General features: G+C 44.1%; 2 protein-coding genes, 1 long non-coding RNA gene and 1 pseudogene across 6 annotated transcripts in view; 3 read left to right on the top strand and 1 right to left on the bottom strand.

Annotated features, from left to right (window-relative positions):
• RNH1 (ribonuclease/angiogenin inhibitor 1) overlaps positions 1 to 2,748 on the top strand; it is a 14,658-nt gene extending 11,910 nt beyond the window's left edge. For all 3 annotated transcript variants that reach the window (XM_085298454.1, XM_085298453.1, XM_085298455.1), the window contains exons 9-10: positions 1,348 to 1,518; positions 1,951 to 2,748. In XM_085298454.1, coding sequence (XP_085154580.1) covers positions 1,348 to 1,518; positions 1,951 to 2,038 — 259 coding nt within the window. In that variant the 3' untranslated portion in view covers positions 2,039 to 2,748. The remainder of the gene's footprint in view (positions 1 to 1,347; positions 1,519 to 1,950) is intronic.
• Positions 2,749 to 11,947: 9,199 nt separating this feature from the next.
• Positions 11,948 to 19,201, top strand: LOC146599546 (uncharacterized; annotated as a pseudogene).
• A 24,612-nt stretch (positions 19,202 to 43,813) lies between these two features.
• On the bottom strand, positions 43,814 to 66,546 carry CHKA (choline kinase alpha). 2 transcript variants are annotated; one of them, XM_085298451.1, is made up of 13 exons: positions 66,049 to 66,546; positions 61,697 to 61,808; positions 54,531 to 54,584; positions 50,240 to 50,353; positions 49,558 to 49,691; positions 49,171 to 49,275; positions 48,765 to 48,823; positions 47,514 to 47,601; positions 46,362 to 46,470; positions 46,151 to 46,257; positions 45,782 to 45,863; positions 45,010 to 45,063; positions 43,814 to 44,248 (listed from the first exon to the last, which is right to left on the bottom strand). In XM_085298451.1, the coding sequence occupies exons 1-13, from the start codon at positions 66,384 to 66,386 to the stop codon at positions 44,135 to 44,137; spliced, it is 1,470 nt and encodes a 489-aa protein (XP_085154577.1). In that variant the 5' UTR covers positions 66,387 to 66,546; the 3' UTR covers positions 43,814 to 44,134. The 2 variants fall into 2 exon arrangements, with proteins under 2 accessions (XP_085154577.1, XP_085154578.1); XM_085298452.1 differs by lacking the exon at positions 43,814 to 44,248 and having other exon boundaries at positions 44,779 to 45,063.
• Positions 66,547 to 67,450: 904 nt separating this feature from the next.
• LOC146599544 (uncharacterized) lies at positions 67,451 to 70,094 on the top strand. The gene is made up of 3 exons (XR_014894990.1): positions 67,451 to 67,583; positions 68,595 to 68,631; positions 69,739 to 70,094. It is a non-coding gene; the product is annotated as an uncharacterized LOC146599544 (long non-coding RNA).
• Positions 70,095 to 71,578: the final 1,484 nt, after the last annotated feature.

The following is a 71,578-nucleotide window of genomic DNA, read 5'->3' as shown; positions in this document are numbered from 1 at the left end:
CAGAGCTGGAAGTTCATGGTGCAGCATACTTTCAGGATCTAAAGCAAGGTGTGGGCAGGCTGGAAGGAGCTTGCTTTTGGAAAGCCTGTTCAGCAAACAGCTTACTGAAGAGTTTTAGAGTTTTATGCATCCTTCTCTGAACTTGCTCATGGAGCCTCTTTCAGATGAACTGCTGAGCCAGAGAAACTGCTAGTCCTGGTCTAGTACATTAATTCCTGTCAGAAGTCTGGAGCTGCACTCCAGTGCCCTACCAAGTGCAATAAGTGAGTTAAATGGACAGGTCCTGGGAGACTTATAGAAGACTTGAAGCCTCTGCCCACAAGGGTATTTTTGCTGACCAACTAAAGCCTCTTGTTCTTAACTGAGGGGCGTCAGGTGCCCTTTTCATGGAGGTGGTTTACATAAATTGGTATACATGTCTGTGTCAAGAGTAATAAACTTCAGATTACTTTATGGTCAGTTTAAACTATACCATAAGTACCATCAGGATCAATATTCCACTGTTTCCCCAGTCATTGTTTCACTTCSTCTCTTGCTTTAAACGGCTTGAGGGAATCTATCACTACTAATGTTTAGTGTCCTCTACCTCATCCTTCTGCTCTTGTAGCAGTCTATATAGAAACACAGGCTAGTGGGTTCCCAGCCCCTGAGTTAGGGAAAGATATGCCATTCCCTTAGATTATGACGCTTTGAATGACACAAGACTGTTTAAAAATAAGCTCTTTCCTCCCCTTCTGAAAATCCTTTTCCTCCTGTTCTCTTCGCCCACTCTGTCCTTACTGAGCAGGTGGTGGGCTACTATGTGGTAACACTGGGCCATTTGGTCATTCTGCTCTTCCCCTCTCCACCATGCTCTCTCCTCCTTAGACTCTCTTAACACATCTTTTGCAGACTTCAACTAATGTATGCTATATTTTAGGCCTCTGGCTTTTCTCTCCCTCTTACACAGCCTTCTGAAGACACAGTGGCAAAATACATGTGTTATGAGAAATATTAGATACTGTCATCTTGCTAGATTCACTGCATTCTCTTCACAAGTATCAAGAGAATATTAAGCATGATGTCAAAACTGAGAGTATCATCTTATGCTTCCTTCTACTCTATGCAGCAACACACTATTAAGCTTTAGGGAAGACCTCCTCAGGTGTCTGTTGGTCACCAAGAGGACTGCTGTCTTCAGAGCATATCATTCATGCAAAAAAACATGGACTAGCCTCTGCAGAAGTCTCAGAGAGAGCAGCCTAGTGAGACTCCGTGGTCTGCATCAGGGGTATTCCTGCCTGTTGCCCGAGTTCAGGCCGCTTGGCTAGAGCCTGCTCTCACGTATTGGCCTTTCTTCCCCTGCAGGCTGGGTAACTGCGATCTCACAGCAGCCTGCTGCGCGACACTCGCCACGATCATAGTTGCCAAACAGTGTCTTACAGAGCTGGACCTGAGCTACAACACTCTGGAAGATGAAGGCATGAGGAAGATCTGCGAAGCCTTGAGGAATCCAAACTGCAAGCTGCAGCAGTTAATGTGAGCGATGTTACTGGTTTTGCTACAGTTCCCTCTGGCAGGCAGCAAGTTCCAGGGAGATAAGGCGTGGGAGGAGGAGGGCAGCAAGCACGGACTGCTCTGGGGATTGCCTCCAAAAGGCAGCTGGTGACCCCCAAAAGAGTCACGTTCTGAAACGTTTGCACGTTACAGAAACTCCCAGTCCTTTCCAAGGGACATGACCTAGTAGCTTAATTCACTTCCGTCTCTAGGGCCCAAGAGTAATGAGGTGGGGATGGCTGGGGAGGGATAATACGGACATGTTATTGGCTTCTGGGCCAGATGATTCAGTCTAGCGGGGGCTGCTGCTGTTATATGATCTTTCCAAAAAGGCRATTTGTGTGCCTCTCTGCCCTGTCTTTCCTTAACGACCAAGATGCTCAGTAAACTGTCCTGCCTTTTGTTTTGGTTTAGTTTGTATGACATTTTTTGGAGCTCGGAAATGGACGATGAACTAAGAGCCCTGGAAGAATCCAAACCTGAACTGAAGATCATTTCCTGAGTGGTGACTGAGTGGTGACTGACTGCCTGCAGAGCCAAGTCGAAGCAATGTCCTCTTCTTAATCTGAACTTTTCATATATAAAGCTAATTAACTTAATATAGAACGTGCTTCTACCAAAAAACATTCATGGAGTACCTGAGTGGCTGTCCAAGAGAGCTGATAAGCCTCCTGTGCATCACTGCACGTACTAAACTTGAGGCTTAATAAAGCTTTTTAAGTTTTCACTGCTGCATTGCTATCCTCAAACTAAACGCTTACTGGGCATCTGCTAGAAGTGAGTCTCTACCTTTTAGGAACTTTTTAATCCCTCCTAATCTCTCCTAATGTATTAGTCATCCTTTAAGGAGAACTAAAGCAAGAGGAGAACAGCCCAAAATTTTTTTACTGGGTGGTGCTTTTGACAGGTCTCTGAGGAAAGCTCTCCAAAACCAACACAAACTCTTTTTTAATCTAAAATTGAGCTTTCCCCTGCTTTCCTTAGAAGAGTTCTTGGAAAAGCAGTGGTGGCTAGAGTGCTAGAGAAGAGAGAAGTGAATGGCTGTTCAGCTACTTAACTTCAGAATTAGCTTCCTTGGAAAAATGAATTTCCTACAAACAAAAGATGCTGTGCATTTTTGCTAGTACTGGGAACGGTTAAATGGTTTGATACGTTTGCTCTGGTAAGAATGGTTCTATGGAATGTATTAAAATCTGTTTGCAAAGAATTAAATGCTTCATTTTTCTACTCATAAAAAGATAAATAAGGGAAGAACCCTAAAGGTACGACCCATAGTTTGAATCTGTACGTTTTTGTCTTAAGACCAGTCAGCTGATTCTGACCTGYAATGCTGCTAACACCTAGTTTCACATGTTTGTTTGCTCTCAGTATATTCCTAGCTTAAGTGTGTGTCAGAAGATCTTAGTCAAGGCCGTGTATAAAGCAGACTTCAGCCCTTGGGAAGACTGCAAGCCTAGAAAACGTTCCTCTGGTTTAGAAGGTTACTGACTAGGTTTATTTGCCCAAACAGTTTTAATAAAAACCCTGTCCTAAGGGAAAATGTAGCTGATGCATGCCTGAAACACTAAAATTAAAGAAAGAATGTAGTTAAAAAAAAAAAAAAAAGCAGGAGAGAAGCCTGTCAATGATGTCCCTGGGGTGACTTTGCAGAAAGAAAGCCCATAGAAATCTTCTTCTCTGACAGGCATCCCCTCCTAACGCAGTCTCTTGATGCTTCGTTCACTTCCAAATCCCACCCAGGCACATGCTTCTGCTTAGGCTTCTCTATCAAGGACAGAAGTAGATACTGTGTTTAGAAAACTACCCATCCTGAGGGACTTTTAAAAAGGCTTTTCATATCCATGGTCTTATGTGCTGAAACCTGGCATATACAGGCTCATTTCAAGATCAGGAAAAAACAGGCTAGGCCTGAAGTGAGGTGGGGCAGGAGCAGAGTCAGCACACATTTGAGCGAAGCAATAAAACTCAGGCRTGGAGCTAGGCATAAAGACATCTCTAAATAAAAAGAAAACATTAGCAGCTTAAAGTGKGTTTTTGAGAGCAGATAAAAGGGGGGGGTGTGAGATAATTTTATAGTATTAAAGATACGAACGCCTGGGCTGAACACAAGTTAGCTTGCAAGCAAATATCACTTGGACCCTCCATTAAACTATCAGCATCAGCTAAGGATTTCATCATCACCTGAAGCTAAAGCTGGGACAAACAAGCACTGACTGGAGCCTCTGCAAAGCGCATCTCTGCACCTTCCCGGAGCTGCTCCCTAGCCATGGGGTGGCACCTTTTCCCCTCGACTGCGCCAGCACAGCCCCAGCAGCTGCTGCTGGGCCTGCAAAACTGCCGGGTCTTTCTCCCCTCCGGATGCAGGAGCACCGAATCGGCCGCTTCCACAGCCCTCCGGCCGGYGGGAGCAGGCTGCCTCCAGCGGCACGCTCCTGATCCGAGACAAACCCCGGCGCTGCTTCAGTGCCCTGCAGCGTCTTGCATTTGCTGCAAAATGGGTTTGCATTTTTTCGCGCAAGCGGCAGAAAGGCCTGCGCGGCGTCTGCTGTTTGTCCGGTTGCCACAGGAGTCCTGCTCGGAGATCTCAACGGCTGCAGAGCGCCTCAGCCTGGCAGACCTGCGCGGGGATGCTCAGGGTGAGAAGGAGCCTGTGCATAGCTACTACCCAGCACTGTGGTTTCTGACCAAACATGAAGTTTTATGCTTGAATCTATGGAGTGAAAGACAGATATAAACCCTGGAATCCAGAAACAAGGCTCTGTARCAAGAGACACTGCTCATACATGGGACCCAGGGATGGGTCTGTATTCCTAAAAGCTCATTTATTTTTCTATTAGTTGGTCTAACTTACTTCCCATACAAGCCTTGTTACAACTGTGGTCTTAGGGGAGATGAAAGACAGAAATCTGTTCCTGCATTTTTAGATGTATGAATCATCACTGTTTTAAATTAAAAGGACTATGCAGTAATCATGTGGTCTAGCCACAAGACTGGCAGTCAAAGCCTTACTTGCACCGTGTTCACTTAGCACCCGGCACACCCCAGGATGGTGCGATCATGCTCTGGTTAAGGGCAAATGGTTGCATCTTGGACACCCCTCGTACTGGGAAACCCTCTGTACTGGGAATTTCTACTAGCAGGGGTTGAGTTTTGCCTTTTATATTGAGGCTTAAAGATAAAATTATGTAGTCAGAATAAAAGATTAAGATATCTGGGTACAATTTCCAGTTCAGGATGGACATCTGAACGTTACCACAAATTTTGTGTGGCCCAGCATTACGACATAAATATCAGATTATTATATGCACAGATGAGCTTCCGTGYGCCATCTTTTTGCACCATGCAAACCCCCAGAGCACCAACTTCCAGCGACTATACAGAAATCCCCTTAAATCCCCAAGCCAGCAGGTCCGCTGCAGGTTAGAACGTCAGATCTCAGCAACAGCAGCAGATGTTGCGCGYGGGTTAAAACGGCAGGTTTCTGCTACTGGTTTAGGATCCTGCGACACCCTTAATGTCTCGCTCCTCGCACGGCACGGTGTCCAGCAGGACGGGCACAGCGTTCCAGCRCGGTGCCGCAAGCGGTTTAGCAAAGGTCACTGGCCTCCCAAAGAGGCTCCCCCCCCCCGCTTCTGCGAAATGTTGGAAGCACCTCGCTGCGGGGGCTTTTGGGGAGGGAGATCCAGCACGGCCAGACACCAGCTCGAAATAACAGAGATGCTAGGAGCAGTGCTCCCCAAACTGCACCGCCGGCCTCCCGCCGCCGGGCTCGGCTGAGAGCAAACCGGGGAGCTCAATGCCGCCCAACCTCAGCTGAATCCGAAACGGGGAATTTAGGGTTGCCGTGTTGGAAGCGTTAACCACAACCCCCTCACCACCTTTCTTTTGAAAAGAGCGGTTGTCATCTAAGTCACTCCAATCCTCCATTAAAATATTCCAAAAGGGTATTATTTTTATCCCAAATTCCTCTTTTTTCTTTTTTCTTCACAGAAAATTGCTATTTTCTTTATTATTTCCAACAGGGGGCAAAAGTCTCCTCCTCGCTGGGAGCTTAATTCTTCGATCCCCCCTTCGAAATGTCCATCCCTGCCGCCGCAGCCCGTCTTTGCAGAGCTCTTTGCTGCAGATGACTCCGAATGGCCGCCCCTTCTTCTGCCTCACCAGCTCCCGAGCCGAGAGGAAAGCCTTCTCCTGCTCCCGTGCCTGCTTCTCTCCAAAGATGCTCCATAGCAGCTCCATAACCAGCCAAGTTAGGAGAAAAATAACTGTGGACTGGGTGGGCTGCAACACACTAAGAGTAGGTATTCGGTGGGAGAGGTGAAGCGCAGCCTCTTCCCCAACCCCTGGCAGATGTCCCAGGAGAACACACGCCGCCCCRAACCGAGCGCCGAGAGCGCCCGGGCGCGCTGACGTCGGGCTGGCGAGCGACAGCCCGTAATAAGCCCAGAGGGACGCCCAGAACCGCGACGACCATTCTTCACACGGGCGCCTCACGCAACCCCCTCTCAATCCGGCGCTCTCGCGGGCGCTTCCCGCRGGGCCACCGAGCCAGGGCGCCCTGCAAGGCCAGCTCTCCCCACCCTACCTTGCTTCTTTGCGCGACGCGCGCTCGGTTTGCCTTGTTTCACGCCTAGGTCAGACCTTAATGAACGTTTCGCAGCTGATTAAAGCACCTAGGCTTCCGGGTGCAGAAACACTCCCCAGGCCTGGCAGTAACTGTGGAGGAAAAATCGCCTGCGCRCCCTGACCGACCTGCAGGCGTAGCTCCCCCGGTTGAGCTCCTCGTAGCTGGCTTAGATCCACCAGCTCCTCTCTCACGTGCAGTAACCACAAACCAAACAGCGAGGCTGCCCTTGGGGATACTCAGCATAYAAAGCCCCTTCAAGCTGAGCAGTTATATTAGAAGAGCAGAGCGTTCCTACGAGAGCGTATGGGTTGTCTCCCGGGCGCCCCGCACAGAGAGGGAAGGCGGCTGCCCTCTTCATCCCTCACGCCGGTGGGCAGTGAGCACGGCAGCCTTCCGGGGGCCCGGCCCCTTCCCGGGCCCAGCACGCAAAAGCAACGCAAAGCRAAGCAAAACCGCACGTTACAAGCGCGGAAGCAAGGATGCAGCCACGTCTCCTAAACACAGCATGATAGGTGAGGGGAAAAAAAAAAAAAAAGCCAAAATAAGCGAGCAGGATTGAAGATAACTATAAYCTCAGAGGTGGGTTAGAGTCAGCTAACGAACGCTCTGGGGAGAGGCCGGAGGCTGGAGCCATCTGCCTGGGTATGGATGGCTCGACCGAGAGCAAGCAGAGCCCAGGCTGCCTGGAAGGAAGGAGCGAGACTGACCCCAGCCCTCTCAGGGAAAACCACGCGAGTCCAGAGGGGACGAGGAATGAAGTGCACACAAGGGAGGAAGGAAAGCACCCGAGGGCAGTGCTTCACCTCCTTTCTCATCTCCCTCCAGAGTTTCAGCCCTGTAATGTCCATGTAACTTAAGACCATTTTCTTTCTCTGGAAGGAGAGATCCCTTCCTGCTTCTCAGATGACTCATTGCCTCTAAGCATTTAAAACCATTTAAAGAGGCTTTCAGGCTCTCTGGTTTTATGTCTGGCAGCCCCGGAAAGGCGCAGYGGAGAACATAGCCCTAGCTCCAGTGGCGTGGGCAAGGACAACCCATTCGCTGCTGGCGCCCAGCTGCACCAGCCCCAGGATCCACAGGACCACGCTTGCCATAGGAGAGATCGCCTGCTGCCTCGGGCAGTGGAAGAGGAGAGAATAGCTGCATGCACAGAGCAGAGGAAAAGCCTGTAATCTCAGCCCACTCCACTCCTGTGCTTTTTGAGGGGGTGTGGGGCTGGGAGGATTTTACTGCCGTGGATTACACCCAGTCAGCATCTGCCTGCTTTCACCAAGAGCAGCAAGCGGATACACGTGCTCTCTTCCAAAGGCCTAGAAGCACAGCCTTTCCCCTTAGCACCCCGACTAGGGCCTGCTGAGCATCTCCTGAGAGCTCAGGGTCCCACTGTGACCTTGCACACGTGAAACCCCCCTAAAGCCTGGGCAACCGCTCGCCCACTCACAGCACCAGCCCTCTGCAGCTTTATCGGTGCTGACGAAGCGGCAGCCTCTCCACGACGTTGTTCCATGCGTGTGTCCTGTTCTGAGCCKGCTCCATCAACACGAGCTCCTCTCAGGCCGAGGAGGGTGGGATTTTGTTTTTCTAGTACAGCAGACCAACCTCTTATGGTGCTGGTGAGGCCCGTGCACGCTGTCAGAGGGCTCCTGAAGCATGATTTCRCTGAAGGTATGATTTTTAAATTGCCAATGGTTGAGTTAGGCACTCAGGAGGAACTAGGAATGGGATCCTCTTGGTTTTGCAAGGGAATACAATAACACCCACAGCCCGTGGTGCCTCCAGGACCCTGGCAGTGTTATTTCTGGTCTAGCAGAGTAATGGACCTCTTTCGAGAGTTACCTGTCACAGAACTGCAGTGCTTTTGGACTGGGGCTTGGGAAAAGCTAGGGGTGGGATGACCATGTTTTCCTGACAAGGGTACAAATACAYGTGGAGGGAGCGCAGGGTCTGCTGCAGGCTCTTGCAGTCGTTCCCAAGCCACAAAGACCAGGAACAGCCTGATCTGGATGATGAGGCACTAGCTGGGACTGGGAGATTCACGTGCAGATGTCAGGCCTGCCCCTGTTGWGCGACTGCAGAGACATCGCTCACCTTAGCGCAGTCCAGCTAACTTATACAGCAATGCTGGGGCAAGCAGCTGTCTTCCAGCAGGCATTTATACCAGACCTCCTACACGGGAAGTCGATTTTAACTGAGGCCTAGGAATGCTGTGCCAGGCACAACGATTAAAGAGATTTCTACTTCACTGTTTGCTCTTCCTTAAAGGTCTGCTTTCCTGACAAGTCTGCCGCTAAAAATCAGCTGCAGATTCCTAAAAGTAAGTCCTCTCAGGCAAACGACAGCCAGACGWCAAGTTTGTTTGAGTGTCCACTGCCCACGCAGAAAGCTCAGTAACGTTAACAATGTTAAGGCTGTTCTTGAAGAAAAAGGAAAAAGGAAAAAAACAGTTCAGCATATACATAAGCTATGCACCAGCTGGTGCAGAATGGAGCCTCCGTCTCACCAGGTTGTGTAGGAAGGTGCCAGCCCATTTCCTCACTGCTGGGCTCTTGTTTTTCCCTTGCTCTGCTCATGCCCTTACCAGAAAGCAGGCCAGACTCTTCTGCCTCCAGGCTATTTCCAGAGGAGGGTACCAGGGTYTACTTGCCAATGCCAGGGTGTCTTGGCTCATAGCAGCCTGAAAGCTCCCCCATCCTGATGAGGGCCTCAGAAGGCTTTTTCTGAATCAGAGGAAAGGTACCGCTCCCCTCACTGATGTGACCATATTCTCTGCTCCGTTATCATCCCCCCTTTTAAAGGCAGAGATCCAATACTTCCATCTCTTAGCTGCTGTGCCAAGTGAGTGCACTCACAAGGATCCCAGGTACATAAAGCTGTGGACAGATGTCCATATCAGTGGCTTATATCTGCTGGATGATCACAGAAACATTGGGGCCACTTGCATTTAATCAACAAAATTTGGCTTGACTAGAGATTTTGGGGGCTCTTTTAAGCATAGGATTGTAAGCAGACTCAGACTCATAACAGCATCCTTACACATGTTGCCCAGCAGACGAGGAGCTGATATAAAGTCCCATCCTAGGGAAAAACTTCAGGTATGTTGATCTGCATTTGCAGAATCAGGGCTAATGGACAGAATAATATATGTAACGCCTGTTACACTAAGGACTCTTTTAGCTTCATAATAAGTTCTCCCTTACAGCTACACTGCAGAGGAGCTCCCCTTAACGCCCTAATACTGCACTTAACTCAGTTTTTGTAGCATTAGTCCAAAGACTACATCTTGTTRCAGGTTAGTAATGAGTTAAATTTCTCGGCCAGTTTAAAGGTTCTTCTGAGTTCTCCCCCCCCMCACACAYHTTTTTTYYTTTTTTTTTTTTTTAATGGAAGCAAGTTGTCGGGAAGTGCTTATTTAGACTGAATGTGCAAGGTCTCACCCACATGAGGTTATTTCTGCCAGTTGCCTCCCCTTCACTGTTATTGCTGGCAATATGTTATCCAGTGTCCCCAGCAGTTGCCCAAGATCCTGCACCAAGGGTGCAGTTAACACAGTCAGTGCTGAGAAATCACAGAAGAAAAAACTTGGTWTAAACAACTTGTTCTGAGGTGAAAGAATCATGTACGCTCAGAGCTTTTGTCCAGAAAGTTTGCATAAACCAGTTCCTGCCTTAAAGCTTGTTTTGGGTTGCAGAAACCAGCAGCAATTTCTTGAAACAGCTCTTATCCAAAGCCAGGCACTGTTTCATGGGTGCTCTTGTTTGCTAGAGGTGAGTAAAATGTTAGCTCCCCTGGAAAGATTAGCGTTTTAATCTCATCTTCAGCAATCCAAAAAGGAACCAGTTAGTGTTCCCTACCAGGGCTGTACTGTGAAAGGGTCTAAAAGGGTGAGGGGAAAGAATGCTCCTACACAAGTGCCTCATCCCTTCTCCTTTCCAGCCCTCTGGGCTGGTTTCAGACCTCTCTCAAAAACAGGAGAAGGGCTCCTCTTACAGGGATCTTAGTCTAAGACTGGAAGCATCCTTTCYTCCAATCCTCATTTCATGACATGCCGTGGTCCAAGGGGCCGTGTTCACCGCTAACTTTCTCTGCTATCTTCACGCTCTTGGAGYGAAGCAAGGCAGACAGAAGCCCAAACTTCTTCTGGGATTATCAGGGTCCTTCTAGGGAYGGCTGACAAAATCCCCAAATCCTTAAATCCCTTCCTCCAAGTTTCCAAAAAGAAGTCTTCCCTCAACTCCCATTACCAGAGACCCACCAGGTGCTCACACAGGTGCCTAACAGATCAGCCCATAGGATCCCTCATCCTGTTTCTCCTTTTCCCAGTGTCTGGCCTTGCCTGTTTTAGACCTTCCAGAGCTTCTCTTAGAATTACAGCTCCCCAAGCATTTTGCTGCCTGGATAGGTCTGCAAATCTAAGCAGCTACTTACTGCAGGCACAACTAGTGCTATGGAAAAGAAGACACCAAAATCTTTTTATCTGACAAAGCTGTCTGCTGAGCCAACAGTTGCACAACTCCTGGCCTGCACATTTCCCATCAACACCACAAGCAAGACAAACAGGCTAGTGGCCTCCCAGATGCCAATGTTGTCGCAACACTCCAGCCACCTGGGTGCTGATCCCATAATTTCACAAAGAAAAAGGTTTTCCTCTTAGGATCAAACCTGACAAACCAAGTCCAGTGAACCAGAGAGACCCAGCCCCTGCCAGTACAATACTGTGGTTGCTTAGAAGAGCAGTATAATGCTCAGGGAAAGGGAGCAAGGTTGATCAGAGGTCTGGCACAGCTTCTGCTAAARGAAAAAGTGAGTGAGCTAGGATTCCTCAGGCTGGGAAAGGACTGATGGATAAGAGAGAGGTCTGTAAACATCAGTAGTGTCTAAACAAGCTACACAGAGAATGATTACCTGTTTTTTCATTTGTTGTTTTTTTTTTCTTTCTTCTTTCCACCCAGTTCATGATCTAGAGAATAACAAGTAAAGCCAGCATGGGAGAATTCAGCTGAACTAAAGGAGGTAGTTCTTACTACTAAGCTGTGAAACACTTTGCCATARGGTGCTATGGAAGCTAAAATTTGACACAGCTTGAAAAGCTTTGAATGAATTAATTGAAATTTTAATAAAAATGCACAGTGGTTTATTAAAATCAAGGAAGGCCATTCATTGCATACAACAGGAGGCTGGAGGAACATCTGGGGAAAAGAATCACTAGCTAAGACCCAGTCTTACACTTCCCCTGAGTATTTACTGTCAGGCACTGCCAAAAGGCAATAAGCACAAGGGCGAGTGACTGTAGGAGGCAGCACTTGCAAAGCAGTGCATTGCAGAGGTCAGTGAAGCAGGCTGAGGGAGGAAAGGAGGGGGAAAAAAAAAGAGCAAAAGCCTGCCGGGAAATCACCGGTTCATCACATTTCCTGAGGTCTTTCATCTTAAAGAGTAAGCTGCTTTGTTAGTTGTTCTGGACAAAAGCAGTGAAATCCAACAGATTCCCGTCTRTGTGGCAATGATAAGAACAGAGATGATCTGTGACAATGTGGTACTGACCCTGAGAACACAAGCACATGTAAATAAAAATGCTTAAAAATCCCCAAGAAGACAACATGACTAATTTTGCATTTTTAGGTCATGGTTTCGGTTTGTATGTGCCCRGAATATAGACCTGTCCCTTGCTAACCTGCACTCTGCTTGGACCATACAACACGGAGAGGCGATACTAGCAATGCTGATCCCTTCCTCCCATCTCTCACTGAGAGGCAAGATATGGTATAGAAGAACTCCATCGTGACTGACATGTACAGTTTATGGCAGTCCTTTGCCAAGGCCTGGAAGTATGGGATCTTGGCATTACCCATCCTCTTGCTCCTGATGGCTCTGACAATCTTAGCTTGCCAGATGTGTCAGCTCCAGAAGTACARCAGAACTGGAAAAAATAAGTAAACATTGGGCAACACCACACAGCAGCCCCAGGAGCCTGCCTCTCTACCACCCCTTCTCTTCAGCAAGGGACGTCCGCCCTGGAGGAAACACAAGATCAGAGTATAACCGCACTAGTACCAAGAACCTCAGCCTTTATGCTTCCAAGTGCCGGTGTTTTGGTTACGGTCACACTCTGCCAAGCTGCAGGTCYAAGGTGCCCTGATCCGAGACCAGTAAAGGAGCAGTTTCCTCCTGTTACAATTAAGTTGCCCATGCGTGCAAGAAGACAAGAGGTGGGAAGCTGGGGCAGGCCAACCTCTCCTGGTTGTTACCTGTACTTTGGGCCTCGTTTCTTCACCTTACAGGAACGTACAGGCACACTATGTGCATACAGTTGTTGCGACCTTGCTTTGCCAGCGACAATACTCCAGGCAGCTGCCTCTTCACCAGTCTAGAAGTGTCGGTATGGTTTTCTCCCTCCTCTCAAGCCCATCGGTTATCTAATGCCCCCGGTGATTCCAGGCTCGCTGATGCTTCCTCACTATCAAGTTCCAGTTTCCTTCAGCCTCCTGTTACCTGTCCTCAGTAACCCTACTCTGCTTGGATGTTTTTTTTTGCTAAAAGGGGCGGGAGAGAGAGAGAAAAAAAAAAAACACTCTCCTGCTGCTCATTCCTCTTCTTCCCTTCTCAGCTGTGCAAGGGCAGACTGTGTTACTGAATGTGGCTGACCCCATTTCCCTTGCCCGGAAGCAGCAGACCTAAGTGCCACCTGAGCACAGCTTGCTAGACCGCTCTGAGCTACGTTTTTCTTGTGAGCACTTTGCAAAAGTGTCCACAAAGTGTTCTGCACCAGCAGAAAACACCAGACAGCTGGTGTCAGCACCAATGGTATGGCAACACTAACACTGGACCCTGCAGCAGGTCCCACTAGCAAGGTCATGCTGGCCACAGCACCCCTGCAGGAAGAAATGCAGGGTGAGGCCTTAGGGTGCAATGTCCTCCTATCCATGCCCCAGGTTTTCAGGGAAGAAAGTCCATCCACTACACTGGTTTTGGGAGTACCCAGTCTGAAGGCTCTACTTCCCAGAGACAGGATCCTCAGGATTTTCTTTTTAAACTCTGGACTCTCCAAAGCTTTTATCAAAACTAACAAAGAAAAAAGTCTCTTTGCAAGATTCATCATCCAGATTTCATCCTCTCCAAGCTAGAGTACTTTTTCAGCTTTTCTTTATTCCCACAGTGAAGAAATACCAGAGCAAAGGCTGTGTTAGAAGAAAAGCAAAGAAGGGCACATGGGAAAAGAAAACACTACCTTTTCTCCTTGACACTGCTAAGCAGAACAACACAGATACTAAGGCAAGTACACTATTGCTAGGGCCGTCCTCATTTTCAGAAACCTTGCGGAGGTCAGGAGATGGACTGACTGATGACTTCTTACCGTAGTTAGTAAACAAGACACAAAACCTAAGGAGTCCCTGCAGTAAGGAAACAGCACCTAAAAGGTGCTGACCCTGCTGCTGAACAGAAGAAGAAGCAAAAGCTCTTCTGCTTGCACAGAACCTCCTCATTACAGTCCACATGCACCAGGACCGCACATCCAGTCATCCTTGTTTTCCTAGCAGGACTAGGCAACCACAGAAATACATGACAAGAAAGGGTGAAGCAAAACACCAACACATCAGGTCACCAGCCAGCCCCATTGCATTGACTTTGCATATGTTGCCATCTACCCACAGTACAAGCTCGTTCAGGTAATATGCTCCAGCGTACCTCAGGCTCCCAGAGGATACTAGAAGTAGCCTATATAAATTTTGGATGACAAATTCAGACTTATACCTCTCATAAATAGGGCTGCTAGAAGATATTGCAGGTAGCTGTTCAGGCTACAAGCAGAACACAGCAGTCAGACATCACAGCATGTGACAAAGAAAGCCCTTTCACATCTATTTCTGGGTATATTTGGGACTGCTACAGAGCTTATAGAAATCAAGTTAGCAGCACAGGAAAACTAGCAGAGGGAAAATTGTTGGAAAAAAACCTCTTCCTCCAGTTTGATCAAAAGTTTGATTTCTACTTGTTCTTCCTGTATCTAGCTCTTAAATCCTTATGTAGGAAGTAGCAATGGTTGCACCTAGCTTTCCCATCCCTTCTCCTTCCTCCATGGCTGAAGAGGTCCAGTTTCTTTTCTACTTCCAGACAGCTTCTCCACTTTCCAGAGTGGATGTTATTTACAATAAAATGAATTCCTCAAGTTCCTGATGAGCTTCCTGCAGCTGCCCAGGCCTCACTACAAGAGCCAGAAACAGAGCAAAGCACAAACTGCTTCTCTACACAGCCCCACAGCAGGRGAATGCAAGAACCTGCTCAGCAACAGGAGAGAGGAATCAGCACTAAAATACCATCAGCAGCTGCTGAGTACAAATGGCTATTAAAGGGCTGCAGCTGCTCATCCCTGACTGAAAAAAAGAAGAGCTAACACCAGAAAGAAAAGCATGGTGAGAGGAGAAAAATGCTAAMAGAGAGGTCATCTTGCGTGATCAGGAGCATGGAAACAGCTGCTTCAGTGTGCTCACTCTCACTGCTGCAGCATGGCAGTGTCCAGCATGTTCATTTTCAGAGAAAATAAGAGCAAAACCATTTTCTAGTTAGTAGAAATGCCTTGATTTAAGTCAGGTGAAGGCCTGACCTGTGCTTCACCTGTGCTATATCCCCCGGCATAAATGCACCTTCATCAGTTTGTCCTCCCTCTCTCTCCCTCCCATCCTTGTTTGAATTAGATCCAGAAGTTACAAGCTGAGCTGGGCAAGCCAAACATGTGCCTTCTCTTCTCCTCCACCAGGATGGAGAACCTGAATGGTGTGAGCAGTGATTTGAATTTCCTGTGCAGCTCCCAGGGCAAACTGAAGTTCTCTCTCTTCTRCTGCAGAGAGCAATGTGAGCTGCTTTTGATAGGCTTGGAGGCCAGGAACGTGCCTAGCCAAGGCCGTGCAGAGTCTGCTGTCCGCATCTGACTGCTGAGGCAGGTCCATCCCACACCCCCAGGTTCCAGTGCATGGCCCATGAGTGGCAAAGCCAGGTGGTGAAGAACTGCAGCGGGCCAGCTTTTGGGGACAAGTTTGTCTGCTCCCTGTGGGACACCGAGGTGGAGAAGAGCATGGTGAAGCTGGAGGTGGGATGYGGCTGGCTCATGCCCAAGTTATCTCTGTGGTGTGCTAGTTCAATTAGCAGACATGGAGAATGGTGCCTTGACCACAGATGACGTATATGATGGGAAGCTCCCTCCATGCTGGCCTCTTCAGAGGTCTCCCTCTTCTACTCTCCTGAAGAAAGCAGAGTGGGTTAGTAGCTCTCTAGGCTCATTCACCAGGTCCTCTCAGAGTGCAGCCAGCAGAGATGTTGGCCTTTCAGCAACATGAATAAGACCACAATAGCCAATTACATGAGTCAGCAGCAGCCAGAAAGCCTGGAGCTCCTGAGATGCTTTGGCTTTCAAAGGGTGCCCTAATAATTTCTTGGGCATTTTATTCCTGGGCTCTGCAGTATTTACACAGTGTGATTTAATTTCCCTGAGGCACCACATAGGGTCTCTGGCTCTGTGTCTCCTTTCCTTTGACACAGGCTTTCCCTGTGCAAAACCACTTGGATGCAAGGTCTTGCAGCAAGCTATGRCACAGAGACTGAGGCCAGGGGTAAACACATGGCACTGCAGAGAATGAGTTGCCTCTCTGGGTAGAGCTGAGGGAGAGCTGGACGAGCTCTGACAGGGTGAACAGCCTATTTAGCCTAACTCTTTATTACTGTGGCTTGACTGGTTCCAAGCTGCCTCGTTCAGAGGTAGTTTGGGTCTGCCTACGTTACAATACAGCTGTACCACTAAATGCCCAGGAGTATTACACATACATCATGCCTTGGCGGYAGCTAGCTGCAAGACATCCTATAGACTGGGATGTCTTTGAAAGGTGCGGTGAGGRGACGGTAGCAAAGCCATTACTGGTGAAGTCCATGGTAGACAGACCATTTCCCAGCCAGTCGCCTCCTCTGCAGACTGTTCCCCATGAAAAATCTGTGGATGTCATAAGCTAGCAGGGAGAAAGGGCACGAAGCTGAAATCCCTGTCATTCGTGCCCTTGGCAGTGCTGTAACGCCAAGCGTAGGAGCTCTGCTGGCGGCAGAGAGAAGTGGGTCACCCAGAAATCTAGAGCTGCACTAGCAGGAGTTAGCACTGACAGACAAACCTGCAGAGTTGGTGCAAACGCACTGAGGCATTAGCTACAGATACAGAAAGCCAGGGAGAGATGGGTTTCCCTGGGAGGCATGTAACCATTTAATGGCCTTTGTCAGCTTTTGTTCCCTCCTTGGAGCAGCCAGCAATTGCCATTTCAAAAGTTGTCACTGGGCTAGAAGGATTGTACATCTGGACCTGAAYGGTGATTCTCACGTGTTGCTAAACATCTCATGACTCTTGTCAAATGTCCATTAACATTACTTCAAAGTTCATCTTATTTGGCAGTTAGTTTTCCTATCTCAGTTTATTTACTCTTCATTCACTTTTTGCACGGCACCTTCACTAGCAAAACTACTTGGCAAGTTTATCAAAGCAAACCACTACAGCAAAGCAGCAGAAGGACATGGGTAGCTGCAATGACAGGGCAGGAGCACAGTACACAGAGGAGAGATGCACACACAGAGCAAGAGATGGAAGGAGAAATGGAGACAGAGCTGAGAAAGAACACGGGAGCAAGAGCCGTAAGCTGTTGAAGTGGTTTCATGCTGCTCTCTTGAAGACTCCAGCTAGATTCACACACTGACATTGAGTTACAGGATCCAAGTGTGAAGAAMTGACAGCAATAATTTTTTCCCCTGTCAGGAAGCAGTTTAAAAAGGTTTCATTTCAAAATTAAAACGTGCCTGCATACAACATGCACGCACAGCAATGGCCACACACCCAGACCATACTGCCAAGACTGATGGCAAACAACAAAGCCCAAGAGCTCAAAGCACAYGCAGAAAGGCTGCATGCTAGAGAGCAAAATGGGGGGGGGGAACTGCAGGATTGACATGGAGAGGGGAATGAAACCATGTGTGAGCACCCACAGTAAAAGCCCAAAGCTGTCATAAAACAAGTGCAGGCAGCTGCCAAAGGCAAGCCCTTGTGCAAAAGCCCACCTGCTCCTCAGGCTATTGCTGGGAAGGATTCAGACCTTGTACGGAGGAAAGGATCAGAGGTAGTGTGGCCTTCACACAGCCTGTCCAAATTGGGCTGAGAAAGGAGACTGAGTGAGATACCATTACTTAATGTTCAGTTAGCTAAATATCAGAGGATGGTAGGGGGTAAGCAGAGATGAAAGAGCAGCAGAAGAGTTGCTTCAGGTGATACCAACAAAAGAAAGCATCTGAACTTTATTTCTCAGCATAGGCCTGCTTTGCTATCATGACAGCCCAATCCTGACTCTCGAGAGCATAGTGACCACTGATGAGAAGGTAAATGCATGGAAATGGGCCTTAGAGCAGGAGTGCCCCTTGGAGGAGGTTTAGCTGTGGTCCATGTGGATGCCCCTGTGACACAGCACCATCCTGCACCTCTTGCTCTGTGGACACACAGGTTCCCTCTCTTCCACAGGTCCAATGCTTCAACAGATACTCCAGAAATGCTACGCTGGGGGAAGTCAAAGTTGCCCTGAGAGACCTAAAGGCCCCCAAAGCCTGGTTTTATGCAAAGATCTGCAGAAGAGTACAAAGGTAGTGACTCTATTACATGGCCTTAAACAGTATGTCCAAATAGTGGCTGAGGGGAAGGGGGGGGATGTTAAGACACGGATGTTAATACAGCCATCTCACAGTTTTATTAATGAAAAATTCCTGCCCTGCATCCTTGGGGACTGTCTGTGAACTTGGATAAGTTTAATTTCAGAYCTGTCTTTCATAGATAGGCAACATAGCAAAGGCTACAACCTCAACCTCTGGGGTTGAGGCCCTCTAGAAAAATACTGCAGTGCTGTAAGAATTAATACTTCAGTAACATGCGAATTAGTACAGAGGCACTTGGATGTAATCTATATCATACTGCCTCAACTCTCACTCCCCCCAGGAACCAGGGATGGCTTAAAGCCTCTTCTTTTTACAGGCCGAAAGCAGCTTGTTTGATTAACCCTGTAAAGTAATGGGTAAGTACTGATATGGTGTGGGCAAAACACTGGCAAAGCAGCATGGATTTGATAGGGTTCAAAACTCAGAACAGATCCACTCATCCAGATAACCCAGCTAAAAGGGAACAGGAGCTATTCCATTCCTGCCTTGGGGGAAAAGGAAACTACAGTGCAGAACAAAGAAAGGACTGCTGCTGGCAATTGTTACAAAGTTAACAAGACTGAATTCAGTCTCAGGAATGCTGGAAAGTCAGATACGGCCAGAATGTGGTAACAGTCCTGCAGTCTCTGTCGCTGAGGTGCCAGGGCTCTGAGGGGCTGCCGAAAGGGTGCCGTGAGGCCTTGGTGGCTGCAGAGGCTGTTGTGCTGGACGTCCGCTCACTACGTGCCCCTGTGCCTTTCGCAGGATGTTGTGGGAGAAATGCTGGTGTCCCGTCTCACAGAGGATAGAAGCTGGACTGCTCAAGGCAAAAACTGCACCCGCTTGCGCACTGCAAATAAGAGTAAAGGTTTTATTTCCCCTGCTGCTCCACTCTGTGTTCTGCTGTCTGCTACCTTAATCCCTCATGGGGAGGTGTTTGAGAGAAAAGCAGCATGCTTGTAACACCTCCAGCACTGGCAGAAAGCTGCTACTGAATCAAACCACCTGAGTCCACCTAGTGCTTGTCTCTGCAAGTAGACGAAGTAGGAAAGCGCATAGAACCAGGGCAGGCATAAATGAGACTTCCCCTCTGTGCTCACCCTGCCTCCAACGAGATGTGGCTCAGAGATTTCCCAAGCCGGCTTCTCTGTATATTTCGAAATTCTCAATGGATTTCTCCTGCTTGCACTCATCCAGTCTCYTCTCAAACTCCTGTAACCATTTAGCATCCCCAGCACCCTGTGGCAGGAAGTCTTGCAGCCGAACTACACTCCTGTGAAGAATCACCTCCTTTTGTCAGCGTTCAACGTGCCACCTCCGTCAGCTGCTTGTAGTTCTTAAGCGACTGATACATGCATGGGAGCATGCAGCCCTCAGCTCTTTTCAACAAGGTGGCCATCTGATGTTAGATCTCACAGGTTTTAACACGAGAACTGCTTCCACTGACCCAGCACACTAATGAAATGCTCAGCCATTTCTCTCAGGTGGCACCTTCCCCTCCTCTTCCCTTCATCATAGGACTTGAATCCCATTTCTGCAGAAAGCCAGAAACAGGACTTCAGTACAGTCCTGTTAACCCCAGTATAGAGCCAATTTGCTTTTCTTCCTGAGGTTTCCMTGTGGTGGGAACTGTGTGGAGAGACTACAGCACACCTTGGGAATGCAGCCAGTGCACTGCTATCATCTTTCAAGCTGTGCCGATGAAACTGTCTTTTGAGGCCATGGACACTTGAAAGCAGCTTTAGAGATGCTCTGCATTGCAGATAAGCTGAGGAGAAGTCCCTTGCCTTGAGAAAACTGAGGCAGAACCACCTTCTGCAACCTAATATCTGATGTTGATAGCCAGCACAACCCCTCCCCTCCCCCGCTTCCAGTTTTGGGTCCTTGTCTTATGCAGGTTTCTCTTCTGCACCAACCAGCTAGTTGCAGAAACAGAGGGAGGGGGATGATCTGGCAATTTGCTTTCTGTAGTGCTTAGCAGGTGAGAAGATGGGCAACCCTTTCCTTTGCCTCTCTTTGTGTCCTGCTCTCCCGTTTGTATTTCCACACACCTGTTTTCCCTTGGGACTGGAAGAAGCACAGCAGATTTTGATATTCTTGAGCTTTTCTCTCCCAGGCTGAACTCTTCCCACAGCCCTTCATGCTCAAAATATCTCTCACCTTTTCCTCTAGAGCTATAGTTTTCCACTGCACTAATTAAATGAAGGCAAAGCAATTTGCAAAGGCTCCTCTGCATTGTTTCCTTCCGAGCTTTGACACAGGTATTGGATTTASCACAAGCACCCACAGGACTAATGAGAATAAATCCTTTCCTCCATCAAAAGCCCTGTTTCTACTTACTTCAGAGAGGCTTTCACAGCAGGGACTACTCTGAAGTATACATACCCCCCTTAATAAATCATGCCTTATMATCATATGATGGTAAGAACTGCCTAAGTCCTATTACCTACACACCTACAAAGATGGGGTTGCCTAGGTCAGGCAGTCTGAATTCCAGCAGTACTGAAGCCAACACAAGCTTTGTTACTAATGCTGAGAACTACAGAGTTAACATATTTTGCTCTAATCAACACCCAGCCCATTCCCAGTATGGCTAACTCATAAGCTAGCTTCTGTGATAAAATGCCAACATTTGAAGTGTCCAGCTCTGGGACAGATRTTGATGCCCCAGAGCCCCCCTCACATTTCATTTTTCCTCTTTCTCTTTCCCTATCACAGATGTATAGGCAAGGATAGATGTTTCCTGCAGACACCACAGACCCCCTGAAATCCAGGCTGCAGGTTCACACACCACTCGTCATTTTCAGTAAGACTTTCCTGTTCCACATGACCAAGCCTACAGCATGGGACTGCACAGTCCTTGTCTCCATCTATGAAGTGGACTCCGACCCAGGCACCTCATAGCACAGGCCAAGCGACACGGCTGACCACTGGGACCTCGTGATAAAGTCCATCCAGCAGCCCACAGCTGAATGGCATCCTCTGCTCATTTAGAGGGGAGGAMTTCTGTAGCAGTTCCATGTAGTGGATCTGGTCAGGTTTTCCTACCCAGAGACAAGATCAGCAGAGCTCACAGTGGGTATATCTAAGAGACAGGTTGTAGCCTGAAATTCTTGTTAAGATATGAATAGAAGTAATAATCTTTTAGTCTCCTTTGGCTTTCCCCTACTCCTTGCTGCTGCTCCTGGTAGGAAAAGGGTTCTCCGTCTTTGCCGAGCACACTGTTGTCTTTAATATAGCAGCAGGAGTTTCAGGAGAGCCTGGGGCTGGAGAATATTTATACCTGCAGCAGGAGACAGTGCCTATTCTGAAGTGCTTACTGCTTTAAGTAGACAAGAAGAAAAAGGAGATGGGAAAGAAGAGGAGTCAATGCCCATATTTACAGAACACAGAGGCATGAAAATATTAATTGATTTGTCCAAGATCAAACCAGGAATGAAGCCAGGAGTTCGAACTTCTATTAAAATCTTTTATGGCCTCTCTGGCACCTCAAAGAGCCTTCACCATTCTTTCACTAGTAGCTTTACAGAGTTGGCTTATTGCCACATCTGAGTTTCTTATGGAAAGAGTGAAAACAGAGGTCCCCCCAGGGCTCTTGGAGTGAAGCTGTTTTGGTCTTGGCACCACTGTGCTTGCACGGACACAGGCTTCAGCTGATGGGATGCTAATGGGAAAGTACCACCCATCTGTGTTTGGAAATGTCAGCTGCGGACTCTCATTAGCAGTACAGTCATGTCAAAAATAAACACAGACACCTCTCCCCACACAGCAGATACATAAAGCAGCRCTGACCTTGTCAGTGAGCTCAGGGCCTTGCTGACGTGCAGGCAGCATGCATTCGCTCACCTTCGTACACCAGCAGCAGCAGGGCTTTTCATACAGCTCCTGTAGCTGGGAAGCTGCCATCTATACTTCAGATGATTGTGGCTCATCTTTGGTAAATGTATATATGGCCASGGCTCCTCAGATTTAGTGTTTAATTTGGGGCTAATGACCGCTTGTAAATAAGCACCTCCCTCAAGGGGAGGTTGTTCCCCTGAACCTGAGAAAGTGGCTGCTGCGCTGGAGATCCAAGCAGCTGAGTTTGTCCCTACAGACAGCATTAGCGGAGCTGCTGTGGCTGCAGGACTCTGCCCCGGCTGCAGGACTGAAAGCCCGAAACACCTAACTGACACAAACCAGCAGCTGTTCACTTCCCAGTGCCCTTCTGCAGCAGAGACTAGCACGAGACTAACACAGAGAAAACCTGCAGCTGGAGCATGGCAAGATCTGCCTTCCCAGCCTCCTCCTCTTCACTCCAGCTAGATCTAACAACTAAAGAGTTTCTTGCACCCTGAAGCATGGATTTTAATATTYTCACTGACATTTTTACTACCATTAATTCTTACAAATCTGGATATTCTTGCTGTCCATATCCATCTAGTCTCCTTTGGGATCTTGATGTATTTTTRGCCTCAGGGAATTCCTGGACATGTACATTGTATGTTATGCTGGAAAATAAAAAAGAAAGAAAGATTTTTCACAGCTTAAAATTTCCCTTCACCTGTCATCTTGTCTTCATCAGATAAGAGATCAATTTGTCATTTCATACAATTTTAGCACATCCTTCTGACTAATCTCCCAGTCTTTCGGGTGGCAGATTCCCTCATGTAACAACCATTTTCTCTGCCTCATCTGCAGGCTGGTGTGAGCTGGAGCTCCAGTTTTCCTTCTTTTTTCCTTTGTGACACTGCTCAAAAATTCTGCCCTCCTATCCCAGCCGAAAGACATGTAAGATCTCACCTTCTGAGAAATCTGTTAATTGCGTGGATGGGTTTTGCATGCAGTGCGCCCCACAAAAGGAATGACTCAGCTCACAAAGCTTTTCGTTGGTGTGGGAAGAGAGCAAAATGAGGCCAGTACAGAAGGCGGGGGGGGGGGGGGGGGGGGGGGGGGGGGGGGGGGGGGGGAGGAGGGGGGAGGAAGTGGTTTAGGTATTGAAAACGGTGCTTCTCCATCCATGTCTGCCTTCACAGGGCTCCTCTCCTGTTTGCTTGCCCTGCAGAGCACCTTGGGTTGCAAGGCAGATCAGATGCCCTTGCCTTKTGAAGGGAGGAGGCTGAAGCTGGCAGGAAGAAGGCTGGAGGAAGGCTGATGCACAGCAGGCTGGCAGCAAKGCTGGAACTGGTGCAAAGTGTCCCAAGAAAACAAGATTCACCTTTCCAAAGGGCAAAGCCCAGGCAGGTTYGTGGAAGTGGATGATGACACACCAAGAGTCAGGGAGTAGCCCAAGGTACCCGCGACATGCAGAGAAGAACACTCTGAACTCAGATTTCCTGGAGCAGAGTATTTTTCCCTGCCATATGCCTTACAGTAATATTGAATTTCACTTGCCATCAGTCAGCCCCTTAGCTGTGGTGTCGCTGCAGGAGATTACTGAGAGCACAAAGTCAATAGTTCTGACTCCAGATATGCTCAAGGAATTTTGATCTGAGGAAGAGAAAGGTGGCTTATAAATATACAGGAGTACATACAGATGGGCAAATAGCTGTTCAGGCCCTACCAGAAAGATATCATTAGAGCAAAGAGCTATCAAACAGAGGCAAATCTTTCATTTCCTTCTTGTACAAACTCGCCATCTTACAGTAAATGCAAGGTGAAGAATTCAGACATTGGCTTATAGGTGAATGTGCTACTTAGGAGACAGTTACTTCCACTGCCAGTAAAATGAGTCATTGTGTTCATACAGTTAAATTATTACAATAACTTTACTCCTCAGACTCTCAAAGCTTCTTTAATTATACTCCGGTAACTCTACATTTAGAGCTATTGAAGCAAATTGGAGATTCATTTCTGTGCAATTGCTCATTCCGGCTGTTGGCAGTGCTTGACTGTTCTGGGTGTAAACTGCAGGCTTAAGTCCTTACTCAGCTTCTTCAATCTACCTATAATAATTATGGACTACAGAGCTCTTGGGATTTTAAAGCAGAATTCCCTACTGAATTTTTTAAAAAAAGTATCTGTGATTTAACAGTTCCCTAGGAAGGGCAGCCCTACAAAACATGCAGTTACTATCAACAGCCCAAAGGCGGCACCAACACAGAATACAAATACAGTCTGGAGAAAATGCAGGGGATTTCAGGCTAATCCTTATATTCGTTTTGAATGGTATCAAAAAGAGGTCTTAATTGCCTTGTTTTCCTCGGTTTTGTGCTTCCTTGCTAAGAAATTTCTCTCTAATAGAGTAAATTCTATGTTATTTGAAGGTAGCTATGCTGCACAATTATGGGCCTGTGCTCGGAGTACTTGTCTCAGCAGGGATTCAGAAAGAGGAATTCAAAGCTCGCACTGATGCTTCCCAAAGTCACGTCAGCTGTGAACGGGCCTGTTGAGCTGGGCAAGTCAAAGGCAGCCAGGTGGGACATCTCGTTTCCTCATGTCACTTTGCCTATGGAAACTTATGCCCCTTAGACTTCTTGGCCCAACAGGCCACACAAGTTCCCGGGGACATTTGCCATATTTGAAAAAAGAAAAAAGCATCGACACCTCTTTCTGAAAGAGGCACAACAGTAGCCTACCATGAGGACACTCAGAAAGGAGCAACATAAGGTCACTTATCCTCTGAAGAGGGAAACTGTGCCACGGCAGGGAGCAGGGTCTCAGGCCAGAGGGTGATGGTGGTGGGAAAGCACGCCAGCTGGGCTTAGGAGCCCACGCACATAAACAGCAGTAACACGTTGCCTGCAAGGTGCTGACGTAAGCCAGCAGCCAAGCCTCCACCCTCACCCCTCTCTCTTTTCCTGGTTGCTTTCAAGGCCATTTTTATCTTTTCCTTGCAGTGAGGAATTAGAAAGGGGAGGTGTGGGCAGATTGCCCTGATACTGCTGAGAGGTCCCCTCGCTGCTGAGCCATGCAGCCAGGCAGTTCTGCAAACAACCACTATGGTCGTGGAAAGGGAGTTATTTCAGGCTGAATACGGCTCGGACTATGCTGAGCAGGGCAGCCAGGTGTTCGAGGCTGCATTTTGCCTCCCACGTAGGGCAACTGGTGAATTCAGGCCTCACAGCTGTATTTTTGGCCCATAGTAGAGAGGTGGCCCTTGCTGTTCGGCCCTTGTGCAAGCAGGCAGCTATGCTTACTGCAGACAGAGATGATCACCACGTGCTATCCTGGCAGAGCTGTAAAATGTTCAAACTGCACATCCTGTATTGCAGAAGATCACGCCAGGAGCTGACACAAGCCCACTGCCTGTCAGCTGCTGGAGAGAGCTGTGGAGAACGTGCACTCCTAGGCAAGACACCAATGAATCCTCGGGAGAAAAAGCCAAGGGCCTCTGGGCCTTCCTGGTACACCCGTGCCGGTTTCAAGGAAAATAAACAAGAGTACAACATCCAGCATTCGCTCTCTGCTGCAGGCTTGCCCTCAGCCCCCTCCTCTTGTAGACAGGAAGCAGCTGATGCAGTCTGCTGAAGAACAGCCCCACTAACAAGACCAGGGCATCGTTACCAGGACAGCAACAAGTTAAGTTCTTGTATTGCTGCAGGAAGGGGGCCTGAAGCAAAAAACTCTGTTCAAACACACCTGGATGTTTGGATCCCATTTGATACACACACAGAGCTTAACGTATTAGACCTCCCTAAACCAGTACTGATTCTGCACCCAAGGCTTGGCTTGTGGGAAAATAAACTATCCAAATGACCATGAACTTGCCCATATTGAACAGCAGCTTCCTTCAGCCACCAGTCAGACAAAATCATTTCAGAGGTGCTGGCAGCCAGAGCCAGGTGTGCACACGTAGAGCCGACTGCTCTCTGGCCAGCTAAGCCTGTTAATCCACCCCACATGTGCCACATGTCTTGTCTCCAGGAGTGGCCAGCTGTTTCGGTGCCTGACAAGCTTTGCATGTTCATCCTTCCCTCTCCTGTGCTCTCTTCCTGAGCACCTGCTTTTCGGCAGCAAGGGGAAGGAGTGGACGCCTGTGCGCCACAAAGGAGTCCCGCCTGGCTCCTTCCCCTCTCTCTGCAGGCCCCATCTTCATGCAGTGCAAGTCCYGCTCCCCCGACAGCACTCCCCGGTCGAAAGTGAGAGACAAAAGGTAGCTGTCCTGAGCATGCGTCGTGCATCGAGCCTGGGCCTTCTCCCCTGCCGTTCCCACGCTCCCTGCGCTGCTCCCAGGACTGATTGGCTCTGGCAGTGGCAGCAGAAGTGGGTTTGTTTCTGAACAGCAGCACCACTAAGGAAGCCACCCAGGCAGATGTGGCCACACCTGAGCCTACGAGACCATACAGAGCCGTCAGGAGAGCTGCTGTGCTCCTGCACRCAGGCCCGGCTCTCTCAGCCCCTTGAGCACATGCACCTTTGTTTTGTACCTGTGAGGGAAAGCAGGGATGCGGTGCCAGGTCACCCACCCCACCACCTCTGCATCCACTGCAGCAAGGCATCCAGGGGGCTTGGAGACCTCCTGAGTCCCCATCATCCGCATCCTCTAGCTGCCCAAGCCCTTGTTTTCATCACCAGCAGAGTACAGCATCCTAGGATCTGTTTTGTCATGGTAGAAGGGCTCCTCTGCTCTAAAAGAACTGCCTCTGGGGTCATCTCTAGGGACCTCTTCCAGCCTCCTCATTCTGCCAGAGCAAGACCCTGTCAGCCTCGAAAGCAGGTGCAGGTGGAGTCTATTCCTGACCATGCTTCTTGCATCTCACATGGGCCCTTCAATCTATCAAACAAAAGCTGCAAAGCACTCCTGCCAGCTCTCCCCTCCCCAAACACGAGCCTCTCCTCACCCACCTGCAAGAGGCAGAGTGATGGACAGGCTCTGACCTGAGGCTACTGGCAGCCCAGTGCTCCCCACTGACACTGCATGGCTGGGCTCTCCGTCTCCCTGGGGTCTTGCTGCTCCCTGGCATGTGCAGCTGTTTCCTAGGGAAGCAGCTGCTAGCAGTTGCCCCGAGGTGGGAGCAGGAATTTTGCAAAGTGGCAATTTGTGACAGGCTGTCGGGGAGAAACCGCAAATGCTGGCAATCCCCCTACTCACTCCCGATGCCATTCCTAGAGAGAGATGGGTGTCTTTGGTGGCAATTCAAGTCATCCAATTGCAGAGCCAGACTTGGATGGTGTCTGTCCCTCTCTGATGACCGGGAAAAACAAGTCTAGGACGACTTTAATCCCTGCTCTGGCTGCAGTCGTATTTGCTGCTGAGGCAAAATAGCACCGCCGTCTGCTCCCCTCCTTCCTCCGCTCGCTACTGGCTAGTGAGGCTTGTAACCACTGCTTCTCTGGAAAAAACAAATATGTGATTGTTCCCTAAGCCAACACTGTCAATGCAGTTCTGATAAGAAATTGCTCTGAGAGAGGGTTCATGATGAGCTGGCAGAGGGTCAACACAGGCAGCTACATGGGAGAAGGGCGAATAACCTCTTACTGCGCTCCGATGTGGCCAGACTGCATGTGTGTCCTAGATTACATGGCCTAAAGCCCCTCTCTCCAGGCCTCTGACAGAAGCTGCTTGCTCCAGCTGTCCCTCTCTGGCAAAGCCAACAGAGTTGCTCTAATTCAGAAATCCTGAGGACCTTGCCCAAACCTTGCCTTCAACATGCTGGGCACTACAGGGCCTGACACTGGGAAAACACCTGCCCTGCAAACTGGAATCTGGAGGGGGATTAAACCACTGCAGCCACTAGAAAGTTAAAAACAGTGAGTCAGAAAGTGCCCCCAGCCGTGTCTGGCCACTTCAAGTTGGACGGAGAAGCTGGCTGAGGAGGCTGCTCCTTCACTCACTGCAGTGGTACTTTCTGGTGGGGCTGCCCAGAGCTGCGAATTTGGGAAGTGAAACCCCCCGGGGAAATGCCCACAGCAGAGCCAAGCCTCTCTAACGCATGCTGCATCCTACACATGCGTGTAGGGACACGGAGCACCTCTGCTCCAGGCAAAGAGAGGCTGCCACCCTCCCCCTGCCAGCTGGTTCCTTCCAAAGAGGCCCATATAACTGCAGCCATGCCAGAGTCCGATATCCCATGGGAAGTTCGGCTGAGAAAGCAGCAGTCATCTGGCCAGAGGCAAGTTTGCCAGTTCCTTTTCCATCAAATTTTGGAGTTAGTGATATAAATCCTGCCAGAACAGCACCTCATGGGAGAGCGCTCCCCTGGCCACGCAGCACATGGCTCAGCGGGGAGAGGAGAGGTGGGCACAGCCAGCCATGCCCTTGGGACTGTCACTGGCTTGCTTCCACGTGCAGCCATGGGGATGTGCGTGTGGGAGTCCAGTACCCACCCGCCTTCCTTCCCCCAACGCCTGCTTACACAAACACAGCTTGCGTCTCCAGCCCTTCCCCTGCCAAGAGTCCCCCCTTACACTCTGTTCACACACTTCTCTCTGGGATATGAGCTCCTCGTGAAGCCCGAGGTATTTTAGGATTTTTAGTGCTTGTAAAGACAGAAGCAGCACATGCTTGGGCCGGTTCTTTGACTGCTTCCACATCTGATTCCCTGGTAACGTTATAAATTCCTTGCCCAGCTGGATAAGGCAGTGGTGGTCCATGATCCCCCTGCTCCGGGGAGGCAAAGCAGGGGGATGATACCAACAGTTAGTGCTTCCTGCAATAGCTAACAGTGAAAAACTGAGCTTCATTCCCCCTGTATTTACCCCCATGCAAACAAAATGCAATTTTTTTTTTAATAGAAGAGAACTGGTATTTCAATGGCATAAATCATACTGAGGAACTACTTATTCCTTGTTTTCCAGTTCCTGGCTAAGAGCAGTAGCTTCTACACACAGGGAACAAGGCTGTTATGAGATTTGCTCTCACTGTTAAGTACCAGCCACTACATTTTGCAGAGGATGTAAAGGTAAGCAATCAGCAACCCTTGGACAACGCTGCTGAGATCCTAGCTTGCCTGATTCTGCAGCAGCCGAAGGCTGCAGCAAGCTGGCAGAAGACCAAATGRGGATCTCTGTGTTACTGTGTCAGCCCTCTAAAAACCCATGGGCAGCATCACCTAGACAACAGCCTTCTGGAGGAGGAGCAGTCAATCCTGCACTTGCACCTCTGCCACTGGAAACAGAACAGAAATATCAACCTGACCTGCAAGCCTTAAAGGTCTGATTCGCTCCAGATGATAAGCATCCACTTCCCACACACTACTTATCTCCATTTCCAAGGCTCTCATCACTGCATCTAAGTGGCTTCATGATTGATTTAACTTTACTTTTCCAACAAATTTGCTGTAAGGCAAATGCTATCCCACGCAAGAGATAAAGACAAAAGATAAGGACTTCTTATAAAAGAAGTAACAGTATTTAATCTCTAAATCCTCATTCTGTTCACATGCAGAGGCCTTATGGAGCACTTTTAAACTTTATATAAACATTCTGCACCCAGGAACCCATTGGGAGACCATCTTTTCTAACCACCTCCAGGCTGTGGCAGAAATGAAAAGATGCAGGTTAAGCCGTGGTAGTAGCATAATGTTTGCAATCCTGGGTTAAAACAGATTAAAAAAAGAAAGGAAAAAAAAAGTACTGGGAAAGTAGAAAAGGGACAAAGACAATTATGTCCTTTGGAGAAGAARTCTGAGATTCTTATTCAGCTGGGAATTGGAGCAGGAGCCAAAGATGGCCAAAGGAAGGATCACCAAGAAATCAAAGAGTGGATCACCACCAAATCCTTCTGCTAGCCCAGTGCAGCTTTTGCTTGGAGCAGGTACGAGATCATCATGGGCAGCTTCCTTTCCCAAGTGACACAAGGGAAGCCCAGCACCCCACAACTGCTGGCGCCTCTCCAGCAGCGCCTGCTCAGGGTTTACTGGCTCTGAAGTGACTGCACTGAGCACAGAGAGTTCAGGCAACAAATACGCCAAATATGCCGTGTGCTCCAGCTGGCGGTGAGCAGCGGAAGAGGGGAGGAAGTCCTAGTGYTATCAAACAGGATCCTGGAGCCACTTCTGGCTTGAGCAATGTTGTACTATGGTTGTGATGGGGATAATGAGGTAGCAGGAAAAATGATGCAGAGACCAGGCTGCATGTGTTGGGGGTGAGGAAGAAGCAGGGTAAGCAATCGGAGAAAATTTAGAAGCCATAAACCAAGTTAAGATTCTAGGGAAAGGTTCCCTTCAAGTACAAGTGATCCTGCCAAGTGCAGCCTTAAACTTGTTCTGTGAAGAGAAATAAAGACACTGGTTMCCTCAGCCCATGGCCCAGAGAGCAACCCCGAGCCTTGGAAATKAACGCTGCTGTTGCCCCCTCCCAGAGTCGGTGCTGGTGCTCCACATACGCGGTTGGAGCCAGCCACACACGGCTCTGTGAGCCAGCCACAGCACAGCAACAGCTACAGAAAAAGAGTTAGAGCTGCTGCGTGCTTTTTGGTGCCCCAGTAGCTGAAGATCCAATCTGACCTCTTAAAGGTGCCTAATTTTCCCAAAGGTCTTGTTACACCCTGGATAACTCAAGCCGTGTTGAAGTGACAAGTCTGGGTATCTAGAATGCACAATTCTAATATTTAAGCATCTGTTTCAGAGACAAAAGATGCCCGTGGTCTAGGCCACCTATTTTTGTGATTCTTTTTTAATATTAAAGACACTTTCTAGTCCACAAAACGAGCCCTGGAGTGAGATACAAAGAAATGGCTGGTGCTCTGGCCCCAGCGCAATGGGAAAATAACCTGGCAAAGCTCAAGCATCTATCTTTAAACCAGAGCACTGGCTTGGGGACAGACCCTTGCAGAGCAGCGCTGTGGTCGCCAGACAATTGTGGCGTTATGAGTCAGAAATAGCAGCTCTGCCCTCACCATAGCAACACCGTGGACAGAGGAGGGAGGGAAATGGCCTGAACTTAGCTGATTTTGTGAACTGAATGACAACTGAGTTTCTCACCCTGGCACAGATCTGCATTACATATTGGTAGATCTTTGGAGGGTAGCTTGCACTTTTTCTACATGTGTTGTATGCTGCTGGACACAAGGATCTYACTGAACTTTCTCTGTTCTCTAAGCAGCTCAGCAGCCCTCATGCATTTTGAGTTTCTCTCATTTTCAGTCCGAAGAAGCCTGAAAATATTTCTGGGAACATTTTCTCCAAGATTAGCAATCTGACACTTTTTCTTTCTTTTAGTTAAGTAAGACTGACAGCAGAAAAATACACGTAAGTGAGCATTAAAAGGTATTGACAGAGAGAGTCCTGGAATGAATTCAACTGGTGCAGACTGCAGCATGGCTCGCGTGCACAGASGTTTGCCCTGCATGAACAGCTGAGAGACAGTGGCTGGGACCTGGGCACATTCCCGTCCCGGGGCAGGACAGGGATGAGATGAACCCCTCTGCCCCAGAGAGTGAAGATTTTGAGAGCAGTCAGCCAGAAAAACAGATCACTGCTGCTCAGAGACCTATTCCAGAGGACTCACTTAACAGAGGATCTGAAACTAGAATTGGTATTTGCTTGTAAAAAAAAAAAAAAAAAAAAAAAAAAAAAAAAAGAATTCTAGCTGGTGAAGCAGAGATAAATGTCATCAAACATGTGGTGGGAGCCAATGAAGCAAAAAACTGATCCCTTGCAGAAAGATGGAATGTCTCCTAAAGTCTGCAGAAGTTTGCTGCCTTCTCCAATATTTTTGTAGTATATGTTTGTACTGCCATACATCAGTACAGAAGCAGTCCAGAGCCTGGGAGGCAGAAAGTCTGTAAGAAAACAAAGCAATGTCATTTCTGCTGGACTTCCATGGCCAACTTATCTTGCCTAGGAAACCCTCTTTGGGAAAGGGAGATCTTGGTCTCTAACTCCAGTCTGGCCTTCCCAGCTCCCATTTTGACAATGGTGCTCCAAGATCAGTGCTAAGCTCACCCTCTAATCTCACAGAGGCTGCCAATGAAACCATCAGAGGATGGCTTTGGCTCTCTGTCGGTCAGGGCCAGACCCTCATGCAGTAGTAAAGAAATGAAATATGGATTGTATTTTCAAAAGTGCTCAATATCTCAAAGGGAAGAACGAAGACATTCAGCTCCCTTTACAGTATTTTGTAAAATCAGAGCATCTGTCCTATTATCACAACACTCAGTTTTAAAAATAAGGGGAAAGGCTTCATCCATTCTTCCTAACCTGGCACAAAATGGGAAAACATTTCCCGGAAGATGTCACCAAAACAGAGCTCCGGATATCGTTTTCCTGAAGCGCTCAGATGATGAGTAGTTTCAAAAACCCTCTGAGGCCTAAGCAGTTTCTACAGCATAATACAAAACAAAACACAAACAATGAACCGCCAAATTCAGACCACCTAGTAGCCTGCACAAATCATCACCCATTGCAAAGTATCCTTTGGTAAAATACTCTCTCTTTTTTTTTCTTTTTTTTTCCAGAAGAAACGCTTAGAGCTTATCCTCACATGACTGAAAGTCTCTGCTCGAGACATAAGTGTTTTAGAACTGCCCAAGATCCAGCTCCGAGACCTCAGGTTAGCCTAAAGCTCATCTGCGATGCATTTCCAACTCCCCCACTGCTCAAGCGGTTTGATCACAGATGACTGAGGATTCTGGCTGAACTTGTTTCTAGTTAAAATGCCAGCCCGAACTACATCACAGTCAGTGTCATGCTCCCAACTATATAAAGACCTTTTTGTGCCGTTACAGTTTTAGAAATAACTCCACCTCTGGTGCCCCAGACTGTTTGTTGCCCAATTCAGATTACAGGTAATACTTTTACTTTGTTTACTTAAGATTAGGCTCTCTTTCATCCAAGTCTCCAGGCTATTTAAAGGGGAAATGCTACACGTGTGTTTTAAGGCTGCCTGCACAGAGATGCAGCAGTGCTCAGGGCTGACATTTCGGAGGGACAGACTGACCGATTCTTCCCTATCAATCCAGTCYGTTCTAGAGCCCAGGGCAGTACAAACTTGTCTTAATGGGAGTTTCTGAAACAAGTGCATCTATCTTCCTCTCTAAGGGATGTAAAAGATTTTGAGAGTGCACCTTCAGCAAACAGTCTGTAAATGCACTATTCTCACTCATAGGAAGTGAACCAACTCCTTTCCAAAGTGAGAGAGAGACCTGCAGAATTGGGTCAAAAAATAAACTAATGGAGACCTATGGATGTCCTTCCAAGGATGTCCTTGACATCTGATTTTAAACATGTGCTAATGAGTAAGCTTATGCCTCCAAGCAGGGTCAGAGCTCCCAGGAGAAGCCTTAATCATTAACCATAAAATATGCAATTTCCCAGCAATTTAGAAAGCATGAGTTTAGATYTAGATAACATGAAAGGCTATCAGGATATGCCCACAAATCCCAAACAGTGCCAGAGGAGAGCGTGGTGAGTGACGTGGAGAGCAAAGGGCCCTAGGAAACCTGCTGGTTTGAAAAGGGAATGAGGTCTGAAACCAAGGAGCAGCTTCAGTTGCACAAGCGAAGGGAGAAAATCCATGTGGCAGCGCCGATCCCTGAGAGGGCCTCTTACCCGTACCAGGTTACTGGCTGAAAGTAAAGAGGCTGCCCTAGCCTCCACAAGGCAGCCTTGTCTGTGTGTGCAGGGCCAACACAGAGCGCTGTGTTACAGAGCTGTGTGAACACAAGCCTGTTTGTACTGGCAGGCAAATCAAACGTTACCAAACCTTGTGAAGGCACAAGATCGGTGTCTCCCCTGCAGAAGACTCCCCCTCCTTTGCTTTCCAGTCCTCTCAAAGGCAAGGCACTTGCAGCCAGGAGCACTCATAGCCCATCAGATACAGCACCTGAAGGTGTTGTTCCCCAGTCCAGCCCATCTCCTGGACTGTTGCAAGAGAAAACTGTGCTCTGACCATATTCATCCCTCATAGGCTTGTTTCGTCTCTTTACTACCTGAAAAAATGGTTTCTTATAACAGATTCCTCTCACTATCCAAATTATTTTAACCAAAAGCATCACGACACTGCTGGGCCAGTCTCGAGTTCACATGGCTTTCAGATCTGCACTCACTCACAGCATACAGGAGGGAGTAGTCAGGTCATTTAGGGTACCACAACATGAAACATTTAAAATGAGGAACTAGGCTCACAAAAATACATGAAGTCTTTAATCAAGGAAACTCTATGTCAACTTATTTCAATATAGTTGAAATTTATTTATCAAACTTATTTCAACTAACATAGTTTTTATGTATTCAAAACTTTCAGACAGCCCTGGGCCCATGCAGAATAAAACATTCTGTTAAGCGAATGAAACTGAGATTTCCATGTGACTCGGCAAGGCAGGGCTTTATTTGACTTTCTTAAGCTATGGCAAGGCTGAGGGCAAAGGAGCCAGTAAGAGCTGGAAACATAGAAATTATACAGTTGGTTTTCTTTGCAAGGGCACTGACCTGGGGGCTGATTCTCTCCTATTTTCAGCCCAGCATCTGTGTCAGCTACCCCACAAACATCCTGCCTTCCAGTTGCTTGCATTATAGGCAGTCCATCAGCCACAGAATATTTACTTTCAAATAGCGAAGCCAAAAGCAATCATTGAGAAGAACAGCCAGGAGCCAGGTGGCCTGGAAAGGGAGGTGGTGCATGTGTGTGTGTGTGTGTGTGTGTTTACGCTTGTGCACGTGTGCGCATGTGCATGCAGGGTGCATTGAGCAGGACATATAAACAAACTGATGGCCCTGACTGAAAGTTCCCAGGCCTCCAAAGGTAGGAGAGGAAAACTGGCACTGAGCAGAAGCAAAGTCAGCAGCCACTACTAGGCAAACAGGAGTTGAATGAAGACCTTTTTTCAGGTACTAGGACAAAAACATTCTCTGTCTGTTCTGATCTGTTTGCAGAGCTTGTGTGGTCCTTTGGGTACACCTTCCAAAATGCACCATTCTAATAATTTTCTCCCTTCCCCTGAGGTAGAGTTGAACAGCAACAAATCAGTGCCTGCAGCCTGCATAGAAATCTTGCTGTAATAAACCAGTAAGTGTATCGCAAATGCATCTCCCAGCAACCATGAGCAGTGTCCACACCAATCAGTCATGGTACAAACCAACAGTCAATTTTGCTTCCCATGTTATGAACATACATGAGGACAATTTAATGTCTCCATCTTTACCACAGTACATTTTGCTAGCATAAGTAGACAATAGCAAGACAAATGTGTATCATGTCATGTGCCTCTTATCCTTACAGACATCCTTTTTTTAATTTAGTATTTTTCCAAAGCTAAATATGGCAGAAAAAATAAAATTGAAGAGGAAAAAAGCTAGCAAAGTAAATAGTTGCAAAAATAAATAGTTGCGCCACCAGGCATGTGAGGCCAGAAAGCATGTGGAAAAGATGGATTCATTAATCAAAAGGGCAGCAATCAGCATTCATTATTCTGTTGTGTATTAGTGGGAGGTAAAGGTTAAGCTGAGAAAAGCTGTAATTTAGCCAAGGCATGGAGCAAGAGCACTACAGAAATAGCCTTTCCTCTTTTTGGTGACATCCTGTTCTTCCGCAATGGAGTTAGAAATCCTACACAAAGGGCAACTGACCTTCCGGTAAACCGTCTACTCCCATGAGTCTGCCCTTAATTCTTCAGGAAGAGCACACAGAAAGTCACTATTTTACTCCCAGAGATAGGAAAGAAGCTGGGAACTGTAGCACTGAGGTTATGTGCAGAGGTGCCCCTGGAGAAGGAATGGGTTAAGCAGAATCAGAAAAGAGCACAGCTATGTTGCAATTTCTGGGACAAAAAAAAAAAAAAAAAAAAAAGTGTAAATAAGCCATTGACCCACTGCCCTCCCACTACACCAAGGGAATAAACCAAGCAGTCACGCTTAGCTTCACCAGAGCCTGAGCCCAGTTCTCTCAGGCCAGGTTCTGGTCAGCACCAGAAAAGCTATTAAAATACTTTCCTTCAACAGTATAACCTACCAGTGCTTCAGCTGGAAACACACCAAGGTACTCAGGATCATCTCCACGTCAGTTTTTAGTGAGTCACTGGAGATAGGCTTTCAAAGCCCCTGCTTCCTACATTGCCCACTCAATGCCTTTGCAACTTTACACCTGTAGGTTGAGCCCAGCATGTCAACACATTATACTGCTGAAAAGGTCAGCAAGCTTGCACTCCAGTTTTGCCAGGGACAATAAGGTGATGAAATGCTAACAAAATGCACTCCAAAATAAAGCTAGTTCTGTGTGTGCACTTAAAACTCATATTGCCAGGTTTACACTGTTCTGCCACTGAAAGAATCTACCACGCACAATTATACTTAAGGTTACTCTAAGAACAAAATAATCAATGTGAATGGCAAGTAATTACTTTATGTATTTGGTCAAATCCGTGCCAAGATTTCCAGCATATTGCAGAGTTCAGCAATGACTTTTTATAACTGACACAGGAAGAGCGCAGGTCCTAAGGGCAGGGGAAACCTGCTTGCCATGCACCTGGTAGCCAAAGGTAGCACTGCTAAAATTCATATGCTGCACAAACACAAGGCTGTATATCGGAAGTGGTGATGAGCCCAACTAAAAGAAAATATACATCCAGAGATATAAACTCAAGAGATGAGTTCTGGAAGCTGAAGTCTCTCCAAAATACAAGGATAAAAAAGGTACATTATCAGGAAGACAGAGATCAGAAATATAAAGTCTTTGCAACTCTAAGGGTGAGAGCAGACTGCTTTTTTTTTTCCTGTATTTCCATCTCTAGCGGCAAGTGAAATCAAGATGCTTGCCCTGGGCATTTGAAGACAAGGACATGGTGGCCCTTCCCTCAGGGCATCCTCGTCTAGGCGATCCTTGCTTGAGATCCCTGCTGCAGTATTGGGTTGGGGCTAAAATGGCCCTCCTAGTCCTTCTGTACGGGAAGAAGTTGACGGTTCAAACTGCAGCACCACCAAGTATACAGTGGCCCTTATTAAAAAAAAAAGAAAAAAAAAAGAAAAAAAAAAGAAAAGAAAGAAAGAAACCTGCAGCAACAAAATACCAGTGGCGTTATGAACACAGGCCCCAGAAATCATCTGTTAAGAGGAAGTGATAGCCGTGCTGTGGCCTGGGATGGCTCGGCTCTCTCAAGAGGTGACATGGCAGCAAGAAATGGAGAGTTTCTGCTCAGAGCAGAATGCCAGAGACGCACCCAAGAAGGATGGACGATTCCCGAAATGATCCTCTTCCCCTGTCTGAAGCCACAGAGGGTGAAGCGGATTGATTCGCCCAGGAGGGTCATTCCTGGGGGTGCCATTCCTGTCACAGAGCAGGTCCTCGCCTTCCCTGGCCGCACGCCCACACAGCGGCGGGCAGCCGGCGTGCCTCACACCTCAGCGACGCAGCTTCCCTCACGAGCAGCAGGGATTTCCCGAGCCCACCTGCCCAGTCAGCAGCAGAGGCCCTCACGCAAAGGCTTTTCTCTGCTGTAGTGCTTCCTGCCCGCCCCGCGCTCGCCCAGCTCCTCAGAGCGTCAGAGCCTCCATGTTGGGAGCAGCCAGCCCTCCTCAGAGCTGCAGCCTCACACTGACAAAATGGCGCCCCCCCCCCCCCCCCCCCCCTGAGGGAGGGAGGCCGTTTTGACACCTGGCGCAGGGAGGCCGCCAAGGCTCCCTTCCCCTGTGCCTTTACTCCCCGGTGTGAAGAAGGGCCTTTTGTGCCCCTCCATAGCAGCTGCTTAGTAGGGTTTGGAGACACTCGGGAGGCTGCAAGCTTCGCCTGTCTGTGCAGCAAGCTGAGGAGCGAGATGGCGGCAGCAGCCGTGTGCTTCACCGCCTGCCACGCAGCACAGGTCCAAATCAGTTACTGGACATGGCTTACGCTCAGCAAAAGGGCAAAAAGACTTGTGGATTTGTTTAGCTTATAGTGCTCCATTTCCAGCTCTTTTTTTTTTCCTTTTTTTTCCCCCCCTCCTCTTTTTGGGTCATCTCAGCTTTCTTGGGAAATAAGAACCCAAACAAACTGTGGTTTAAGATATAGGTAAGTTGGAGCTTGTCGTCACCCAAACTGCTGCTTAGCTCCAACTATTGATATTTATTATTTTATCTTCCTTTGAKTACATTGAACAGCAGAAAGGGTTATAATCATGCGATCCTCCCATTCATCAAGAACCATCATTAACTGTCAATAAGCTTGTATGTTTATAGATAAATAGCTATTTATATAAATATAGATCTTATAAAAACTTGCATATTTGTAAACCTGTTAAAAATCAAAACTAGTTGTGAAAGAAAAGCAAATAGAGATGTACTGCAAAGCTTTCATTTCACTTCAGGCTGTTCACACTTCCAAACCGGAATGAAAAACAAGACCTCAAAGTGGATTTTCAAAAACTTGGAATTTGCGTCATGGGTGTTCATCCAAAACATAATCTAATGCGAGTAAATTTCTTGGGTTAATTTATTCCTAAAGAACAACCAGTATTTTTCCCAATAATTCTACCATGGGATTTATGACATTACCACTTTCCTTTGCAGCAGTAGCCTTCTAATTAGACTTTCATTCTAAGGTGAGTTTTTAAACCATTCAGACGTTAGACATTACACACAATCCTCTATAATCTCTTCCTGAGGAAATTATTATTGTATTATTTAATACTCTTTCTGTTTGGTAATTACACCAGGCTACCTCGGTTCTTTCTTTCCCTGTGTTGTTCTCTTTATTTACATTTGTGACACCATCCCATGGCCGAGGTCTCTGCTGATTCCCACTTCCTGCAGCTCAAGATAATTCAGTGAAATGCAGCTATTTGAATTAGAGAAGAACATGACCTCAGTGGAGTTATTCAGTGTGTAAGATTTTGGCTTTTAACACAGACGTTGCGATCCCCTTTCCTTCAGTAAATGTGGCGGAGATGAATATGGCATGGTGGCTTTCTCACCAGATCAGGTCCTAGGAGGAAGTGCAATGGCAGGCAGTAAAAAACCCATAGTCCGAGGAAACTCTGAGAGTTTCCAGGTGGCAAACATCAGAGCAGACATCAGCAGACTTTCAAGATTATTCGAGATAGTGCTTTTCTTTACTCATTCTGCCTGAGGTCATTCTCCAAAGCAGGACCCAGGCAACCAGCCCTTTTTGTCCTTCTTTAAGGCTGCATCTCTTGGCTCAACTGTCTTCCAGACTCGGTGGGAATTAGGAGGTGGAACCTGCTGCTTCTCACTGATGTGCTCTCAGGATGCTGGAGCACCTAAGCTCTGCTTTGTGCCATCTTAAACAGAAGTTGCCCACTCTCACTTTATAGCACCTCAGAAGTCGGAGGCTTTGGAAATTAGGAAGGATGGCCGATTCCCGAGTCACGTTTTACTTTTGTAAGAAAGGAACAGTAAAAATAAAAGCAACATTTTTCTAACACAGATAGCAGGGACACCACTTAAAAGGCTTTCTGAGAGGATATTTAGTCCAGGGCACAGCACACTGGGCTGAAACTCAACTGCTGTATGCTGTTCCTGGCTCTGCTACAGGTTGTCTGTGACCTGCAGCAGATCACAGCACCTCTTTTTACCCTCCTGTCTTGTCTTAGTGCCATTCCTCACATGCGTGGAATTAGACAAGTACTTCAGTGCTACACTGATCTGGTACTCAAACTGACACCTGGTCATGAAGCCTCCTCCTAAGACACTGTTCAAAGAGGGAAATGCATTCAATTTATTGGTTGATCCTTATTTGCCGAAACAGTTGGATATAAATCATAAGATACATTCCTTTGTTTGCACATTATAATGAAATCACACTTAATCCTGAGACAGTAGGAGTGCTGTGTACTTTGAAAATCAAAGTCATAAAAAGCCAGTTTCACCTTAGGAAAGAACAAGTAGCCTGGCTGTTTTCTAGAGATCAGCTCTGTTGTCTGAGTGCTGAGTACAGTAGCTCCTTTTTGCTGTCTGCCAGGGTCCTGTAAGTGCATGCCGTATTTTATTTCAGTCTAGAACCATTATGGCTCCATTTGCTGCTTTGCATGGACCCAGACTGCCATAAAAGACAACCCTGTCTGCAAGCTGAGGGAAGCTCGCACAAGGCTGCCTCAATGATCTTTCAGGGAGGGTTTGAATCGTTAAACGCTTTGTCATCTTTCTAAGGCACGGCAGAGGGCTTCTTGCCCCTGCCTGCTTTTCTCTAAGCTATAGAAACAATACAGGGCTCTGCCGTGTTGCCTGGCTGCTGCTGTCACCTTCCAGCACCAGCTGCAATGAAGAGGCGGGGGGAAAAAAAAAGAGAGGGAGGGAGGGAGGCAGAAATAGCAGCAAGTAAGTTGACTTTTATCTGCTGGACTTGCGGTTTTACCAATCCTGAAAAGTTCTTTCTGGGGATACTGTCCRTAGAGGAGACAAACTGGTATCTTGAGACATCAGCACATTCAGTCACTGTGATTTAACACAGCATCATTCATCAGCTGAATCTCAGTAACTCCACAGCATTGCAGTTGTAAGTGAGAACAGGTCAGCTCAGAAGTCCTGGCACTTAGGCTAACTGCAGTCAATTTCCTTCATTCTGGGAATTTATTTGTTCTTTCTCCTTCATTCTATGTCCTAATAACTAGATTCTTGAATGGTGTGAAGGAAGTATTGCAGGAAGCATCTAGCATGTCTTTATAGCCATATTCCAGAATTAGTATTGTACTTAAAGCTTTCCTCCATTGAGTAATTTTCAGATTATGCTCTATTTACAAGTCTTTAATTCCCAGTTTTAAATACTCTTGCAGAATTAAGCTAGGTTCTTTCCATCCCCTGATCATCTGTAATAAAGGATCTGTATGGTAAATTAGGTCCTGAACACCACCTTTGCAAGCCCCAGTGCCCTTCAAGGGTTTCTACAGCCACGATCAGCTTGAATATAATTACATCCATCTTAAGGAGTGAAACTCAGCTTCTTCCACTTAAGCTGTAGTGCTAGCTCAGCCAAGTTAACAGGAAGAAAGAAGCAGAAATCCTTATTGGTATGAGCAGATCTGATTCCCAGACACACACAAAGATGGGGAGTGGATCTGCAAGGTGCTGTCTCTAGTTAATTGCTTTTCAGAATGCTGGTCACACCTCAGCAGTTTCAAAGAGGACTGCTATACAGCCATGTTCAGTTTTTGCTGTTACCACCTTCAGTACCAGGGAACAGATTTACCAAGGTAGCTTCTGCCCATTAAGTCAGGAAGCCTGGCAGGGGAAAACTAAAATAATTCTCAAGTAACTCGTAAATACATTGCCATGGTAGGAAGAAGCCGAGATTGGCAGAGTGTGTGGTGTAAAGACCACCAAGTGTTGCACTGCATTGACAGAAAAGGCTGCTCATGCTTTTTGCCACTGTCATTCCTTGCAGATTTGTGCTCTCTGGCACACCTTCCACCTAGATGAGCACCAAGTGCATATGGGGAGGGAGAGACTTTGCCCTAGCTCCTGCAAGGGCAGTACCTGCACCTCCTTGCCTCCCCCAATCCTGTGCTTCAGCTGTGGGTCAAGAGCACATAGGAGATGAGCTACTAGGCTTCCCCCTCCTCCCCAAGTCTTGCATTGGATCCATACAGAATTAGTCTGCCCAAGGTGCTGGCCTCTCACTTTGGCACTGAGCAAGATCTGAGGAAGGCCACAGCAGATTTGCCTTCTTTATGACTTTCTAGGTCACACAAGACAAGAAAAGTCTATTACAACAGTAGAAACCACTGTCAAAAGCTTTTAACTTCCATATACATGCACATACAGCTAGATCAAAGCTTACACGCACACATAAGTCTCTGAATGACAACTTACATGATATCTTGTGTCATGCCATTCAACCAGAATTATATTAGCCCTAGTATATATTTATGATGCCAATATTGCAAATCTATGCATGTAAATGGAATCATGCAACACCAAATTAGTAGACCATTAAGACAGGTATCATATCCATGATACTAATTTGGATGCTGTATTCTAATCTGCATATCCAGGTCTAGCTGCCTCTCTGCTTTTTCTTGCTGGGCCTCTCTGAAATAAACCCTCACCAATTATCAGAGCAGAGCAATCCCAAGGGCATAGTAGTCTCATTCTATTTAATGGTATCATCACCGTAAAAGACCTAAGTGGCTACACTAATTTGTACAATAACATTTAATAAAAGATTGCATCCTGCTCACACAAGAAATATCATAGACATTTCACTTTTAGAGACAGAAGACATTAAATCTGATATGGTGCTAAGACATTGCAGACTGAATTTTGCAAGTTTAAAACCTTTATGAAAAAAAAAAATCACAGCTCATTAAGTCTGAGCATTCAGATTTCATCTCTCAAATAACTGTAGAAGGTGTGGGGTAGGCCCAAGCACTGTGCTGTTTATCCACTGAACCACCTGCAAATGGCAGCTAAGATTCCTGGATCTCAACTATCTGGTTAGACAAGTGATAATCTCCTTTAAAAGTWACCTGTAAGCTTCTGTACCCTTACACAAAAATTCTAATTTTGATCAGGTAAGAGCAGGTCCTTCCTCCACTGTCTGGATTAGCAAGGTGACACGGACACTGACTACAACACCACAGATCCATGAAGTGGAGGTATAAAACCCATTAATTTCAAGAAAAAGCTCAAGTACAAATTCCATTAGCAAGTCAACTGAAATTAATCAACAGTCTAATATTGGCCTTTAATAAAGGCAAATCAGATTAACCATAACTATTTTGAAGTTTAAGAAATGATTAACCACATTTATACAAAATCCTACAGCTGTTGCTTCACAAGACAATATCCTGTTACAGGAATGCTGATACATTAAACTGCTTGGTCAGCTTGAAAGTTAATTTCAACTACCATTACTGCAAGATTGCCAGATTCAGGGACTGAGTAAGACTGTGTTGCAGTTCCTGATCATCTAGGGCAAAAAAATTCTCAAAGAAAATTTAAAGAACTCGTCCTTGATAAGCAATCTACAGGAAAACTGCACTCAGAACAAATTCAGCATTGGTCTCTGTTCCTGTGTACCTGTGCTACCATCTTGGTACCAGTGTCCTCAAGAGCCCCTATGCCACCACAGAGCCCTTTTGAGAATCCTACCCTCTTCAAAAGTTTACCTTAAAAAAAGTTGGAAGTTGGAGCTTCTGTTAGGAGCCTTTAAAAAGCAGAAAATGACAGTAATACTTGAACACAAGTATACTTCTGGGAGTTATCTGAAGCAGTCTTGCCAGAAAGATCTTAGTAGCTACGTTTCTTCTGAGAATGCAGTTAGCAAACAGTCATCCCAACTATAAGGGGCTTCACCTCTGATGCAAGTACTACAGAGGCCAAATCCCCTTCCCTTTGCGCTTCTGAGAACCATGAAATACTCTGGATAGGAGTAAGACAGTCTCCGCAGGATTCCTGAGAACTTAGGCTTACCATTAGAATATAAAACAAGAGGCTTGCTACAAAATCAGGACTCCTATTATAAATTGCAGTCCTCTAACTACACAAACAGCATCACCTTAAATGCATTCACCCCTTCTATTCCCCCATCATTCCCCTTGAATTTACTGCATACAATAGTACCTGTTAAATGGAGCCTTCAGTAGCCTAGATATATTACCTGGATATTTAGATAGCAAATACTTTGTGATGTGCCACTAAAACTCAGTATAGTAGCCTTTACCTTTACTTTTAGGATAGTTAACAGGATTTAGATAGTCAAGTGCTTAAACCTAAACCTTTTCTTACCACTAAAGCTGTGCACTTTAAACACTTCAGTCTTTCATCACGTGTTTGAAGTACCTTTTTGCATCATGCTTTCTATTCAGTTTCTATTGTCTTCAGTTATACAATAAATGCTAAAGATGCATTTAAGTAGAAGGGATGTCCCACAGCACAGAGCCTAAGTTTAATTCAGGCTGCCTTTGAAGACAAGAAAAAAGTATTTCCAGCATAGATCAAGGCCAAAACCAGCATCAGTTTTATCCTTCAGTTATAATGAAAAACATTATAGTTGACATTCTTAAGTGCTTTATATTTATTATAAAGTATTAAGAATTGAGTGTATGCAAAATGATTCTCTGTACTAGAGAATAAAATGACAGCTTTTACAAGTTATGCTATACAGTACATGAAATGCTGCACATTAACTGCTTGAAACAGTATTTGCTATACAAGTGAAAAGGGATAGACTTAAAAGTTTATTTATAATACAGTGTATTAGAAAGCACAAACAAAATAACATTCAAAATAAACAAGTTCCCAAAAATCTAAAGAAATCTTTAGATGACATGTACACAGATTATACTCAAGTTTTAATATACATGTTATTGTTCCCCACAAGACACTCCACTTTACTGGATTGCTGGAACATGAAAGTTGGAGGTACAAGAAAAGTACCTCCCCAAACCACTTAAGCATTAGTCGGACAGAACAGCAATTTCCCGAAGTGTTCTCCGCAGTCTTTGGCTCTATTTTTCCTTACAGCCATATACTGTGGCAACACAAGTCAAGAAGAGRGATGGGCTCCAATTACAAGTATTGTCAATGCCAATCCAGTTATTGGGGAGTAGCTAGAGCAATTCAAGGCACTCTTCCTAGTGCTGCCAGCCCACAGATCTCCCTGTGCAGGACACAGCATAGTAAGAGTCAGTCAGGCTGGGCAATAAAGCATGTTCTTAGTGAAGGATGTAGAATGAACAATTCCAGACAAACCCCTCCAGAATGTCCAAAGTTCATTCATACTTCACTTTACAGGCACACCAGCATAAGAGACATTCATGTATATGCAGATAACACTTTAAAGCATGCTGCTTCAATGTGTTTAGTTGCTTTATTGTTAAGTGGTGTTGTAACATATCAGCAGCTTTTTGAAGATAGTGTTCACAGAGCATGTTGAACCTAATCTCACAGTAAGATTTTAAGCCTACTTCACAGTTTAACAGTTGTCTCCCCCACAGTTGCTTTTCTCCTTCTCATTAAGAGGCAGTGTCTACAATTACCTTTTCCAACTGTTTGGCTTACAACATTTGCCATCATGTCAAACCCCAGAAAATGTACTCACAGTAACACTGCTTGCTCTGATGCATGTGGTATTGACACTTAATTGTAAGCTTCTCCCATAATATAAAATACCTTCCAGAGTAAAAGGACTTAAAGATATTGCACTGTTGTATTTTACTTTTGCCTCCCAATCTCATTCCAAGTATTTATGAAACTGTAAACAAATTTTTATACAGTCTTCAGTATTGTACACCTGCCTTCCAAGGAACTGGAAGGTAGTGACACCTTCGTTACAGATACAGTAGCCTAAGCACAGTGAAAGTTCTGTCCAGCTGCCCTCTTCGTACAGTAACCAACAAGCCACTCCTCCTACATTCACACCTTCAGCTTCCGCTTCTGATCAAAGTATGCGTCAAATCTGGACAATGCGTACTCCTAGAGAAATAAGGAATATTATTAAGTACTTAAATGCATCTGTAACTGTATACACATGCAAGTGTTTTTTCTTTTGGGATAGGGAAGCATAAAGGTATTAACTGTGCCACCCTCCTAATCCAACTTCTTRGTGAGTTAAATCAGCTCTTTATTTGGGAAAGATTATCTCCCCAGAGAGATTTTTTGCCTCTACAATTTCCTGAAGTTTTCTATTTCAGCACTAGGGCTGCTGCCAAGAGTGTTAGAGAAAGAGCTTAAAAAAAAGCTTTTGCAACATTTCCTGCAGGATATTCATTGCACCTGAGAGTTATATTACTTYGCAGCATTCTTTGTCTTGATAAAAGTCTTAATACTTGTGCAGTACCAAGAGTTAGGCTGATCTATTCGAAAAGGTCAACAAGCTGTCTAGTGTAAATAGTCTTGCTGCACACTGGATGTCAACATGAGATGTGCACTTTGACTATTCAGGTTCCAATTTTACACTCACTGCATGTGCTAGCTTCCTGCTTGCACAGGACCTTCCTGCAAAAGGATCATTTCACTGAAAGGCARTAATTCCACTGCAAGGTCTGATACATAAGGCTACTTTTACTATAAAACAGAAGGGGAGAATTTCTGAAATCTTTAGGTGGCTATTTCACCTCTTACAATAAAGTGCTCCACGTCATTTCTGATAGTTTCATTTAATTAAAAATGCAGACAAAGTTTAAAGACATACCAGGTAACCAAACTCAATGGATGAGATCTTTGCTTGTATAATAGACCACAAACCCCAGAAGAAGTGTGATGCAAGGGCAAACCTGAAAATTACAAAGCAGTGTATAGCATTATGGAATTAGTTCCATAAAATAATTACATTAGCCTTCCCACATTATATTTTGTTCATTCCATTAGTACTCTATACAACATTCCTAGAGCTTGCAATTGACAGACTTTATCACAGAGAAATAGCTCAAGATCTCCCTAAGCTGGAGTCTMTCTCCTCAAGTAAGTATACTAGGTATCACAATAGAAGCTTCAAGCATACAGATGTTTTCAGAATATTGTTGGTTTACACTGCCATCAAAAGCTGTGGAAGGTAAGTTACCTGTTAACTTCTACTAACACTACTTCTTCTAGTTTGGACTTCTCCTCGTTGCTCAGATTTTGAAAGCCATCTTGGAATGCATATAGGTAACTAGAGATAAAATGAAGCTGGAAGGCAAATAATCAAGAGATTACTCTTAAGCTCAAGACATGTTTGCCTCTTTCAGAACACGGCAGGTCTTGTTAGTGGATACAGATATTAGCATGCCTACCTGTTGCTTCTTTGAAGGATACTTGAGAAAACTAGCTTTGAAGAATGGGTATTTCTCATATGTGTAATCATACATCCATTCACAGAAGTGATTCCCAATGTCAAATCCTCTAAAAAAAGACAATGATCAAGTTCCTCATTATTTACCTACTAGCCATCTGTTCTTACTCACAAAATCATAGAATCAGTAAGGTTGCAAGGGACCTCTAGAGATCATCTAGTCCAACCCTCAAGCAAGTGGCCCATATGGGGATCAAACCACGACCTTGGCATTATTAGCACCACGCTCTAACCAAATGAGCTAAACCTAACCCCCATACTCAAGCAGGACTAAAGTCATTAACTTTAACAGCACAAGGCAACTTTGTAGAATATACAACATCACCTGATAGTAGAAGTAGAAAACTGACAGCCCAACTACAACTGTTTTTTCTAAATACATTATTAAAGCAATTACTGAGTGGTCAACCAAAACTTCACCAGCAACATAGGAAAAGAATAAACTTTACTACTAGGTTTTAAATCAGTGCAGACAAAATACCCAAGTATGCTTTAAAGCATCTTTAACAATGTATCAACATTGTTACAGAGAGGTGATACTGATCAAACCCTTTAACACATCCCACCTTGATTGAGATTCAGGCTTTATGTTTCAGCTATGACAACATTATCTCAAAAGACTACACATATTTAGATCATACTTAAACAGTTACTAAATGACTGAAGTTAAGAAGAATAGATAGCATTTTTGTTAACCATATAGTAAAAACAAGGATTACTGTTAATGTCTGTACATACAAGAACTGTTTGAAAGGACATCATGAATAAGCAGAGATGCACGACGTACATGTACACATATAATCCTTATCTACTAGAGAAAAACTGATGTGCAGGAAGAGTCATTTGTGCCTCAACAAGTTGTCGAGTCTAGAGGACCAAAAAGCCCCCAAAACTTTGGCCYTGCTGTCTCTCAGCTGTGTCTGTGCCCAAAGTCATCAGGAACAAAACAGTTTTGATTAGTTACCACCACTAGTTAGCTCACCACTAACAGAGCTGAATGCAACTCATTAGAATAAACAAATAATCAGAAACCCAGCATTTGCTTTCACTGCAGCTTGCAGAAAGCAATAAGAAGACGACTAAAGTGATTTACCGGTAATTATAGCTACTGTATTCGAAGTCAATAAGCATCAGCTTTTGTTTTTCTGAATCCTCTCTGCCCTCCAAAAGCAGGATATTACCTAAAAAAGGTTAAGATAATACAGCATATTCAATAAAGTCACAGGAAAATTGCAGAAGAGAAATACTCTGTTGTAAAAAATGTTGTTCAGACATCTCAGCCATCCCTTACATCCAGGCAGGAAAACGATAGGAAAAGCTGGGTTGCAGTGGCCTTAGATCTTATTGAAAGTTATGAGATGCACAATATAAACCTTCTGAAACTGCAAGTGAGAATGTTTCCAGCCCTGCACAGGCAAAAAAAGTAAACTTTCTCCCATGGGCCCTACTTTTCCACTGCCTGTAGCTTACAGCTAAATCAGCTAACACTACCAACCTTAGCAGCCCTTGCTAAACTGTTTTTCCACYGCCTGAGATTTGAATTACACAGCACCTCCCATACCTGCACAGTACTACCACTGGTTACACAACTATGGGAACAAGAACCACTCTAACAGCTTGAAAGCCACGGACTGGCCACTTTGCTATTTCAGTGCACTGCTCAACAGCAGCTCATCTCCTCAGCCTCAGCTAACAAGGTCAGGCCCTCTGAGAACATGAGAGCCCTGCACACGGTGCATCCTCCCAGCTCAGCCTAGCTTACCCTCCACACAGTAAAAGTGAGCATAAACTGAGCCAAACTACAACAGACGACCACTTTAAGCCCTGCTACTTCTTATTTTGTTGGAGAACATGATTTCCAGGGAATGAATACCGAAAAGGGTGAATAAAACTTCCCCGATGTTTCTTGCTAGTCTAAATTGAGAACAACCAAATCATACTCCCTTAGTCATCATTTTTTCCCATTAACTGTACCAGTTCAGTATCTTTCTTTTAAAAGGGCTGAAGCCCATCCTATCCTGCTCATGTACGTTGTGGAAGGCTAGGGGGTATGATCCAAAACTTAAGGCTTCCAGCATCAGCTGACCTACACTAACAGAGCCTGTGTGCATGTTTTGCTTAATCCAGTTATGATACAACACATTCTCTTCATTTGCCCGAAGGGTTGCTGAAGCCAATGCATTTTGCTTTGCAACTGTTGCATGCTGGGAGCATACAGGCAGTTATTTCAGGTCAGCCCAGGGCAGTACCTTGATTATGTGATTACCTGTCAGAAGGCAAACAAGTGATCAGAAATGGCTTAAATCCGCATCACTGAGCAAGCACTGAAATATTAGCAGCTTACCTTCTTGACAGTCATTGTGGCAAAATACAACTGGTGATGAAGTAGCTTCAAGCACAGCTCTAGAAAACAGCAACATAATCCACAGTAAGTGACAAAACTCCTATGTTCAGTTCAACCTCCAGGTAAAATGTGGATTCTGTTGGAAAAGTTTCAAGTGCTATTCATTTCTAGGAAAACTGTTCTCAGTTATGAACACAAGATCAGGATCACTGAGCAGCAGGGCAACTGACTATCCATTTGTAGTCAATATAATGAGATAGGCTTGGAGTAGTTACAGAACCCCCAAAAAATCTCTGCTCTGAAGTAAAGTCTTCATGGGGTATTATACTGTACAATGTTTTAGAATATATAAATTCATACTGAAACTGCACAAATTGGAAGACAGTGGTAGATAAAACCGACCTACCTTAGATTTTTCATTTCCTGGGGCAGATTGTAACTGAGGAGTTTGTTCAGTTTTCTAGTTTTGGATTCCTTGGAAAACTTAAYCCTCAGCACTTGATTTAGGTATCTGTTAAAAACAAAGGCAATCATACAGCATTTATGGCCATAAGTATATTAGTCTTTCCATTCTAAAATGCCAGTAACACTAAAATGAAGATGGCTTAAACAAGAATGGCAAAAAGCGCATTTCATTTTTCAAGACAAGTTTCAAGATTATCAAGTAACTGGGAAGAGTTTTGGGGTGCAGTGAAAGCAGACTGTACTCATTTTCATGAAGAATGATTTGCTTATCAAGATTACAGCAGGTCACCTTTTGCCACACTTTGCTTTAAAGTATTGCATAACTTACTTTTCCATTGTTCCAAAAAGCCACTTAGGTTCTTTATTAAATGGCATTTTCATGCCATGAAACCTAGCCATCTTCTCAGCTATCTCAGCAGATATGTCAGGTAAACTGAGTTCTTCAGTACTTAATTTTCTGCTCTGTAACAAAAAAAATTATTCTTGAGAGAGTTAATAGAGAAATATGAATACTAGCATGAAATAATACTTTAGTAAGTTTTTTTCCATGAGCTGTTGTTTTAGAAAAGCAGCCTTCCCTAGCCCAGCTTACTTATGACTCTTGGTCAATTCTGTTCTATACCAAGGTCTAAGAAATTACCATATCCCACACTAAGAATATCCTCAAAGCAGATTGAGTCTAAGTGTTCAAGAATATCAAAAGCATTTGCTCTTGTCACTATTAATGGGAAGTGTTACTCTATGTTTAGTATCTAACAGTCTTTATCTTTGTTTATTAGTCTGTCCTACAGCTAAAGAATTTTTAGAAATCTCTCCCTGGCAAGAGCTTTAATTGGGCTCTCCAACACCCACTGTAACTGTATCAAATTACAACTAGCAGTTACTACAGGCTGCCAAATGTGTCATTCCCACATCCATGCTTTTCTGGGCAGTCCAGAGACTGCCTTGTCATGATCAATTAGAACATTATACTTTGTGAACCAGTAGCTGTAATCATGAGCAGGACTTACAGGAATGAACTCCTCCAGTCGTCCTTGTGGAAAGATTCCATACAGCTTTGGGCCAAGAGCTCTCTCTGCAAGAATGGCAAACATAACACTTTCCAGAACCATGGCTTCTGCCCCCTACAAAAAAAACCCAAGCAGCATTAATTGGTGCTTGCACAGAAATGAAGTATCAACAAAAGCTGAACTGTCTCAAAGTGAGAAGGTTAGACTTAAAGGCTCAGCATTTTATTAACCAAATATTCTTGACTACTGACAATTTGTAGCTAGCATGGGAGCAATACAAATACTGTGCTTTACAGTTTAAAATTGGGGAAGAAAATATGTATGACTTCAGATATTGTTGCTAGGGTCAGCTGAAAGGAAGACTATGCAAAAAAAACAAATTATCTTCTCCTCCCTAACCTGTAGAAACTCTGCAGATTTTTTTCTGAAGCAGTTTATCCTAATGAAGTGCAGTTCAGACTACAAATACCATCCTTAGCTACTTTAACACACTTTGGAACAGGACATTTTAGCTATGCAACTGAACAAGTGAATGATTAAGCTAATCAAGGTTTTCATTCAGAGGAATTAGGATCTGTTTCAGTTAAGCACATTTTAAGTCTTCCCTCTTTTTTGAGAGGGGGGAGAATAATTAGCAGACTATTCCCTAGGAATAAAAATAAACTTCTGCTAAGACAGTGTGTCTGAGTAAGCATTCTTCCTTTCCCACCTCCAAACACAAGAAACCCTGAAAGCCTGTCACTTTTTTTTAAAAAAGTTCTTTTCATCAGTAAATTTAGTCCATCCCAATCACTTGGCAGCTAGCTTTTTTTTTTTAATGACTAATTTAAAATTAACAGCAATAATAAAATCTCTCTCAAATACAGTTAGTTACTGAAGTGTAGCTTTTCTTTGAGTAAGATTAGCTCTAAGTTAACAGTGACAGTAYAAAGATACTGCTACATCTAGCAAATAAGTCAACAGCAATTCAGATGTACTTAAATCCCAGAGATTTACTACAGACTAACTGCCCATGTTTGTACAACTTTCAAAAGGGTCGACTCATGATATTTACAAATGTAAAAAAATAAGCACAGGATGAAGAATGAAAGTTGTTCTCAGGTATTTTGGATTCAAAGCCTTTTGCATTACTATACTCCCTGCAGTCACAGATAGCAGGTAACACTTTCATACAAATTCTACTCCTGAGCCAGCTTTGGACAGTACCCTTGCTAGATTTTTGTTGTTGTTACTGCCTCACTTCTTGTTACTTTGGTATCTCCTTGGCCATACCCTGACCACTACCAACAATCTGAACTTTTCAGAGCATAATGCCAACTGTCAAAAATCAAATTACATGCAAGCTGTTGAATGTCTGTTTCATCATCCACAGATACTAAGCTTAGCCTGTTCAAGGTACAAAAATCTGGTTACAGCAGTTTTGCTAGCTGTGTCCATTCAGAGGTCAACTACTCACTTTCACATCTGAGTAAAAATACAGCCTCCTGATACTTGGATAACAGTGGTAGAGACCACAGAAGTGCCAAAAAAGGAATAGTATCCTACACAAGACCAAATTATTCCATTATTCATCTCCAAAAATATTCTATTAATTCCTACTGATGTGTTCTATTTTCTTCAGAATAGGAGAAAATTTGTTTTTCCTCATTTTACCCTTTTAAGTATTCCTTGGATAGACAGCTTGCTAATTTTATCCTAAGTTTTAAAAAGTCAGAATCCATAAACAAGAATAAGGTGTTCAGAAAAAAAAAAAAGAAAATAAAACTTACAACCATATTTTTCTCTAGTCCTTCACTTAGAGATAAAAACTTGGTAAGTCATGCTTTATTAGTAGAGACATTCAACATTAAGAACATTAAAAGAGCCTATAACTGCAAACTTGCAAGTCTGTCAACTTGTTTCAGCAACACTAACAAGGATAGCTGCATCTTTCCTTGGGAGAGATCTGCTTCAAGTAAAAAATAGAGGCAGTCCAAAAGCAGCAGAATAAGCATATTCGAGTTTARAGAGTCAGACCCAGAGCATTTAGAAGGCAAAAAAAGCTTTAAACAGAGCACCAGAAGGACCCCCTCTATTACAACAGATTAGTCCACTTGAGAACATGCCCAAGGACAGCTCTGAAATAACTCATCTAGACATCTCAGATGCCAAAGTTTCTGCTTCATAGCAGTATCTGATGAATCTTTACCAACTCTCCATTCCATATCCCTACTGCTAGGGGTAAATGGGGAAATAAGGTACTAGATGACATGAGAAAATCCTAACCATTATCAAACTTGAGTAAAAGCACTGTTATCAAACTTCAGTAAAATGTACTTTGTCTCTTCCCAGACTACAGCCATACAGACACTTAAATTCAGACAATTATCTTTTAACTGAAAAGTTCATTTACAGTCTGATGACTTTTAAAAAGGATCATGCATAACTAATTAGGTATCTCAGTGCCTTCAAATATTCTGCAATATAGTTACACTGCCAAGATGACAGCCTGTTAKTTTAAGCTCTGAAGCTCTTTTAACATTAATCTCAGTTTTAGACCAACAGGTCTATAAATGTGAGCATTTGTACTTAATGTGTGGTTTTGGAGAGAATACGGCCACTCACTTAAATGAATACTTCATCCTAAATGTTGCATTTCAAACTAATTATAAACGGCCTTTACAAGACTTCTCTAGTATGCTACTCCAATTCAGGCCAGGACAATCCTTTAAGCTAGAATTGAAGATTTTGCTCTTACTTTAACTAAAAACACTACAAAATACATAAAAGTAATATTTTGAGAAAAAAAAGCAACTAGTGATCCCAATGTAAGATGTTTATAACCCTTTTGWAAAGGCCTTATGAACTGACAGAAGACTATCCTGTCTCATCACACCTGTAGAACACAAGGCAGTACTGAACAGCTACAGTGCTTTTGCCAATAACAGATTATCTAGAGCATTTCTGGATTGCCCGGAGGTTAGCCTTTTCCCCAAAGGATCCAATTAACTCTCCTGACCAAATCTTCCTAGAAATTTTACCTAGACAAAGTTATCACGAATTCCTGTCRTGGTAGATTTGAGTTCATTGATCCAGAAGTGGAAATTCCAGCGCTATGGGATTCATAGCAGAAAATAATCTACTAGCATTTATCAGAACTTAGAATCACTATTTTCAGGCAAGAAACCAGGACAGTTCTGAAGTTCAAAGTCTCACTTCCTGTACTGCAAGACTTCTAAGCTGCTAGCACCAGGTGGGGTTTGTTTGGGTGTTTTTTTTTTTTTTTTTTAAACAGCTTCAGAAATTTTAATGAAAGATCCAGTAAAAAAAAACCCACCTCCATTATTAATCTCTGAAAAAAACTTACCAATCCAGAACTTTTTTTCAATTTAGTCTTAGTTCAACTGACAAGTTCTTCCAGTAAGCTTAACTGAAAGTTCAACAAAACTTCAAAAGCAGCAGTTCAACAACCAAAGAAAGTTTTAGCTCAGTTCAGCTCCAGGGTGGGGAGAGGGGGAAGTCACAAAAAAACCACTTGAACAGAGGGGTTTCAGATGGCATTCTCAGAGGGCAGGAAATATGGGGGGGGGGAAGGGGAGCAGCACTCATCAAACTTGATTAAGATGTACTTTGTCTCCTCCCAGATCACAGCCAAAACTATCACGGAATTAAAAAAAAGGTAGTGCATACAAGCAAAGCATCTGGCTAACATGCTGTAGCGGTACTCCTTACTTAGGAGAAAAATTACCAGGTTAAAAATCTGGACTACCATATTTTGTTTGGGGGATGTTTTATGGTAAGTTACACTAAACTAGACATTATGCTGGGTGTGCAGAAATAGTTCCAAATGCAAGAATTTTAAGACTTGCAGAGCATGGTTGATACAAGCACTACACTAATCAAAAACACATTCAGAAGTCTTTCCAGCTCTGAATACTTCATTCTGAAGAATCAAGTGATGTAATATAAAATAGGCAATACATAAAGCAGAGTACTGACTCCCCTCAACCACAGAAAGAAACCTACCATCAAGAAAGCAATAATATCAGTGTTAGGCTTGGTAAGAAACCATTAGGTCAGCTGTGGCAGGAGCAGGGCTCCTGTTAACACTGGATGCTTAAATCTTTCCAAGGCACATACACATACCCATACAGCTATGTTACTCCTATAAGCAAATTAGACTTATTTTCCTCATTACTCTTTACAGATTCTAAAAATGCACTCCAGACACCAGGACCACCATTAGTTCAGAACAAGCAAGACCACATTTTACTTGCAAAATTCTGTAAGACAAGCAAATTAAATTACTTACTTGCAAGTCATTTTCCTTCTGAGATTGTACAGACCCTCCTTTATTACAGGACCTCTATGAATGAGAAAAAGCAAACACAGTGAGAAGATGAAGTTTAACATGATTAATTTGCAACCACCAGAACAAAGGGAGTAGAAGTGCCAGCTATAATTAACTAGATGACTCAACATTCTCTTGATCTGTGACAGCTACAGCACTAGTATCCATCTGACCTCTGAACACAACACTATTTCACTGATTCCAAAACCTTTCAAAAGGATGTGCCATTGAGACCAAGCCACTCCTACAAGTAGTCCAGAAGCTGGGTTTCAGGTTTTTATTGTTTCCTGTTATTTCAAAACAAGATTTCAATATACTGCAAGTTTATAAGAACATTTTAAATTTTAAACATTWAAAAAAAAAACAGTAAATCTCTCTGCATGACATCTGGGAAGATATTCTTCCTGCAGCTAAAGCACTTTAGAGATGACATGGATTACAAACAAATTTTAGAAGGACTATTAGTAGAGTTGCATTTTGAAGCTTGCAAAGCACTTGCTTTTTCTATTACTTAATAAAAGTAAAGACTTTTGGAAAAAATAAAAAACAGATTTTCATCACATGTAATATGCTCTCTAGGCCATTTGTACATATACCACTGGCTATGCAAATCCAGCTTTTCTTTAAATGAGCTACCCACATTAGCTAGTGATGTCTTGTTATGAATGGCACTCTACAAACAAAACTAACCAATCCCATGCATAAGATATTGTAGTAGGATTCTTAACAGTCATTATATACCAGTTTCAGAGTATTAAACCACACCCTCAGCAACTGAACCCTCAATGGCACATACTTTTAATAAAGCTATGCATTTAAAAGTCAAGATGCAATAAAAACTTTGTCCTTTAAAGGGTCTGAAGGTAAGGGGAAGAGAAAGCAAGTATTTGCTTAGTGACAGTTTGTGGCTGCTATTTATGTTGCAATTCCACTGTTGGCTGTTTAAACCAGGCAAGGTTTAGAGGCCCATAAAGGTAGCCTGCATCTCCACCTTCTAAATAAAAGCATTTGATTCATAGAACCACGTGCATACCTTTCTGTTCCAAAGCTCTAACATATCCAAAACAAGGGTGGAAATATGAACTTAACAATACCGTTAAGCAACACGAGCTGCCTTAAGTACCATACAACAAGCTAATGATTTACACAAGCTATGCAGTTACAGTATTTCAAAAGCTATAGAAAAAGTATAGTTAACATGAATYGATGGTCTTTCAGCAAGTACTTCCCATTCCACTAGGATAGTAAGTTTAAAACAAGACAATATGAGAACTACTATTTGTTTATATTCCTTTCACGGAAATTAATAAAGTCAAAGCACATCCACTAAGGCTAAGTGTATAACTACACAGTAATATTTAAGTCATTTACAGAGGGCTTCTCTGAACAAGCATGTCCTACATCAATACCACTGTTGCATCTTACTGATTTTTCTTGAACAGTCAGAAAGTTACTCACCATCCAGGAGTCTTTCCTGATTAATGGTGCTCTCAGAATGGTTCAGTTCATCAGAAGGTAAGCAGATTAGGCTTTTCCCTAGAACCTGAACTGGCATCCACTTCCCGAAAGTCATATTGTATAAAGAGGCTAGCCAGTTCTATTAGTACACCTCAAATCAGTGTTGGAGATATCTTTATGGCATCTACTGTGCCATTAGAAAGAGACAGTTAGGGATGTGTACTGCAGAGTCATCAGAAAAGGAGACTTCTGCAGCATCCCTTCCTCTTTTCTGTTCCCTCAGCACAGAACATGTGTCAAGAGGAGAATGAATACTAAGTAATTTGTAAATAAATAACTTGCAAATATGAATGGGAGCTTGGAGAGGATCAGTCTTCACAAGTGGCCATATACTCAGCCTAGAATTAGGTAAGTATCCAGTAAGTGTGGTCAAGGAGTGTATGAAGTAAGCAGGCTGCAGTTTTTAAGTACTAGAAGTTTGAAAGCACAGATGTTGAGGTACTGATTTGATTATTTTCTGACAATACAGTCACCTATGAGAACAGTGGTTCAAAATGAAACATCTCATACCATGAGATAGTTAAGGCACACATTTAGTTCACAAGCTCTTGTCCAAAACAATGAAAAGTTCAGTATGCTACAGACTGAAGTGAGCTATTGGAGTTTAAGTCCAATTTCGGGAGCTATTTACTGCAATACCAGTGAATAGCTTTTAATTACCTCAATAAGCGAATGATTGAAAACCTCCTGAATGTTCTTCTCAACCCCTCTCTACATGAAAATATTAACTAGAAAGGACATGTGTTCTACATCTTTGAGAGCAAGCTATCACTTTGTTTTTGTTTGTAGCATTATCACTTCACTGTTTTTGTTATTATGGGAAGGTTTATTTTCAAAGCAGATTAAGAAAGCTTACTAAAATTTTAGTCAAGAGGCATCACTGAGTACAGCTATTATAGCTGTAGAGACTATAACTTCTGGCTTCCATACTTTGATACACTGCTCACYTGAAATTTATTTTAAGGCACCATGTTTCAGGTATGAGATCAAAGTCTTAGAACTGAAAGACATTCCGCACCAYCTGATCTGTCATCAAAAGATGACCAGTGTTTACATTAGCTAGATGTGGCAGTTTGTCAAGGCCCAACTAAGTTGCTCATCGTGCTCTCCCTAAGGCCCCAATTTTTTCTCTTGTAACTAGAAGATGAATTCCATACCACAAAACCCCAAATGAAACAAAATTCTGCTGTCAAGCTTAAGGGAAGGAGGAACTTGCAGCTTTTCCAAAGTAACCATTAGCTCTGTCTGCATGTTTAAATCTTGCATTAAAACTCCATTTTCCTGAGTTTACTCAGTAGTTTTCAGATGAGTCTGAAACAAAGTATTGCAGTATTTTCAAATCCTAAGGAATTACAAGAAACTGCTTGAGAAGTTACAGAAGCAATCTATATGGTGGAAACCTTAACTCTAGAGGCTGTTGGAAGACACTGATCTGAACTGCTAGGTACTTGGAGAGCCAAAAATTAGAATTCAGCAGGGATTTTCTTTCTGCTTCTGAGAAGTTGCCTTAGAGCACTGATCTATGCTAGACCTAAAGGAACTGAGACTAGTTTACTGAAGCTCTAAGATCTAGCATAAAGAATTTCCAGTGCRAGTCCTACAAAAGCCACAAGGACGTCTCAAATCCTCTTCACTTCAAGTTACCATTCTCTCATGAGGGAGCAGAGGAAAGGAAGGGGCAATATTCTGATATTTTATTATTGCTCTAAACATTCAGATGCACAGACAGTAGCTGGTGCTACTTTAGCCTTATTTTTAAACAATGAAATCCAGTACTAAAGAAAATGAAAGCTGTAGAGAATGCTCCAACTTCAGAGATCTCATACTATACCGTGAATCGTGTCTGTCACCTGGAAACCAGAGTGCTCTAGGCACGATCGCATGGGCAAGCCTGCAGCAGAGAACACATGCATATACAACTAAAGTGGTACATTACCCCCAGAACACCCTTAACGCCACCCAACACAAATATATCCCCGTAAGAGGTGCTTGGTTTCTTTCAAGCCGTCTGCCAGTGCCAGGGATTTGTAGTTACTCCATGCTACGAACAAACATGGACACCAACAATCACAGAAGACGTTGATAATTACAGTAACAGCAGTCTGCATTTTATTTAGTTACAAAAAAAAATAAAAGGCAGCAAGGCAGGTATGAAAAAAATTACCACAGCACTGTGGYGATCATTTATAATTATTTGTGTCTGCTCATACAGAAAATGAGACACCAGAGGGGAATATTAGATATACTGGTTTGGTTTTCCTCATTTATAACCAAGAATTTGTTTTGACTGTTGCAAAGTAACAGAGCCCCAAGTGAAGCAGAGTTCAAGGTTCTTTTGACATGTGTAAAAGAACGGGAATCAATACCCAAGTTACCTTTTGATAGGTGAACTTCAAATAAATTCTTCTTTTTTTGATTGATGCTAGCATTTGTTGAAATCCTACTGGCATTTCTAACATGTGAGAAGTTTTAGTTGTTCTGAATTTAAGTAAAAAAAACCACTAGCGATCTGTGTATGAATATGAAATCCAATCTTAAAGCCCAAAGATTAAATGGCATATTGTTGGAGAAGCTTTTGTTTCAGTGGTTATACACTGACATAGCCAAGAATTAAAGACACTTTGTAATGAGGAAGTTTTACTTTCATGCTTCCCTTACAATTTAGTTAACCAAACTGGAGCAGAAATGAGAAGCAGAGTAAGACATTTCCCTTTTTCTGTTGTATGACATATCTGCATTGTGCCTCACATTTGAGTTTTAATGTGGTTAGTACTTTAACCTGTCACAAGCACAAATACTCGTCTTTAAAACAAAGTTCTGCTCAAGGATATACTCAAGAGAAGTCCTTGATTTTTAAACGTCCATGCCAGTGAGACCATTCATAATAATGGCCAAGACAGTTCAGTTCATCTCCCCCCAACTCCCCTCCCCCAAAACATTCATGCACACAAAAAAATTGGCTTAAACATATCAGCTATGACAGAGAAAGGCACAAAGCCTTCCCTGTGTGGCAGCTTTAGCCAACTGGCATGGCTTATACTGGATGAGTTTCATGTACTGACATTTGTGTCTTCCAAGATTCATAATAAGCAAACTGGGGTTATTTTCAAACTGCAAAAGTTCCTTTAAAAGGCGGCTCAAAAAAAAAATCATAGTGCCAGTACTATTCATTCTTAAGTTAGTATCTGATATCAATTTTTCACTTCTATTCAAAATTTCAACTTAAACTTATCAGATATGTCTATTTCAATTTGATGCAGGTTGCTACAATATTTACAGTAAAGAATACAAGGAACTGATATCACTTGTGCTCCAATTTCAACAGAAAGTAAAATGGACAAGAGTTAAAACATGCTACAAAGGCTCAAACAAACAAGTGGTAACTACTAATACCCAGTGGCAGTTAAAAAATTGAGAAAGAAGTCTTTATTTTAGGACAAGGCCTCAAAACTCAAAAGTTACTTAAGCAGTGTCCCTTAATTTCTAGAGGGCTTTACAGTTAAGTGACATTAGCAAAAGGAAGTAATTTGCTATTCTTTTGACAAAGATTCAGCTCATGCCACCCAAAAATTCATGAGACTCCTAAAGTGAGGTTTTCAAAATACCCCAATAAAAAACAGTTTGCTTATGTTTTAACTTGCATTTAAGATACAAAGGCTGGAAGAGACAAATGTTTGTTGACAGAAATTGTGAACCTCAATGCAATCTGAAAGTTTTACCTTGGGACCTTCTCTGCTTACTTAACCTTTAGTGAACTGCACCAACAAGAGCAGTCATTTCACTGCCACTAGGGAAATAAAGGAAGTTAGACATCTCAAARGATCCTTTAACACCAAGAGCAGAAAGGTTAGAAAGTTATGAACACACTTTCAAATTTCAAATCGAATTAGTTCTTTGATTTTAGAGCTCAAAATTTTATTTTGATTTCTTCAGTGAATAGGGGCATAGAAAAGGCAAGTTAAGGAAAAAAACCTGAGAAGAGGACAACCAAATTCTAGTCTACCTTTCCTTAAAAAAGTATCAAGGAAAGACTACATTTCATCACAGTACTTGGGCAACAGAAGTTCTAACACTACAGAAGTTTCACAGCCCATGTTCCTACTCAACCTTCTATGTATTAAATCAACATTACTGTAAAGTCATATGTAATTAAATATATTTCTTATCAATGCCTAGGAATCACCTTGAAAAACAGCTGAGTTTCTCATCAACATTTTTTCTACTTTACTTTTGATTTCTCCTAAGCCAAAAGAAAGACTATTTAAACTTGAAATAACAAACTTCTAAATGGTAGTCTTGTTTATATGTTCAACTTTCCCAACACATATAGGGTAAGGTAGCAAAGTGCTCTATGCTATATTAAACCAGTGGAATCTTTTACATCTTTGTGGTAAAGCTTGCTACCATGGGAAGGCTAGTATTACTATTTATATAATAAAAGAACATTTTAAAGCCAGGTATGTGACAATATCCAATGAAATTTTGAAAGTAAGTTTGGTTAAGGCAGCAGAAGCAGGAAGACTGGGCTGAAATTTCAATAGCTGTCAATGTCCTGCCAACATTGGATCAGTTATTCAAAGTGACTGAGTATTGGAAAAACATCAAATTAATGGACAATAAAACCAGACCCTCTAAGTCAAATAGAAACAATTGCCAACATCCAAATGTAATTTTATAAAGCTGTAATTTTTCATGAGGTTAAACACTGTTACATTATAACGATTCATTGCAATACAGTCAAGGTCTAGCGGAGTAGGGTAAGAGAAGATCTGTTGTACAGTTGTGCAGCAGTAGTCTGTTAACTTTAGAAGAGATCACCTTTACAAAATATTCTGGATATTGAAGCTTAGAATTTGATAAGAGATTTGCCAACCATTTCTCTAAAGATTTGACAGATGTCAATGCTATTTACATTTTACTATTATTTTACTGACCAAATAAAAGGAAAAGTAACAGTGGAAGAGTGTTTAACAAACACATTGTTAAGATTTTATGCCAGCTACAAGGCATATCACACACTCAGGAAGACATGTTTTGGAATGAAATGACTGTATGGTATTGGATGTTTGCACTTCATTTTATTCCAATACTGTGTACTGTATTTTTTTCCAGTAACTATTACACAAATATCCATGAGGTCTCTAATAAAATGCCTGAGCACTGTATGAAGTTTAAAAAGAGCTTCAACATAGTCTCAAAAGGATTCATAAGTGGTACCAAGATTAATATTTTAAGTGGTTTAGTTTTGCATTCTTGCTAGTTATGCCAGAGTCCTACATACTGTACAGAAGCAGATTTTAATAACTGTTCTGGAACACCACAGTCCAAACTTAACACAAACAAAACATTACTGATCAAATGGACAGCAAATGAGCCTTCAGCTGATACACGCCAGTCAGGATCTGTGTAGAAAGGAGTGTAAGTTCTAGACAATACCAAACTATAGAAAGAACTATCTTAACCTAGAAGTCTATCCCACTACCACTAAGACACATTCCCAAGCGAATAGAACAGCACACATTTGCAGTGTGTCACAGATGAAATCTCCAAACATATTATGATTAAGCCACAGGAGGCCCTCCCACTCCCAAAGCATTCTACATACTCACCATCTGCAGGATTGCACCGTATAAGCGCAGGAGAACTTTTCGTGGTTCATCTGCAACTGTCTCAGTGGTATCAGGTAGTGAGCATTGAAACAACATGTTGCTGAGGCCACCTCTRTGAAGAGAACAATTATGTTCTTTAGCTAATTTGGAAGAGCATGCGCTTTTTACATTGAAATGCACTAACATGTTTCACATTCATTTATTGTGAATGATTAGTCTGCTCTAACATAAGAAACAACACTTTTTATAAGACTACCAATACCTCACAACATATAACACTTTAACAACAAAAAATAGTGAGTTAATAGCTTTATGCTTCTTTAGGTGTAATTCACCATAAAGATCTAATGAGCCAAGTACAGCTCAAGATATAACTGGATTGAAGTAAAACACAGTAGGCAATTACAATGAGGTTTAGACTTCTGTTAACTTAAATATTTACAGGACTTCAGATTCARATAGCACTGGCAGAAAGCTTTGACTACAGCAAATAATTTCTGAGGAAAATGAGAGCAGATGCACCTGAGTAACATTTTTCTACTGCTAGCTCAGCAAATGTCACACTTGATAACCCTTAAATGGTCAAGGCAGATATTACTGACTGATACAGATTTTAAAACTGATTAGGAGGCAAGGTGGACATACTGGAATTTACTTTCAGATTCAGGAACAGAATATAGGCAGCATATAAAACTGTTTCTGCTCCTCAAGTGGTGGGAGACAGGTTACTGACAACTTGACAAAGCCCCAACTAGAAAGTGATGCTGGAGTCTTGTCAGATATACTTGGTTGCATATACAAGCAGAAAACAGCAAAACATGCTTAACACCTTGTGTAGTGAAACCAATCTTAACTAGTAAACATGCCATTTTAGACTTATCACCATAATCTTTCATACTCCATTTTGGACTGAAGCCCCTGTGCTAATACAATTAAAAAGATAAAAGTAACCTAACAAATCAAGGTAAACATTCACTTGAAATTAAGAAATGCCTCAGAGAGCCACTGGCTATTAGGTGTAATAAAATTGAAGTGCACCCCAAGAGTACTTTAATGGGATACATGTTTTCAAAATACTAAGCTCTCCCATATCATATTTATCCCCATCCAGTTCTTATGTTATTCCATTTACTAAGCTCTTCATAAGCTTATTAAAGCTCCCCTTATTTGGCATTGATACTCTTCATTTGCAGTCCTATCAATATTACTGCTAAAAAAATTACATTTTTTCCCCAAGTACTGTAAATAAAATAAAACACTTAACCGCAAAACTAGATTCAGGATTTAAAGTAGCTCCATAAAAAAAAAAAAAAAACACAGCTTTCTCACTCTACATTCTTTACTACATTTTCTACAGTTCTTCTGCATCTCCATTGCTCAATACATTAACAAAATTTCCTATTCCCCTCCTGCAGTATAGATTTTCCCCCCTATTACTTCTTCCTCCGTGTGCAAAAAAAAGAAGTACCGAAACCTGCTTCACTTGCAAAGCAGAAATGCAAATCAGCTCTACTGAAAAACTTGTCTGTCTCACCATTAACAGACACCTTTCAAAAAGATGTAATGCAAATATGCCAGTTAGGAGTAATGGGATGAGATAGTACAGATTGCAAATTTTATCTATAGCATGCTACTTTCTCAACTTATTGCAGTAACTCTAGAATTTAAACAGTAATACTTCTGACATTTTTCTTCACAAAATATCCAGTCCTTCATAATGCCCAGAGCACTGAAGTACAACTATTTGATATTACCATGCAGTGAGCTTTGATTCCAGGAAGCCATGACAGATCCAAAAAGCTAAAATGCAGTTCTTACTCCTAACCTGACACTCATCTCTGCTTTTTCAAATAATTTCCTGAGTTTTTCTTACAAATGAGACAGATTTTCTGGAGGAAAAAGCTACTAAAAACTGGCTGGCCTATATTTACTGGGAGAGGCTACACAGAAAATAGTTTGGTCTATGGATCCAGAGCCAACAATAGAGGAGGAATAATCAAGAAAACAGGGTAAAACAGCAGCTGCATAATGAACTCAAGAAAGCAGACAGAAGAGAACCAGGCAGCTTGGCAGGCAGCCAAACAATGATGTTGAGAGGCAAGAGATACCAAGTAACTTTGAACCATGAAGGTGAACAGGTAGAAAAAACAGAACAGACAGAAAGGATACCAAATATGAAGAGCAAAAACATACTATTCTGAGACAATCAGAGCATTGGCTAGTTATACTAGTTACATTTTTCATGCTAAACTTTTTTTTGAAAATGCATACCTACTTTTCTAAGCCCTTGCTCTAGAAAATGCTGCAAGTATGAATATGTAAAGAATAGCAGACCTTCGCACATTCAAGTTTACTGTATAAAGTGAATAAGAGTTAGAGAATCCTGTAAAGAACAGTTTTAAACACATGTTTGTATACAAACCCTTCTCCCACCAGCCCCAAGCAGGAATACCTCATTTTGGCTGAGCTACATTGCACAGGAGTTCCACTATAGTTTTATGCAATTAAGATTTTAAAAGTATCTCTAATCAACATAATTCATACAGAAGGCCAAAAAGGCATTGCGCTCCATAAAGGTCAATATACTCAGCAGCTTAAGGGTCAAAGGAGTATATCTCATCTTTACATAGATAAAGCTATCAGTTAAAAATCGATGACCAAAACCTATTTAATGGCAAGCCCTTCCAGAGTGTCACCTATCTTCAAAGTTGTCCATAACTTTCACAAAAGCAGGGCCACAATAGTCTGACTTCCTTATATTTGTGCTCTGATTAGTCATGAATCTATTTCTTCGCTCTCAAAAGAAAGTCTGGACCTCTTCATCCTATGATATTAAGTATCTAACAGCTGTGCAAACATGATTTGCACTGGTACAGACAAAACAGCTATGCTGGCAAAGACATATAGGAGAACACATACTGAACACCTCATCTTTTTCAAAATCAGAACCAGCCAAAGTAATTTCATGCTGCATTCTCCATCAATGGAAGTGGCAGAGGTGAAATTCTTTGCAAAAAGAGCAACTGCCAATCAGTAAGATGGAACACACTAAACTTAAGCCCACTCACTCCGCATCCCAACTTRGAAACTATCAAGCCATTTTAAAGTGGTATCTCAAACAGAAGGAAAGTTTCCAAGAAATGCAGAAATCTAAGGCTTCAGGAAGTAAGTCTCAAAGTCAGCACACACACTGAATGAAAATAGAATTAAGTTAGTTTGATAATATTTCTGTAATTTAACTAACCTACCCAACCTCTGCCCCTTTATAAAGTTATCATCCCTTTTAACAGAAATAATTAAAAATAAAGAATAAYCTGTACTGGCTTCCAAGGAGTTGGTTGTTTTTATTTAACACAGTTAGAAGTGATTGTTTTCAATTACAGTTTTGTGGATCACATAGAGCTCTGTCAACAGTTTATACCCTCTTAACATGACTAACTAGGGGTAGATTTGCATGGATTGCATGCACAAACAAAACGATAAGCATTAGAAAAACAAAATAAGACTCGAGAAGAAAGACAACTGTCTCAAACTGTGCTGACTGGAGCACCAAGACCCTTTACAAGCAGCTTTTAAAACCGAAACCCATGAATTACCACTAGTTTAACTCGAATACAGGAGTGAGACAAAAAGCAGCAGTTCTGCAAAGCCACGGATCCCAAACACATTACATATGGCTTCGAGAACATCCCCACTTTACGCACATCTGCTGCCAAAAATCAGTCTCCTGCAAGCTGTTGGCGTGCTGAGTCACAAGCACTTGTTACTATATATGCGAAAAGATGATTCACATCACCCAGACACCCCATTTATCGGCTAACTTGTGAATTTCGGCCAAAAAGAGGCAGTGCCAAGGGTCTTACCGGCTCGGCCGCTTCTACTGGAGTGACTAGGGCGGGTGGGGGGAGGGGGACACCCGCCGGCTCGGGGTCGCGGCGCTGCCGCAGCTCTGCGGCACCGGCCGCCTCACGCCGGGTTTGCCGCAGCGAGCCCCGGGCGCAGCCGGCTGCGGCGCCCCACGGGGAAGGGCGGAAGGGAAGGGGGAGGACGGTGCCGATGGCCAGGCTCTGCGGCCCGGCGGCATCCCCCCACCTCCTCACCCCCGTGCCTGCGTGAGGAGCGGCAGGGGGGGCGGAGAGGGTGGTGCTCGCAGCGCCCGCGACCCGAGCGCCCAGGCGGGAGGCGGATGCGCAGTCGCTCCCCACGCGGCACCGCGCCTGCCCCGCCCCCCCCGGCCCCGAAGAGCGATTTCAGGACATATTTTGAGAGGGGAAAAAAAAAAACCCAGACCTAAAACAAGCCGCTGCCCTCCCCGAGGAAGCGGCGCAGCCGCCCCCTCTCCCGGCGCTGACCTGATGGGGCTGATGCGCAGCTGCTCCTCCCGCAGCCCCCGCCAGGCCCCCGGCAGGAACTCCTTACACCACAGATACGCCTTGCGCCGCGTGCGGGGGTCCAGCGGCGGCTCCTCCTCGGCCGGCGGCGGCAGCAGCGAGGAAGGCGGGGTCATGGCGCCCCCGCCTCTGCCCGCCGCCACCAGCTCTTTCCCCTCAGGGTCGGCGAGAGGGGTCGGCGAGAGGGGCTGCCCGGCAGCGGGGAGGACGCCGCCGCCCCCACCGGAGCCGGGGCTGCAGCCGAGGAGGAGCCCGAGCGGGGAGGGCTCCGTCTCGCCGTTACAGAACTTGGTCTTCATGGCGCGTGAGGGGGCGGCGGGCGGGCGAGAGGGGGGCAGCGGGCGCGGCGGCCGTTGCGGCGAAGGACAGGCCGGCGTGGGGGGCGCGCGCGCGACTTGCTCTTTCGCTCCTCACGTGCGACCGGCCACTGCGCGCACCAGCTGCAAGTGAGGCGCGCGCTGGCCGCCGTCCCCGCCTTTATAAGCCGCGCGGCACGCGGGCCCGCTCACCTCACGCTCTCCCCCTCCGCCCTGATTGGCTGCCGGCTTTCGCCCCCCCCCCCTCCACCACCACCCGAAGGAAGAGGGGCGAGAGGGAGCGAGCGCGCGACTCGAGAGGGAGCGCCTCGTGATTGGTGCGCCGGGAAGCACGAGGCGCCCGCCTGCGCCGTCACAGCCGCCTCTGTGAGCGGAGGGGGCGGGAGCGGAGCGAGCCGATTGGCTGCTCCCTCGTTGTCCCGGTGACCGGCGCGCGCCGCTCGGGGGCGCAGTGCAAGGTGACCCSCGCCCCCCTCCAACGGCCGTGGAACGGCCGCGGCGCTGCCGCCTGGCCCGTGGGAACCCTTCGGGCACCGCTTCACCTTCGCCCACCGGCGGTCTTAGCCGTGTCCCTGCCACTTGACTGCTCAAACCTGAGGCAGATTCAGCAGGGGAAGGTTTAGGCCCACCTTGGCGCAGTGTCTGGGACCCCACACGGGCTTGCCCTCATTGCATCGTTCATTACTCGGTGTTTAAGTGAGCTGGTGTTTACCCAGGGCTAGCCCTGCCAAGGCTTCCTAACGTGCCTGTCATTCACTCCCGTGACATGCCCCAGAAACAGCTGAGAAATTTCTGTGCTGTACAAAGTGCAACCTAGAATATGTTTATTTAAACTCTATCAGGGAAAGTTATTGACTGACTGACTTGATTACCATTTCCGAGGGCTGATTCATACCTGTACGGTAAAGCGGTCTCTGTTGGCTCGAGAAAAATCATATCTGAATGGCAAAGTGATCTACAAATAAGGAGAATCAGTTCTACATGCAGTGCTTTCTCAGCTGAGTTCCTTGGTTAATTTTGGTGGTGATGTTCTGCTTTTACCAGAAACGCCAGCTCTGCCTCTGTGCTGGACCGTGGCACATGAGGGATGTCAGAGCAGTGATGTCAGAGCCAGCTGGAAGGAGCTGCACCTTTCCAGGCCCTCCTGCAGCCCAAAGGGATGGGAAAGTTGCCTAATAGGTAGTACCATCCCATCATAAATGAGCAATAAACACATAAACCACCTTTAATCTTTGAACTACCTTTGCCTTCCCATGATTTTTTTCTTTTTTTTTGGGGGGGGGGCATTATTTTTCCCTTGCTGGTCTTCTACTGTATATAAGAGTACCATATGGGTTCTTTTAATAATATATGCCATTATTGCAGAGATCATTATTGAAGGTGGGAGTTCTTGTGTTGTGAGGGAGTTCCCGACATGCTCCTTCCCTCCTCTCCCCCCATAAGTATTTCACTGCATGGGCTGCTCCCTTTCTCTATCTGTGCATTTCACTTTGACACTCTAATGCTAGAAAACTCCCAAATAGCCCAAAGGTTTTTTTGAGAAGTGGCAGGGAAGTTCCAGATCTGGCCTCAGAACCGCTTTGTGTTGGCAAATCAGCTTTTAGCACAACTGAAACAGAGTCATGGCTGAGGCATACCAGACTCTAGTTTGAGGAAGAGTAACGTATTTGTTAGGATGCTAAACTAGAACAGGAGAGACATAGGTTTCCTTTTCTCTGCTTTTGTGCCTTAGCTTTTCATTTGCAAAATGCCTCAGCTTTTCATTTGCAAAATGGTTTTCATTTGCAAAATTTGCCAAATTAAGTCTTCAATATCAATGTACAGAAGGAGCACAAACTTCCAGTGCAATTCTGTTCATCTGTTCGGAGGACTGGGAATAGTTCCAGGTTAGAGTATTGCAGCACCTATGTACATAGCACTATCTGAGAGCTGCAGCATGGGACGAGACTCCAGAAGGACCCAAAACTGGTAGTTGATGTGCGGCTGCATTGGTGACATGCCAGTCAAGCAGCCACAAAACTTGTTTTTCCACTTGAGGGCTTGAACAGAAAAAATTTCCCAGGTGTGACCTCCTCCCCCAATCCAACCCTCCAACAAATAGTTAGCAGTTCAGCTATGGTAAATAAGGGGGCCTGCACCTGACTTCAGTGAAATTGGTTCCACTTTTAAGGATCCCTGTTTCTTTCGCAGGTCCCTGCTGAAGAAGCTGAAGACATCATTTTTATAGGTAAGTACCAAAAGCAATTCTACAGCTGCAAATCTCATTCTGCAACACACACTGACACCTCTTTGTGCAGGAAGGAGAACCAGTGAAAAAAAAAGAAAATTCTGGCTTTCAAACTGTCCATTTCAAACTATCCATTTCTCAGTGCTTGACATTCACTCTGATTTGTCATAGCATTGCTAACAGGAACTGATTTTTTATGACAAGAGTTACTTGGCAAAATTTTTCTAGAGCGCCATTAGCATGGAAAGAGAAGACAGAAAAGTCAGAGAAGGAAATGATTTGTTTCTCCTGGGGAAAGAGAATTATCTCCACTTTTATTAGTTATCTTACCTAATATCAACCTGTTGATACTATCCATTTCACTGACATTTGTTCTTACACCAAAGCATGAAGTCTGATTCAAAACCTCAAATAATGCCTTTAAAAGCCTCAGAATTTAGAAGGAGATATGAAAATTATGGCTATGTTTGTTTTATATCCTTTTGATTATAATGCACTTGCCCTTTCTTAATGTCAGTCCAACTTGGGCCTTGGTCCTGTAATGATTTCCGTTTTGATAAGCTTCCTGGATCCACGTGGAGCCCAGCACTTATTTTCTTCAGCCATTTGTTCTGCTGATTATTTTATTTATTATTTTAACACTTTATTAGTAATTAGTAACTCATTGTAATTTACTGTTAAGTTTACAAAAAAGGTGTACCTTATTTTACAACTGTTCAGTGCGTTTTACAACCAATATAGTCTATCTTCTGGTGAGCCACAGGTGTGTACAGTGCAATAAAAGCAAAGAACAAAGTGGTAGAGGAACTTACAATAGAAATAAAGTGAATAATAGGGCTTGCATGCTTAGTTCATATAAAGGCATATATAGACGTATTGCTTGTCAAAGTCATTTTTCTTTCATCTCTCACTATACTCTTTCAGTTTTGTTTCACAAAATTTATTCTTAGTTTCAAAAAAAAAAAAAAAAAAAAAAATCCCAGGAAATAAATGTTGGGTAAGAAAATTCATTACTGTCTGAGACGGCTTTAATTTTTATATTGTGATAATAGTTCTTTCAAACATGTTATCTCTCCAACGTGTTCATGATCTTGTGTGTGTTTCAAGTGTGGTCAACTAGGAAAGGCAGGAAGATATGTGACCGCAATGGCAGGAACTGGGTCTTTCTGAAAGCCTAAGCAGCAACGCCAAAGATGAATGGGCTGAAGGCACAGTGCAAAACCCAGTGGATTATGTGGAATGGCTGGTACTGGCGTCTCGAAACATGAGATCTGTCCTACACAAAACAAATAACTTTCCAGTCTTGACRAAAGCCTCTCTGGGTTAAGCTTAAAGCATGTAGGAGGAAAAATGTGTGAGAAATTTATACTGCTGTGCTTCATGCAATATATTTTTAATGTATTAGCAGAGAAAGAGCTTTTCATGCTAGAACTACTAGGATAGTACTTTTCACAAGTTTTAAGTCTACATTGAAATAAAGCAATCAGAAAAAGAAAACTAAACTGTAATTCCTTGTGCTCAGTACATTTTTTCTGCTCCTGAGGAAGAATCTATTACACTTAGTCAAATTCAACAAAACTAAGCCTTCTGCTAACATCAGAATCTACTGAAACCTAAAAGCCATCAGAAGAAACTCAAAAAAATTAAGTGCTGAATTATTGGCTCAAACACTCAAAGACTGCATAGTTAAAATACTGGAATCAGACTTGGGAAACATAATTATGTTCTAGCAGTTGACTGCTCTTCCCTGCTTCCATTTCTTGTGCATTAGAACCAGCTTGTTATGTGACAAAGCAATATCCTGCCCAACGGATTAGTCGATAACGAGCCGTCTTCTTAAGTAATGGAAAATGGCAAATGCGTCTTCATGTTCCTGATGTCAGGTTTTATACCATAGCAACAAAGCTGCATTAGCACTCTTTTCTTTTCTTTTCTTTTCTTTTCTTTTCTTTTCTTTTCTTTTCTTTTCTTTTCTTTTCTTTTCTTTTCTTTTCGTAGATGGGCTTTGTGTCTATGTTCAATTTTTAATTCCATGTAATAGACTAATCTACTGTAGCATCTAAAACTAAATCTATAAAGTGTTCTTCAGCTGCCTGCATCCCCAGGATAACCTACCTTTAAAGCCTACGAAGCAAGTGATGGTGAGGTAACTGGTGTTAGGGCACAGGCAAGACACGGAGTGACTAATTACACTGTAAGCAAGGAACAATTTGAACTAAGATTCCCCTCTTCTGGGGTGAACAGAGGCTTGAGAGTTTGTATGACCTCTGCTATTAGTATGGAGAGACACAAAAATACTCATCGTAGAAATCTCCTTCCCCTCAGACAGGAACTTGCTTCTTTTTTCTCTAATGTATTTTACCCCCTGCCCCATGCTGTGATCATGTCAGTCTTGTATTCCTTCAAAGGCTGAACAGAATATTCAGAATATAGAAGAATACAGAATATAACGGTCAGTGAGTCCACTACTTCCTCTAAACTAATAGAGACCCTTCTTCGCTTAGCCTGATGGAGACTTCTGCTTTTCACTGGTTATGGATCCAGTCTTAACTGAATATTCAGTTAGAAGAGGGCAGATGTTTCTTTTCTCATCTATGACAGTAGAAYACAAACTAGCATTTTTTCTATTAATTTGTGGCTTTGTAGAAAATACTTATTTTCTAATTTTTTGTAATACTTGCATATCTGCCACAGAGGGAATTGCAGTTGGATTGATGCATAACTTCATTTGCTTCAATTGCATTAGTTTGGTAGAAACTGCTTATTGCTCACAGAAGAGCTAAGTCTAGAATTCTGACTCATAAAGCACTAGTCTTTCTTGCTATTATATTAAGCAGCAGCAGATTTTAAGGGCAAGATCAAATGCCAGCTAAGGCTGGATCTGCCATATGACAGAGAGAGAATGACAGAGAGATGTGTAGAAGGACACAGACACCCATTTCAGCTG

This window comes from Rhea americana, unplaced genomic scaffold, assembly GCF_003343005.1.
Source record: "Rhea americana isolate MKP2758 unplaced genomic scaffold, rheAme1 scaffold_139, whole genome shotgun sequence".
NCBI lineage: Eukaryota > Metazoa > Chordata > Aves > Rheiformes > Rheidae > Rhea > Rhea americana.
This window is presented reverse-complemented; position numbering and strand designations above follow the sequence as displayed.